General features: G+C 41.9%; 6 protein-coding genes across 7 annotated transcripts; 4 read left to right on the top strand and 2 right to left on the bottom strand.

Moving 5' to 3' along the window:
* Positions 1-876: 876 nt before the first annotated feature.
* LOC306950881 (carbohydrate sulfotransferase 4-like) lies at positions 877-2,010 on the top strand (the record flags this gene model as incomplete). Its single annotated transcript, XM_079541279.1, has 1 exon — positions 877-2,010. One exon carries the CDS (start codon positions 877-879, stop codon positions 2,008-2,010), a length of 1,134 nt encoding a protein of 377 aa, XP_079397405.1.
* A 7,253-nt stretch (positions 2,011-9,263) lies between these two features.
* TERF2IP (TERF2 interacting protein) lies at positions 9,264-10,909 on the bottom strand (the record flags this gene model as incomplete). The annotated part of the gene is made up of 3 exons (XM_079541475.1): positions 9,264-9,701; positions 10,273-10,349; positions 10,438-10,909. The coding sequence occupies 3 exons, from the start codon at positions 10,907-10,909 to the stop codon at positions 9,264-9,266; spliced, it is 987 nt and encodes a 328-aa protein (XP_079397601.1).
* Positions 10,910-10,966: 57 nt separating this feature from the next.
* Positions 10,967-22,594, top strand: KARS1 (lysyl-tRNA synthetase 1; the record flags this gene model as incomplete). Of its 2 annotated transcripts, none has more annotated exons than XM_079541675.1 (14): positions 10,967-11,028; positions 11,777-11,927; positions 12,132-12,297; positions 13,163-13,256; positions 13,459-13,645; positions 13,825-13,950; positions 15,903-16,022; positions 16,803-16,965; positions 17,065-17,238; positions 17,963-18,048; positions 18,921-19,006; positions 19,327-19,453; positions 22,073-22,216; positions 22,508-22,594. In XM_079541675.1, 14 exons carry the CDS (start codon positions 10,967-10,969, stop codon positions 22,592-22,594), a joined length of 1,773 nt encoding a protein of 590 aa, XP_079397801.1. The 2 variants fall into 2 exon arrangements, with proteins under 2 accessions (XP_079397801.1, XP_079397800.1); XM_079541674.1 differs by lacking the exon at positions 10,967-11,028 and adding an exon at positions 11,167-11,258.
* A 540-nt stretch (positions 22,595-23,134) lies between these two features.
* On the top strand, positions 23,135-37,872 carry ADAT1 (adenosine deaminase tRNA specific 1; the record flags this gene model as incomplete). Its single annotated transcript, XM_079541615.1, has 9 exons — positions 23,135-23,303; positions 23,979-24,047; positions 24,897-24,951; positions 26,541-26,671; positions 27,854-28,472; positions 30,425-30,570; positions 32,846-32,945; positions 33,792-33,878; positions 37,740-37,872. The coding sequence occupies 9 exons, from the start codon at positions 23,135-23,137 to the stop codon at positions 37,870-37,872; spliced, it is 1,509 nt and encodes a 502-aa protein (XP_079397741.1).
* Positions 37,873-44,324: 6,452 nt separating this feature from the next.
* Positions 44,325-51,704, bottom strand: GABARAPL2 (GABA type A receptor associated protein like 2; the record flags this gene model as incomplete). Its single annotated transcript, XM_079541623.1, has 4 exons — positions 44,325-44,415; positions 46,395-46,567; positions 51,296-51,351; positions 51,671-51,704. The coding sequence occupies 4 exons, from the start codon at positions 51,702-51,704 to the stop codon at positions 44,325-44,327; spliced, it is 354 nt and encodes a 117-aa protein (XP_079397749.1).
* A 481-nt stretch (positions 51,705-52,185) lies between these two features.
* Positions 52,186-56,531, top strand: TMEM231 (transmembrane protein 231; the record flags this gene model as incomplete). Its single annotated transcript, XM_079541218.1, has 7 exons — positions 52,186-52,327; positions 52,399-52,568; positions 53,400-53,528; positions 54,726-54,869; positions 55,144-55,225; positions 55,395-55,507; positions 56,349-56,531. The coding sequence occupies 7 exons, from the start codon at positions 52,186-52,188 to the stop codon at positions 56,529-56,531; spliced, it is 963 nt and encodes a 320-aa protein (XP_079397344.1).
* Between the last annotated feature and the right edge of the window lie 4,417 nt (positions 56,532-60,948).

The following is a 60,948-nucleotide window of genomic DNA, read 5'->3' as shown; positions in this document are numbered from 1 at the left end:
TGGGCTTCTTGTCCATGAGTTGATAAGAATGTGGTCCCTTTCTAGCTGTACAGCCTCATCCTTGCAAGATGTTAAAAAAAAAACTTGTGGTAGTGCATAGTGGCAGTGCACAGCATAACATGTAATCCTGATTTCTGTCCTGGCTCTGAGAAGTGGTAACTGCTGCCCTATGAAGCCTGACCTCAATAAATGTGCACAGAATGGACATGAGATGATAGACAAGAAAAAGTATGCATACATGCTGGACAGAGAGGTAAGTTTGGTTCCTAGTTGGTTAGCAGCAGTGACTACACTTGGAAATGTGCACAGTGCTACAGTAACTGAAGTCATGGGAGGATGCAGCTCCCTGCCTCCATGCAAATTATACTGAAGTCTTCCATACAGAGGGAAATTGAGGCAAGGCATAAGGAGGAGGTTGCAGGTTAGAGAAATTTTAACTGGGAATATTTAAGTAGTGTAATGAACCTAGAAGAGAGCACGATAAGCCGTGTCTGCACTCCAGACAGCTAGGTCATGCCTCAGACCTCTGCTGCTTTAGCAAGAGGAAGCTAATCTGCATGGGCATGACTGTCTGAGTTCAGCGCAACTGTGGCCTGCACAAAAGTGATGTACACTTTTGTGAGAAGCTGGACTCCAGCACTGCTTTGTTTGGGCTGGCCTCCAGCTTGCCCCACAGACCTGGAGGCCTGTCTCTCTCCATCTGGCTGTAGAAGGATGACATGTGCTGTAGTTTTTCACAGTATCGTAGTACTGTGGCAGCTTTCCAGAACGCTGAGCCTGCAGTGGGACTGAGAGGAGCCTAATTCACTGCAGTTGTCTTCATCATGACTATGATGCTGAATTTCCTTTCTCTGTCTCTGCAGGTTCCTTTCAACCATGATGAAACCTAGGATACAGATGCTTCTGATTCTGGCAGTTCTGTTTGTTCTTCTGATCCGCTTCCACTTCCTAACCTGCAGCAACAGTGCCTCCCTGGAATTAAAATCTTCTGCAGTCCACATTCTCATTCTCTCCTCCTGGCGGTCAGGATCATCCTTCACTGGCCAGCTTTTCAGCCAGCACCCCAGTGTCTTCTACCTGATGGAGCCTGCATGGCATGTATGGGTTACAATGTACCAGAACAATGCCAAAGTCTTGCACATGGCGGTGCGGGACCTGGTCAGGTCAGTCTTTCTCTGTGATATGTCTGTTTTTGATGCCTACATGTCTAGCGAGAAGAAAATGTCTGACTTATTTCAGTGGGAGAAAAGCCGAGCCTTGTGCTCCCCTCCTGCCTGTGACTTCTTCAGTCGCAGCAACATAATTTCTGCAGGAAACTGCAGAGCTCTCTGTGGTAGATACTCATTCAGCAAGGTGGAAGAAGCTTGTAAAACCTACAGCCATGTTGTCATCAAGGAGGTTCGCTTCTTTGACCTGAAGGTCCTCTACCCGCTTCTCACCGATCCATCCTTGAACCTCAAAATAATTCACTTGGTCCGTGATCCTCGGGCTGTGTTCAGGTCCCGAGAGAATACAGTGGCAGAGCTGCAACGTGACAGTGACATTGTTGTGGGGTCCCAGAAGGCAAAGGGAGAACTGGGACCTTACAACACAATGCAAGAAATCTGCAAAAGCCATGTTGAGATTTACAAGGCAGGCAGCCAGGCTGTTCCCAGCTTTCTGAAGGATCGTTACCTGCTAGTTCGTTACGAAGACATTGTCAGAGATCCACTAAGAAAGGCTGCTCAAATGTATAGGTTTGCAGGACTCCATTTCACACCAGAACTTCAGAAGTGGGTGCACAATATTACCCATGGGAAGGGAAAAGGAGAACAAGCATTTGATACTGGATCCAGAGATGCACTGAGCACATCTGAGGCCTGGAGAAACACGTTTCCCTTTGAAAAAATAGAAAAAGTTCAAAGTGTGTGCAAGGATGCAATGGACTTACTGGGGTACCGGCTAGTTCAGTCTGAAGAAGAACAGAAAGACATGTCACTGGATCTTTTGTTTGGACAGAACAAATACTGAAGGCAGAAAAGCTGCTCTCTGTACCTCCTCTCTGAATGCTGCATGGTGGTGAACTTATACTGAAGAGGGTAGAGGTATATCAGTGGGTGGGTGGGTGAGGTCAGGTACTACAGGAGTGCTGACAGCACTTACCACAGTTTTACCAGCAACAGCACAGGGTAACTCTCCAAAGCTACAATACAGGCTGGAGTAATGCAAATCTGTTATCCAAATTAAGTTTGGGGTGTATGGGAAAGAGGAATTATGTGTAGATGGAAGCAAACAGGCTGCCAGAGGAATGGAATTGGGTGTCAGAGCTCAAACCCCTCCACAAGCCACAGCTAAATACTGGAGAAACTATGTGGAACAACTGCACTGTAATGGGAGAGGAAATATAAATGGAAGCCAAAGGAAGAGAACATTCTTTGTCATCTGCCACTTGGGAACATATAAAGCTGGAAGAGAGACAACGATAAGCATATGGTGTTTTCTGGAAAGCTCTCCCTCCTCCCCCCCCTCCCCAGCTCCATTCCTGTGCCTGAGCCTTTAACATTCATGGCAATGTTGGCAGAATGTCTTCATTCATTTGCCATATAGTGGGAAAAATGGAATAAACCAGCTATAGTTGTAAATGAAAACTCCTAGGTCTGCACATAGGGATCTATTTCTGAAATGGGGTGAACCCACTGATTTTTTCAGCTGAAGGAATTATATCTTCTAGCTTTCCAAACCAGAAGGAGTTCTTGACCTGGGAGTTCTCACAGTTCATGTGAGAATGAGAAGAATTCATGCTAGTGCTAAGACTATAAAAGGGTAGGAACACAATTTCTATTGATACGCATAGTGAAACTGAAAGATAGGTTTGTGGCAGTATATTAAAAAAAGTTGAGAACAATAAATTATTATATTGTATTATTTATTTGGTGAAAGCATTTCCTGTCTTAGAGCACGTGCAAGGGACCTGAAGGCCCCCGAATAAAGAATGATCCTAGGATGGAACAAGTATCCTGACAGTTTTAAGGGAACCGATATTTGTGTCTGTGGCTGCAAATGCCTTGTTTTGTTGAGAGAGCTGACCTTGGTAGCTGGTCTTGTTTTTCAAAGACTTGTTTTGCAAGGTGTTCCTCTTGGGTTCTGTCACACACTGGCTTTGTGGGTACAGGGTGCAGTGGAACAAACCCTGCAGACGCTGAGGAGAATCGAAGCAGAATCAAAGGAAAGCAGCTGTGGTGGGAGAGAGGAAAAGTGCCCTTTGGAGGGGATGCCCTGCTGGCATGGTCCTTCTCTCTCCTTTTCAGTGGTTTGTCATCTTTCAAGGATTGGTGAGTAACAGTATGCCTGTTGAGGGAGACTCTGCTTCCCAGTTGTCGGGATTATCTAAAAATGGATGCCGGTATGTGTATGAGTGTGTGTATGTTGACCAAAACTCATAACCCTCTGTTCTGCTCTGAGCACATGGTTTGCTTGCCTCTGCTACTGTGCCATCTTGTCTCTCAGATCCAAGTGTACCCTAAAAAGATCACCGTAAAATTTCATAGAGTTTGCTATTGTCCACTATCTCCTATATCAATCAGAAATGTCATTCTTCCATCTTCAATGGGAATATCCAGATTAAACCTGAATAACAGAATTTTTATCTGTTTATAACAGCACTTTGTAAGAAAATGAGGAAATCTTGCTATCAGACACGTGGAACGAAATGTCCACAGAGCCCCTTCTGAGGATCCCATTTCAAACGCAAGTTGCAGTGTCCCTTTAACATTGATTCTCAGCTTAGTTAATTTTTTTTTTTTTAAGTCTGAAGAAGGGAAATCCATGTCTAAAAATTCATTGATATACTGTCTCAATGTGACTCCACTTCCTTAAACCAACTGGCAAGCAACAGCTCATTTAAATTTATTAATTAGGCAAATTTACTACTGTAATGTATACTGTTAACCAGGAATAAACAATCACAGACAGGTTACAAGCATCTCTATCTTGGGAGTACAGAGAACTGTGAACTCCCATGATCTTCAAAATGGCACACTGTTAACACATGCAAGATAAGTGGGGACAAATTTAATGCTTCTCTGCTCTTTTTACAACACTTTCCCAAGGCCTGTACTGATTTGCAGCACTGCTAGGAACACAGCTGTTTTTGCACTTCTCTAGTGACTGCATTCATGTTTGAAAGTGTGTATGCAAGAAGCAGTGTCCAGGTTCTATGTATTGTGTTTGATGGGTGACAGGAGTCACCCTTACTGATACTTATCTCGAATAACAAGAAAAAGACTCTTCTGTCAAATTTACAGCTGAATTTTGTTATTATTGATGTTGTCACAGATAATCAATTAAGGTTTTATTATGTGCTGATTCTGGTAAGGAAAGCAGAGAAAGTACTGCCACAGATGCTGAGCAGTTATGTTGACTATCAAAACAAAGTAGCTGGAATATAGACTAGACTTTGGAATGAACTGAGTCATCTGAAGTTAACGGTCTGCTCTAGGACCGCCAAGCGTAGAAGCTCAAAGAAGTGGATGGCTTCCCATCCCAGAAGCATCTCTGCAGGCACCTTCAGTGAGGCGAGCATCAGTGTCTCAGATCCTGCACGCCTTTGAGGTAAGAGACCATCCTGCAGCAGTTAGGAAGGAAATTGCAGGTACAACTGCGGAGCAGGAGGTGACAAATGGAAGTTAGTGGCCCAGAAAGGGATCTGGTAGGAGTACAATTTGTCAGCAGTGAGGAAAGATGATATGAGCTGGAGGGAGGATCGTGTTTTCCAATTTCTGATGTAACTCAGTATAAATATTTCTAATGATTTAGATTTAACAAGCTAGTGTTGCAGTATTCTTCTTGTCCATGAAATTCTGCTTCTTCATGTACTTCTGTGTATATTCATACCTCGTAAGCGAGCAGTGTGGGGCAGACCCCACTTATGAACTTATTAGCTTATTAACTGGCTAGCAAGGCTTTCCTGACTTCCAGGTGCGGGACAAGATAAATGTCACTGTTTTTGAAGCTCTTTGACATTGAATCCACATGTCTCTTACCACTAGACAGGGCCTAGCACACTGAAATATTCAGATGCATTACAAGGTCAGTATGCCATGCATGCTGGGTTTGTCCTATAGCTGGTGATTGTTGCTTCAGCGCAGTAGCTATCCAAATCTTACTTCCAATCATTCTTCCCTTCTAGATGAAGCAATCAGCCCCAGTCACCATGACTGAAAACAACTTAAAGCAGCTGGGACATGGTTTATTTCGGGAGATGACTAAAACAGGGTTTCTCTAAGTATAAATTTTGTTGATCAAATTTAAGATCTTATTCGTAATGGCTGGAAAAACTTAATGTGATATTTTTGTATCTTCCCAAAGTCTGAATTTCCATTTCATCAAGTTGGAATAATATTGACTCTATTGTGAAGATCTAGATCTCAATCTAGTATTCTTTTTAAGAAGCTTTTAAAGCTAGATTCATGGAGGAGACATCTGATGTTCTGCCCAACATTTAGGCTTCAGTCACAGAATGGCTACTGTTGGAAGGAATCTCTGGAGGCCGTCTGCTCCAAATATCCTGCTCAAGCAGAGACATCTAGAGCAGGTTGCCCAGGACCAGGTCCAGGCAGCTTTTAGGGTCTTCAGGGAGAGAAGCCTGTGCCAGTGCTCTGTCATCCACACCGTAAAAAATTGACTTTTACAGATTAACTATTACCACAGTACTGAAGACATCTGTGGTCCTAGAACTAAAGTTTTAATTCTTCAAAAGGATGGAATAGTGTATGTTATCAAAATTGGAGTGATACTGCCAGGGATTCTCTTAGTGAATGTGAAAACCTTCCTTTACATGACACTTATACAAAGTTGGTGCAGGCAGGCTGGCATAGAGAAGTATGATTCATACAGCACTAGAGAAGAGCACAGTTGCTGCACTTCTAAAGATCTCTTTAGCTTACGGGTTATATCACACATTCAGCTAAAAGCATAGTCTCAGAAGCCAGTTTTTACTGCAGTCATAGTGAGGAGCTTTTCAGCTGAAGTGCAAGAAACCTGTTTCTTCACAGACATAGACTCTTTTCAGTACATTACTACATTACTATTACATTTATACATTCATCAATGTTAGCTGGAGTAGCACAAGTTTTATTATGCATATTTGTTTTCAATGGACTCGACTCTTTGTATTAAATATTTAGTTGGATGAAAAAAAAAAACTTCAGTGTTTCCAGTCTCCGGTAACCAAATGACGTAAAATGACATTTAATGTATTTTCTTAAATTGTTGTTAAGAAAATTGTTTTTACTTCCATTTCCTCAGCAAACTCAGGAAAAACAAAAAAAACCCATGGATTTCAGTGCCTCATTGTTACGCGTCTGCTACGCTTCCCACTGCAACTATTGACAATAATTTTTTTTTTTTTTTTTTTTTTTTTTTTTGAAGCACCAAAACTATACAGGGTGGTCAGTTGGATTAGTGGTAGCAAAGGTGACTAAAAACAACTTTGGGGGAGGAAAAAATACATTTCAAGACAGTGAGCATGACAGATAAAACTGTGGCTATATCTGTTGGCAGATGCATAACTAAAGATCTGCACAGTTTGTTTAAAAACAAATGTGAAGTTCATATTGTGCAAGTTTTTAGATGAGTAAACTCTTTTTATAGCAATGAAGTGTTAAGATAGAAAAAATTCAATAATCAGAGGGGCACTTAAAAATAAACTCCTTCATGTTGCTCTTCAACCTAGCATATACAATCTGTTTTTCATTGGTAATTTTAGTTAACAATGGCCAGAATTCATTCACTGTAGTTATGAAAGACTGGAATTCATTGATAATGATGAAAGGAAGTAAGTGGGAAATATCCAAACTCCAGATAATGGTCTGCCTAGAATTCTTAACCTCAAGGTTCTGGCACTTGCTTTGCTACATTACTCACTCTCCTAGCTTTATAAATGTAGCTATTCCAGTTAAACAAGGAAGATAGGTGTGTATTTCTTTGGGCTAGGCAGAGTTCCTGATACAAACAGCTCAGGGCCTTAATACCACCTTAGAAAAATAAGCTGTCTCACAGCTGAGGAATCATAGCTGTATCCTTAGTAAAACCAAGTGGAGAAAGGGTTTCTGTCATGGAAGAAGGCGGAGACAAAATGCTGTGAACCTGACCTACAACAGAAACAGCTCGAAGTTCCATTAATGGAAAAGTGAAACAAAGAGACCAGAGCTACTGCCACATGCTCACACAAGCAAGAGCGCAGCTGTGGACAAGCAGTGCCTTTCAGGAGTTCAAAACAGATAGAAGGTATCCTTCTTCCATTAGCTCTGCTTTTTTCTCGTCTTATTCAGTTTTGTCGTCTTATTCAGTTCCTATACCTGAAGAATTCACTAAGCATCTATTAAAATGTTAGCAGTGTTAGACAATGTCTTGACATAGTTTTACAAAGATAAAAGCACCTTATGCAGTCTTGGAAGTTGGCAGTGCAGGCATGATTAATTGCCCTGAAAAAGACGAGCTTATTCTCACAGGAAATGTCAACCAAGATAGATAAAACTAGTAATAAGATACAGCAAGCCTTATGCCCCATCTTTTTTTTGTGCTGCAGCAACGTAAGGTGTTATACATCTTGAGTTCTAGAGCAGCTTTGATTCCACAAGATTATTTCATTGAACTGTGAGGTAATGGCACTGCTGAAATATACCATACAAGCTGGAACAGGTGCTTCTGGTTAAGAGTCCCGTGCTATTGAACCTGGCCAGAAGCAGTCCTTGGATTTTGAATCCAGCTGTGGAAGATCTAGCAAACAGTACTTATCATTTGCTACGGTACCTTCCAGTCTCTTCTTAAAATCCCATCTGGTCTTCCATATAAACCCCAAGGAACTAGTCAGAGCAACAGGAATGTGCCATATCACTCTCACTGTTCAGTAGAAATGACTTGTCCAATGAAACACTACAGTGTTAAAGTTCTGGCATTTATTTTGTTAACATTTGTCAATCCTACAAGGCAGTCAGTTGGTGTTTCAAGACATCCATTTTCTGAAGCAGAAGTCACAGTGCACCAAGTTACCACTGACTTTCAAGATAATGTGGAATTCAGCTTAGACTTGGCAATTTCCAAATTCAACTTAATCTTACAAAGTGTACTACAGTGCAATAAGCACAAACAGTGAATATAACTGCTACAAATATATAACAGTAATAGTACAAAAATATCAACCTCTGCTTTTATTTTACTTCACCAAAAGGATGACTGAATTCCAGACTTACAGGAGTTATACACAACTAGTGACAAGCTGTTGCTTTGAGTGATTGTTCAAATAACATTTCAACAGAGTCCAGAGCACAATTTCAGAATTTTTTAGATTGTCACCATATATTAGAAATTATTTTCTCACTCCTTCCAACACAACACAGCTGATACTTTGAGCACATTTTTTACTTCAAGTCTGAGATGGATGTTAGGTTACTTCACCTAGATCGAGGAGTTTGGGACTCTTCAACCTGTAGCCAGGGAAGAGCTAATCATTGTTTTTGAAATCATAACATGCCAGATGACGCATTTAATGTTATTAAGCAAATCCTGAAGTATTAGCACTAGAGAACACATATTGAAGTGGTAATAAAAATACCAGTGACTGCCTGCTGGCTTAAAAAAAAAATAATCACTGTAATATGATACTGATTACTACAGCCCAGAGAACATTTTTTGGCCATTCCCAATCTCAGCATAGATTCATTAGACCAAGTGCCTCAAATAAGTCTTCTTGCATGAATGCTTTTGACCCTCGTTTTGGACCGCTAAACTTTCAGTGGTATCTTTGCCACGCATCAGCTACTAATCAATGTCTATTAACAACAACAAAATAATGAAAACAGCCAGCAGAGCGGGTTTACATGGCTGCCTGCAGCACTCTTAAATGACACATGTAACAGACGGCGTACTAATAAAGCTTTCGTTAGAGAACTGAATAACATTTAGCCAACCCCATTCAAAATCCTTTGCATACAGCAAAGTACAGGTCAGACTGTCACAAAAAATATAGTAGATATACAGTTTTAAATCAAATTTGCAGTGAGAAAACTTGATAGTGGGTAGGACCTCTCTACCATTTTCACTTCAGAATATTCTGAACACAGTACAACAACCTTTTATAAGCTTTATTTTAAAGCATTTCTGAAACTTTTAGAAATGCAAGTGTGATGGAAAATTCTAAAGTACTATTCTGAAGTGACTTAAAAAAAACCAAGCAAATTATTGCCACAGATCCTAGATCAGTCATTTTACTCTGCTTTGTTATTTTAACTTTTCCTAAATGCTACTCGCCTTGCTACATTTTCAGCTCCAAATTTTGCTATCAATTTACTTCTGACATCTTCATCATCCTTCTGCAATTCTAAGTCGTCCTCTCTGCTCCACACAGGGTATCCATCCAGGCGCTGCCCTGCATGCAAATAGTATGAAGTAGCCTCCACTTCACCACTGTTTTTCAGAAAGGCCTGTGTAACAGAGAGCAGGTCCATGTGGAACTCCTCCATGAAGTGCTGAATAATTTGTGCTGCTTCTTCAGCCTTGCTGGAATCAGGACAAACGTTTGTTCGTTTATTTTCTTCTTGAGCAGCAGGGACAGCACAGTTCCCCAGTCCAGTTTTCTGGCCAGACGCTGTGTCACCTGGAAACATTCCTCCTCCATTTTGCATAGGAAGTTCATCTGGAGTGTCTGTGGTGTCACTTCCTGACTACAAGTAAGAAGAGACATCAGTTAGACAAGGTTGCTTTTGGCAAGCTTCTTTTATTCCTGCTTTACTGCAAACATTATCTTCTACCATGACTTTCAACAAGGTATGAGGTAATTATGAGACACAGCAAAATTCAGTGACTGAAGTGAAGCAACACCTTAACAAGATTCTGCAAGAGCACATAAAAACATCAAATATACAGCAGTATTTGAACAACTTGAGTATAAAAAAAAAATACATAAACGTTTTACGCCCCAAGTGAAAGCTGCCAATAGAGCTTTTAACATGCAACAACACATCAGGTTATTTTCCTCAAGTAACTCTGAGTAGGGAATTAAACTAAGCGCACGCATCCTCTTCCACACGCTGCGCTGAGGCACTGATCACCACACACACTCCATTTCACAGCTTACATGAACCTTCTGCTTCACCACAGTGGAAGGGCCATCATAGGACAAAATAATTCACAAGTGTCCTGCGCATCGGTTCACCGTCATTTCGCGGCACCCAGGAAGGACCTCTGCGACCATCCCGCTCGGCACCGCGGCAGAGCCGCTCCACGCCGGCTTACCTCGGAGCTCTCAAACTCCCGATTCGCTGCCTCGAAAATGCCCATCGGTGCCGCGGCCTCCTCCGTCTGCCGGGGCTCTGCGGGAAGAGGCGCGTACAGCGTCGAACCGCAGCGGCACGCGGCGCCTCGCCCGCCCCCCCGGCCCGGCCCCCGCCCGCAGCTCACCCCGGTGCAGCGGCCGCAGGTGCCGCAGGTAGCGGTCGCGCATGGCCTGCCAGCTGTGCCGCGTCAGCCCAGCGCACTCCAGTTCCTTCCAGAGCACCGTGCCGCTCACCCGCGCCCCGCTCCGCTCGCGCACGGCCCGCAGCAGCGCCACATCCTCTGCCTCGGTGAAGGGGAGGCGGCCGCGCGGAGAGGCGGCTGGCGGCGCGGGGCCGCTGTGCCAGTAGCGGTCCAGCGGCAGCCTCCGCTGGCTCTCCACGCACGCCATCACGTACTCGGTGGAGACAGCTCCATCAGGCGCTGGCTCCCCAGGCTGCACCAGGTGCACGGCGCCCGGCTCCTGTACGCGGCACAGCCCCGCGCCCCCCGCCAGCAGCAGCGGCGCCAGGCGCAGTTTGGCCATCCCGGGCCGTATGTAGAAGCGCATGGGGGTGCCGTCCTCCCACACGAACACTTTCCGCGGGGGTACCGCCATTTCCGCGCTCTCCACGCAGGCGCACCGATACCGGAAGCACGGCAAGGAGCCGGGAAGATGGCGGCCGCGGCGGAGCGGGAGCTCGATCTGGCGGACTCCGAGTCGCGCCTCAGTAAAAAGTGAGGGTGGGCGGGCCGGCGGGGCTGGGGAAGGAGTGAAAGGGCGAGGCAGGGCAGGTGAGGCGAAGTGAAGCGTACCGTACCGTGCGCCTGGCTGACTGGGGTGCGAATCTGCTCGACCATCCGTCGGAGCGTGCCATGCTGAGCCCCCCTGCTGTGCGGCTCTTCGGCTGGGCCTGGAGGGCCGCGCCCGCGCTCCGTTGGTGCCGGGTACCTCATAGCCGAAGCAGGTCGGTGCTCGGTGGTCCGGCCGCCCCCGCCTCCTTCTTCGTGAAGTCCTGAATGGTGGAGCTGGGACTGCGGATGCCTACGGGATGTGGGGCGGGACGGGCCGTAAAGGCGGCTTCGTGCGTCTCGGTGGCGCCTGGCTTCCTGCGGGGCAAGGGCGCGTTCCTTCAGTGAGTGCTGCGTGGGGCAGGCGTGCTCCGTAACCGCTCGTGGGAAGGGAGGGCCCTGCGGACATCTGTCAGCATGCAGAGGCACTTTCTCCAGATTTGTTCGTACAGTATCCAACTAGGTTTTAGCCTTTTCTGAATATTTGTATCTTTTAGAGGATAGACCAAGAGGTCAGAAAAGATAACTCTTATGCGTATATATGTATAACATGCTTAAGCGTTGCTTTGTTTTTTGTGCAGAGGAGGGATGATGATAGGGTTGCTTGTGCAGTCAGTTTTTGTCAGTCTTGCCACATGCTCTCCTACAGAAGTATCAGGGTATGCACTACATCCAATTTCTCTTTATTTTACAGTGAACTGAAGAGACGCCTGAAGGCTGAGAGAAAAATTGCTGAAAAGGAGGCAAAACAAAAAGAACAAAGTGAAAAGCATCCAAATAAACCTTTTTTGGCTGCTGATTCAGAGAACAGCATTGGTGCTGATGAGGAAAGCTTGGATCCAAATGTGAGTGTGGCCATATGCTTAATACTGTTCTGAAAATAAATGTTACTGATTTACATTTGATTTTTATTCACAGTGAAATAAGTAGTTGAAATAGAGAGTGACCTACATATTCCTAAATCAGAGCAGTTGTGTTTTAATGTATAATCTGTGAAATATTTTGAAATTCTAACAAAGTCACTTGATTTTGTTTGTTTCCTGTGACAGCAATATTATAAGATCCGTAGTCACGCAGTCCAGCAGCTGAAGGGCACCAATGAAGATCCCTACCCCCACAAGTTCCATGTAGACTTATCTCTCTCAGATTTCATAGGGAGGTACAGTCACTTGCAGCCGGGAGATCATCTGACAGATATCACAGTGAGAGTGGCAGGTAAGATATCTAAGATATAGGAAGATGGTCTGTTGCTTTATAGAATCAAGTTCTAGCTGATTTTAGAGGTGGGATGGTCTTTTTTCAAATTTTGCTGATCTTGCTGCTCCTCTTGGGCAGTTTTGGGCTATTCAACATAGGCCCTTTCAGACTGAGCAGACTGCAACGTTCCTTATAAGCAGAAGATCAGATAGTGATTTGGGCTTCAGGATCCCCAAAGCTTGTGTGAACTTTTATGCAGTCTTAGTAGTTTTGAGGCTTTAACTGTCTCTCTTTCATGCTTAATGATCAGTGCAGGGCTGATGATCTTTTCTACAAGTGGTAATGTTGTGGCTTTTGCTCCTGTGTCATAGAATCATACAATGAATTGTGGGATGGTTTGGGTTGGAAGGGACCTTGAAGATTACCTGGTTCCAGCTTCCTGCTATGAGCAGGGACGCCTCACTCTAGACCAGGTAGCTCACAGCCCCATCCTGCCTGGTCTTGAATTCGTCCAGGATGGAGCATACACAGCCTCACTGGGCAACCTGTTCCAGTGTCTCACCACCCTCACAGTCAAGAATTTCTTCTTACTATCTAGTCTACTCTCTTCCAGTTTAAAACCGTTTCTCCTTGTCTGATCGCTACCTGCCCTTATATAAAGTCCCTTCCCAACTTTCCTGTAGGCCCCCTTCAGTTACTGGAAGGCCATTCCTTGGAGCCTTTTGTTCTCTAGGCTGAAGAGTCCCAGCTCTCTTAGCTTGTCCTTGCAGAGGAGGTGCTCCAGCCCGCTGATCATCTTTGTGGCCCTTCTCTGGTCCTGCTCCAACAGCTGCATCCTTTTAGGGACATGTTTCCCAATGACCTGCATTGTTTTGCTGCTTAGGTCGTATCCATGCAAAGCGTGCCTCTGGAGGAAAACTGATTTTCTATGATCTTCGTGGAGAAGGAGTCAAGTTGCAGGTCATGGCGAATTCCAGGTAAGTAAAAGTATTTGTATTAGCATTCTAAACTGAACTGCGTTCTGGGATTGGCTTGGGCAGTAATGTTTTGTTTTGGATGTTGTCAGTCATTGGCTTCCCTCTTACCTTCTTTAAGAATTTAGCTTGGGAAGAGATGTGTAAGACAACTGGAATGTTAAATTTTAAGCAAAACTGCTTATACCGAGTTTTGTAATTACAGGCTTTACAAGTCTGAGGAAGAATATTTCCGTATTAACAACAAACTGCGTCGTGGGGACATTATTGGTGTGGTGGGGAGTCCTGGGAAAACAAAGAAAGGAGAACTGAGTATTATTCCTTATGAAGTAACTCTTTTATCCCCATGCCTGCACATGTTGCCTCATCTTCATTTTGGCCTCAAAGATAAGGTACCTGTCATACTTGCCACTTTTGGAGGTGACTTGACAGATAGTTTTGATTGAATGATCTTTTATGTTTGCAAATGATATTAGAGAGCAAAGAACCATTCATCTTGTATTGGTACCCTTCATTTTGTTTTTTTTGGCAGTCCGTTTTCTCTACCTTGTTCTAAAGATATTTCTTTCAGGAAACTAGATATCGACAGAGATATTTGGATTTAATTCTTAACGATTATGTGAGGCAGAAATTTATAACCCGTGCGAAGATTGTGACGTATATTAGAAGCTTTCTGGATGAATTGGGTTTCCTTGAGGTAAGACTTCCTTGTTATTTCTGTCTGCGTACCAAACATATCTGGAGCTTCTCAGTTTCAGGGATACTTTGTTTTCAAGTTCACATACCAAGTTATTCTGAAGTGAGAGTAATTGTCTCAGCACAGTGTATTTTATTAATTTACAGTAATGGAATCTGGAGAGGTTTTTTGTTGTTGTGTTTTTCTTTCTTTTTAAAGTTATAGACAAATAGACGCTCGATTTTTAGAAAAATACTGCCACGCTCTCATGAGTATTGTATTTTTCTTCAATTTATTGTCAGGGCTTGTTACTTTGCAGTCAGTTCAGTCCTCTGAAGTTGAACTGTATTTGTGGTTCTGGTACTGTCTGGGATGCTGCCTAGGCAGAAAAGAGAGCTCCTTTGGAACTTAGGCAGAAAAAAAAGTATGGACTTTGGAAGCATGGTCAGACTGCACAGGAAGACTGCAGTTCACTATTGCAGGGAGAAAATTTCTGTGACCACAGGTCATCTGATGCTGGCCAGTACTGTGCTGAATAACAAAGACAGCTTTTTCAAGTGTTAACAGCAAGAGAAGTGTTAAAGGAAATACTGGTCTGTTACTTGCTGAGGCTGGTTACCTCACAAATTGGGTTGATAAAGCAGAGATATTAAATGTCTTGTTTGTTTATCCCTGTCTCTAAAAACCTGGGATTGTCCCTGGAACCCCTGGAATGCAGGGTTGGAGGACCATGTCTGGTGAAGTGCTAAGCTCCCAGTTGATACTGATTTGGGGTGGACTTTGCTTTTGCAGTTGTAGTCTCCAAGGCTCAGCGGGTTTCACCCAGGGTACTGAAGAGTTGGCCAATGTTGTTGTGAGATCTCTCAGTTTTTTATCAAAGGTTCTGGGAATCTGAAAAGGTCCCAGTTGATTGGAAGTTAGTAAATGTTATTCTGAATTCCAAGAAGGGCAAGAAAACAGGCCCTGCTAATTACAGACCTTTCAGAATCTTGCCTTTGGTGCCTGATAAACTTACGGTGAAGGTTATTCTGCAAGTTACCGAAAAGTATTTGAAACACAGTGCAGTCATCAGTCAAAATGAGCATGGGTTTATGAATGGAAGGCTGTACTTTACTCATTTAATATCCTTTCATGACATTGCCTGATAGACAAAGTGAAAGCAATGGACGCAATAAAAATTCTGGTACTGTCTCTCTCTGTATCCTTCCAGACAAAATGTATCCTTCTAGACAAAGTCACTCACAAGGTGATGAGTGAATAGTTTTCTGAAGGGTTGGGCTCAAAGAGGTGTAGTAAATGGGTTAGCACCAGGTTGGCAGCCCGTCACTAGTGGTATGTCCAAGGGCTCAGCTTTAGGGCCAGTCATCTTCAATACTTTTATCAACGATCTGGACACAAGAGTTAAGTACTCCTTCATTTCCCTTGAGAGTAGAGGAAGCCTTGCAGGGTGAGCTTAAAGCTGTGTTGAGGGAGGTTCAGATTGACTGTTAGGAAAAAATTATTTGCTACACCGTAGGTCAGGCACTGGAACAGGCACCCCAGGAAAGCAGTCATGTCCCCAAGTTTGCCTGTGTTCGAGAAACATTTGAACTACGCTCTTAGATATATGGTTTAACTCTTAGATTGCCATGTGTGGCGTTAGCGATTGGACTCCGTAGTTCTCCTGGGTCCCTTCTATATGATGTATGATTATTATGTTCTATAATTCAAAATAGCTTAAGTGACTTGTCTTTATTTGCTGCGTGGGAGAAGTGGCCTTCAGAATTGTTTTCATATACTAATATGTTAAAGAATAAATGAAATGCAGAAAATTTTCGTTAAAATTAATTGTGGTTGGTTGGTTTGCTTGTATTATAGAGTTCTACTATAGAAATAAAAACGCCCTAAGGGTGAAAGCAGGGCATTTATTGCGGGAGAAGCCTGGAAACATTTATGCCAACGTTAATTTTCTTTATTTTGTTGTTATTTTACAGATTGAAACTCCTATGATGAATATAATTCCAGGTGGAGCTATGGCAAAACCTTTTATCACGTACCACAATGAGCTGGATATGAAGTTGTATATGAGAATCGCTCCAGAGCTTTACCATAAGGTAAAATACAAGCCTTTTGTGGTTAAGCCTATCTGTTCCAAATGCTGTATTCAAGGAGGGACCCTTACTGCAGGTTACCCAGAACTGTATCCAAATTGCTTCTGAATATTTCCACAGAGGGAGACTCCACAACCTCTGACAGTAACCTTTGTCACTCTTTAGTCAACCGTGCAGTACAGAATAGTTTCTGATGTTCAAATTAAGTCTGCTGTGTTTTTGTGCCCACTGCCTCTTCCTGTGACTATCATTGAAATGAGCTTGGCTCAATCTTCAAGCTATTGCTTCAGATATTTATGTACATTGATAAGATTTCCCCTGGAGCATTCTCTTCTCTAGTCTATACAGTCCCAGATCTCTCATCTTTTTCTCATTGGAAAAGCGTTCTATTCAGTCATTCATCTTTGTGGCACTGATCTGTCTCCAGTGTGACCATGTCTCTCTTTTCCTGAGGAGTCCAGAACTGATCATAGTACCCCCCTATGATGTTACCCCGCCAGCACTTATTGGAGGAGAAGAATGACCTCCTTTGACCTGCTAGCAATACTTTGCCTAATGCAGACAATAGTATGTTAGCCTTCTTAGCAGCAAGGGCACTTCTCATTCTGGGGAAAAAAAAAAGAAAAAGTGTAACTGAAGAGAGGATTATTTCTGCGCAACAGTGGACTCTTTGGAATGGCATTAACAGAATGAAACTTGAATCAGATTTGTCAGATGGTGCAGTGGTTATGAGCACTGTTCTTTTGACAATGTTAGTATTTATTTGCATTTCCTTCTGTTCAGATGTTGGTGGTTGGAGGCCTGGACAGAGTGTATGAAATTGGACGTCAGTTCCGGAATGAAGGAATTGATTTGACTCACAACCCTGAGTTCACAACCTGTGAATTCTACATGGCTTATGCAGACTACCATGATTTGATGGAAATCACAGAGAAGTTGCTTTCAGGTTACATATGCATTACTAATTAAAAAAGAGTAAGAATCTCCAAAGACAATTGCATATTATGTTCCATGCGCTCTTCTTAACTTTGGCTTCCTCTTCTAGGGATGGTGAAGCACATTACTGGAAGTTACAAGATCACTTACCATCCAGATGGTCAAGATGGACAGGCCTATGAGATAGATTTTACGCCTCCCTTCCGGCGCATTAGTATGGTGGATGAACTGGAAAAGACTTTAGGAGTGAAATTTCCATCAACTGAGTCTTTTGAAACTGAAGGTTAGATGTCGATTATGGATGTCTTAATTCTTTCTTAGGAAAAAGGGAGTAAAGATCTGAAGCCCTTAGCCTGCACTCCACCACCTACTTTCTCGTGGTGGCATCAGTATGTGGAATTGCCTTTCTCCAGCCTTGTCTTTTACAAAAAAGTACAGAAAGAAGTGAAGCCTTCTTGCCATGAAGGCAAGATCTGACTGTCTTGCCTCTTTCTTCGTGGAGTATATGTAACACCATATACTCAGGAGGCATGATCTGAAGAGGTTTTGATCTGTTGAAGAGGCACAGCTTTTTACTTCTTACTTATTCTGTCTTTTGTGCAGTTGAGTCTCCATGTCTGTGATGATAGGTTAGGAATAAGATTATTTTTGTATTTCTAGAAAATGTGTGTATCTATTACTTAATTCTTGGAATTCAGAATTAAGGGAATACATTAGTGCACTTTTCAGTAATTTTTCTAATATCTGGCAGTAATAATGTTGGATTGTATAACTTGTTCAGGTTTCTGAAATGCAAAATAACTTTTTTAATGTAAACTGATGAGAAGCAGATACCACTTTCATGGTTTTTGAAACTGACATTTAAGCTAATGTTTTCTGTTATGATTTCTGCTATTAATGTTTCCACTATTAAGATCCTGAGAATCACTCTAAGACATGTTGAAGCTTGCAGAAAGAAAAGATGTGGTTACTGGGGTGGCTCTTACAGTTTTTGTCTACAATTGCAGAAACTCGAAGGTTCTTTGATGACCTTTGTACAGTGAGAAGTGTGGAGTGTCCACCTCCTAGGACAACAGCTAGGCTTCTTGACAAAGTAAGTAAAGGTGGTTTGTTTGTGTTGGTTCGTTGGTTTTTGTTGTTGTTGCTTTTGTATTGCTGTCATCTTTGAGGATCTGTCTGTAGAAGTACCTGGACCAGGCTCTGAGCAACTTGATCTAACTTGCAGGAAAGTTGGACAAATGATTTCTATAAGTCCTTTCCAATTGAAATGATTCTGACTTAATAGAAGTCTCTTCAGAGCAAGTTTAGCTGCATGTGAGAAAACACTGACATGCACTCAAGCTATTTTTCCATGACAATGAGAAACCTCCCTGTGTTGAAATCCTGTCGTGTTCAATAAAATGTTGTTGACTGATGCATGCTTAGTATGAGCTCTAGAAAATGTTAGTGTGCAAAATGGATCTTTTAGGCCCAAGCCAGATCTGCTTTATGATAATTTCGTTGGTTTTGTTCAAGAGAACCATATATTTGTATGTACCTTACTGAATGGTAGATTTCAATATCGTTTTTTTTTGGTTGGTGTTTTTTGTTTTGTTTTGTTTTGTTGTTTTTTTTTTTTTTGATCAGTGGCATTAGTTGCTGCTTTTTCTGCTGCTTTTCTCATTGTCCTGTGCTATGATATCCAAATTAAATTATGGTACTATTTTTTTTTTTTTTTAGCAGGTTTTGCAATTTTGTTTTTCTTATCCAATTAGGACACGTTTTCTGTTAGAGAAGACATTACTGTGATTATTAAAGCTTTTTGTTTTTATGGTTTGCTAAATGGATTCAAACCATTTCATGGTTTTACATGAATTACTGAAGTTTTTCGCTTCTATACTGAAGAAAAGGAAATAGGATGTTTGGGGAAGGTAGTGCTGGGAAGTGATACTGTACTTTACATGTATTTTGCTTTTATTTTCCTAGTTAGTTGGTGAATTTCTCGAAGTCACTTGTATCAACCCAACTTTCATCTGTGATCATCCACAGATCATGAGTCCTCTAGCCAAATGGTAAGGGTATGATATGCAGTCATAATGTAATTCTTTTAAGTCCTTCACTCCTACTTTATTTAAAAACAAACAACAAAAACAAAAACTGGAGGTACTGATGTTACATGTTAGTTAAATATTATTCTGACACAAGCCTATATATAGATCTTGGTTCCTGAGCTGTGAAACCCAGCATCCAGAGGAGAGGTATGTTCATGCTGACTAGTCTAGACAGCTGTTTCTGCCAAATATGGGTAATGCACCCGAAGTAATGTACATGCCCTTTCAGTCTTGTAAATCCATTTTATGTAAGATGTGGTTGATTTGTCATTTTCACATAGGCATCGTGTTCAACGGGGACTAACAGAACGCTTTGAGCTCTTTGTGATGAAGAAGGAAGTGTGTAATGCATACACAGAACTGAACGATCCTTTCCAGCAGCGGCAGCTTTTTGAAGACCAGGCGAAGGTAGGATGTTTCCCTAATAGGGAACCAATGATTTAGGTATGTATAAAAGTATTTTGAAATTTGTCACTAGTTCCTACTGATGAAAAGGGTTATGATTACACAGAGTGAGCATTCCTCACTTAAGTGAAAGCCTGTGGTTAAAACTTGTTTACCATACAGCAGAGTTCCTTTACAAGAAAGCAGTCTAACCTCTGCTATCGAGTAGTACTTCTAGGCTTTGGAATATCTTTATCTTTAGTAAAGCATTTGGTGCTGCTAAACTGAGGAACCGTGGTCTGAACAATCAGATGCTGAGGTGGACTGTGAACTGGCTGAAGGAAGGAAGCCAAAGAGTTGTGGTCAGTGGGACAGAGTCTAGTTGGAGGCCTGTATCTAGTCCCTGAAGGGTCAGTACTGGATCAGTACTGGGATTAGTACTATTCATCAATGAATGAGTGAGGGAATAGAGTGCACTGTCAGCAAGTTTGCTGATGACACAAAACTGGGAGGAGTGGCTGAATGCCAGGAGACTGTGACGCCAGTCAGTGAGACTTAGGCTGGAGAGTTGGTCAGGGAGAAATTACTGAAATATAACATGGACATGTGTAGAGTCTTGCATCTGGACAAGAACAACCCTATGTACCAGTATAGGTTGGACTGATGTGTTGGAGAGCAGCATAGGGAAAATGGGTCTGGGGGTCCTGGTGGACTGCAGGGTGATCATGAGCCAGCACTGTGCCCTTGTGGCCAAGAAGGCCAATGGCATCCTGGGGTGTATTAGAAAGGCTGTGGTTAGCAGAGCAAGAGAGGTTTTCCTCCTGCTCTACTCTGCCCTGATGAGACTGCATCTAGAATGTTGTGCCTAGTTCTGGGCCCCTCAGTTCAAGGACAGGGAACTGCTTAAGAGAGTCTAGCGCTGAGCCACAAAGATGGTTAAGGCAGTGGAGTGTCTCCCTTACAAGGAGAAGCTGAGGGAGCTGGATCTTTGTAGCTTGAAGGAGACTGAGGGGTCAACTCATTAATGCTTATGAATATGTAAAGGGTGAGTGTCAGGAGGTTGGAGCCAGGCTCTTCTCAGTGAAATTCAGTGATAGAACACGGGGCAGAGGATGCAAGCTAGAACATAGGAGGTTCCACATAAATATGAGAAAAAACTTCAGTAAGGGCAACAGAACACTAGAATGGGCTGCCAGAGAGGTTGTGAGGTCTCCTTCTCCTCAAAACCCACCTGGACACATTCCTGTGTAACCTGGTCTAGGTGTTCCTGCTCCAGCAGAGGGATTGGACGAGATGATCTTTTGATGTCCCTTCCAATCCCTGACATTCTGTGATTCTGTGATTTTATTTCCCCTTTTTTTTTTTTTTTTTTTTGTACCTACAATGCTGGTTGAAAAAAGCAGATAGACAGTTTAATCTGTCTTCCTGAAATTTGAAATTCAGTTATTTTTCCGCAACAAAGCCTTTGTGTAATCATACAACACGATACTTGTAGCTTCTTAAATAATTTTCCATGTCCAGTAAGAGTTTGAGTGGAATGACATATCTCATTTTCAGAACCGAGTTCTTTGAAATTGGCTCACATAATAGAGCTGCATATTGGAAACTATTAAGACAACGAACGTGTAGAACTACATGTCTGTACTGGTTTTGTTAATAGGTACATATGCATACACGTGGATGCATGTGTGCGCATGTGATTGAGGTCAGATGGTACAGTCTGCAGAAGGAGTTCTGTTCTTCCTTTTCTTTCTGATGGCTTTGCAATACCTGAGAGGATTAAAAAATTGTCAAGCCCAGGAAAATATAATTTATGTTAAATAAGTTAATAGTAAATTTCAGAATGCTGTGTGCATGTTTGCTGTGCTTGTCTCTTTATAAACACGACCAGACTTTGTAGCCCTTTGATTGTGTGTATGGAATGAGAATTTCCCTGAAAATATAGTATTAAGGCAGAAATCGAGTTGAAGAGTGTCCATTGATATTTTAGGATTTCAGACTCAGAGTAGTTTGCTTTAAAACTGTTGCAGAATCTTGAAACTATGTGAGCCAAAATGTTTGTTGTTTCAATAGTTACACATAAAATTTGTTTATTATTATCACCTTTAGCGCTTGGAGGCTGTTAAGAGTAAGTTTACATAAGAAGCAGCAGTTAACATCCCAGTGTTGTGGGTTTTAATATTTCTCTTGAAGGAAAATAAACAATCACTTAATTTTGTTTCATGAAACAAAGCAGTGATTCCAATGACTCTGGTCCTTAACTGTTTCTGCAAGCATTAAAGGGGGACTCGGAAGCAATGAAGAGCTTGAGAAACATTTGAAAGCAATTCATTGCACTGTGGTCTCCTGTCGTGTATCTCCAGATACAGCTTTCGCTACAGTCAGGAGGCTGACTCTGGAAAAGAAACTTCTGGGTCATAAGGGAACTGAACTTTAGGTCGATTTGGAAACGTATACAGTGCACCTGCACAGCTTCACTGGTGTGAGATTCCTTTGTCACTGACTTGTGTGGCTGTAGAGGGACTTAGTTCCATCAGTGACATGGCTGCTACAAACATCTTCCTCCTTTCTGGTAGGAGTTAATAGCACTGGTACTATCCTAGCTCTGTGCAAACACCCTTTACTGTTTATTTTCTCATATAGGCAAAAGCTGCGGGTGATGATGAAGCCATGTTTATCGATGAAAACTTCTGCACTGCACTGGAGTATGGACTTCCCCCTACAGCTGGTTGGGGCATGGGAATTGATCGCTTCACCATGTTCCTTACCGATTCCAGTAATATCAAGGTAAGTATTAGAAGCGGCAGTGCCTGCTGCTGGCTGCATCAGAAAATAGGAATGAGGTTCTGTAACGATGCAAAATAGCAGGGCCTACAGCCTTTACGGCTTAGAACTCCGCCTCAGCGCAGCCGGCCCTCGTACCCCTCCTGCGCGCTCAGCGGTAGCCGTAGGCGCAGCGCCCTGCCCCGCTCCGCCCGTGTCTGGCGCAGGGCGGGGCAGAGCAGCGGCGGTCTCGCGAGACTTGTGCACGGCCGCGCTCTGCCGTCGGCGATCAGACCTCGGTGTCCGTTTTCGCAGGAGGTGCTGCTGTTTCCAGCGATGAAACCGGAGGACAAGAAGAAGGAGGGGCATCCCGAGCAGCCCGCCGAAGGCACCTCTGTGTGAAGCCCGGGGCGGGCCACGAATAAACGCAGCGGTGTCCGCCGTGTGCCTGTTTCTTTGTGCGCCTGCGCGAGAGTTGCTTCTCCCGGCGGACCGCGCGGGCGGGGTGGGGCTACGGAGCGCGGCGCGGCCTCGGGTGCTTTCGGCGGGAGGTGGCGGCGCGGTGCCGTGCGTTGTCCGCGCCGTTGACGGGGGGTGGGGGCTTCGGAGCTGTCATCGTGGGCGACCCCGTCGCTGAAGAGGGGCGGAAGCTCGGAGCCGTGCCGGGAGCGGCACTGTGAGATAGGAACGTCGGGGGCTTACAGCCGCAGCTGCTGCTCGTGGGCTGCTCGGGGTCCAGCGTGGCTTTGGTTTATTATTATTCCGAACAATTTGGGAGAAACTAGAAAACTTCTGTTTGGCGTGACAGTTTGGAAAGGGGAGGTGTAAGCACCTTGGAATCTGTCCCAGAAAGGTGTTGCACAGCAACGTAGCAAGATTTGAGGGGACGGGCTTGTCACCGTGGTTGCATCCAGCGCAGAAGCCGCACTTGCAGCGGGCGCCATGTGGTCAGCAGATGAAATTGCGGAGTTATGTTATGAGCATTATAGGACCAGACTCCCTAAGCAGGGAAAGCCAGATCCAAGCAGAGAATGGACTTTGCTGGCAGCTGTGGTCAAAGTGGAATCTGCAGCTAATGGAGAGGGTTCTGCTGATGTGGGGAGCCTGCAGGGTGAGAACTGAGTTGTGCTTTGAAGCTGAGGGGCAGTGGTGAAACTTTGCGATAATTTTTTTTTTTTTTTTTTTATCCTTCAGGATACCCATTTATTTATTTATTTTAAAATAACAAACGCACCCTTTCCTGTCTCATTTCTTTCTATTGTGAAATTCTTCTGGTAAGAGCTTTTACAATTTCTGTCTGAAAAAAGAGAGTTGCAGTGAAATACTGTTCTTTCCAGACTGCAACTAAGAAGGTGAAAGCCTGCATTCAGCTATTTAGTAAGCGATGAAAGGCTGGGCAGGTCCTAGATACCTGCAGTAAAAGCGTTGGTGCACTGTGCTTTTTCTGCTGTTGTTCCCCATCATCTTCTTTTCTTTAATTGGCACTTTGAAGTTGCTGTAATGCAGATTGTAACTCATACTTCTTTCTTAGATATATGAGGAGTCTTTTGCTGCTGCTCACTGCTTGTTGCCTAGTGTGTCATACCGATACTAGTACCTGTACTTTGTGATCATGACACTGGTGGTTGTATCTACTGCGTTCAGTTCTATAGTTGGAACATCTCGCTGCCTGCCTCCCTGTACGTTACCCTACTGTACCCATTCAGTCTTCTGTACCATTTTAACAAAATAACTGTATGAGAACAGTGCTTCTGGTGATAGTTGTCCAGTTTGTTTTCTTTTTCAGTAACCAAGGAGGTTGTTGCTCTCGGAACTGGAACAAAATGTATTGGACTAAACAAAATGAGAAAAACTGGTAAGCATTATGTAAAATCCAAGACTACTTGTCTTAACTTCCTTCTTGGTGATGTCATAGAATTGATGAAGAATATTCAAGGCATTGAATTCGGTCTTCTGGATTGAAGCCAGAAGTGTGAATCCGTAGCAAGCAGACAGGAGTTTGACAAAATAGTGGCCTTAAACATTTGCTGCCTTGAAGGTAAATAAGCTTTGTGTGGAAAAGAGCAGTTTAGATCCCAGATCTACTTATCCAAACATTTAATAGCTAAAAGCAGAACAAAACATAACTGAAGTTATTGTGCTTCTGTCACCTGGTTGCAGTCTAGTTTTGTTTTTGTCCAGTACGAAAGATACTTGTGGTGTTAAGGAAGGCATGACACGAGAGGTACTAGCCAGCTCTTTCTTCTTTTCTATATATTCTATGACTCTGCAGTATCCGTATAAGAGAGGTGACATCCAGTAGCTACAATTTCCAATTGTCTGTGTAGCGCCATAGCAGCTCTATAACACTTGCCCAAAAGGAAAGTTATCTTAAATCTGGACTCCTCCGATTTTTATTTTTTAATCTGAAACTGTGTTGATACAAAACTAATATATATCCATAGTATGGATTTTGCCTGGTTCACTCAGAACACTAAGAAGGTCAAGTTATTGCCTTCCTTACTTCAATCTTTACTGCTAAGACTTCCCCTTGGGACTTGCTAGAGACTGAAAGGGAGTTTTGATTTCCTTTTGTAGTGATCGGATGTTTAAAATAGGTTGGAATAACCTAATACCAATGTTAAACCCTTCAAATGCTAGCAAATCTGCTGAACTTTTCTCCTGTTCATTAATACTGTGTATTCTCATTTGGTTCTTGCATTAGGAGACATTCTGAATGACAGTCATGCAGAAATTGTGGCCAAAAGGAGCTTCCAGAGGTGAGACATGAACACGTGCTCTTATTCAGTGCTGCTTGAGGCTGTTTGTGATGTGAAAAAAACTTCTAACTTACGTCTGAAATAGCCAGAAATGACAGCTTCAGGAATGAGAATGCTTGTTTCTTCCTTGTTATTATAGAGACCCTTTACAAAGAAGTAGGATGTTATTTCATGTGATTTCAGTGTTGGCATTATGAGTAGGTGTCGAAGGTAGCATTTCACTATTTCCACATACATTCCTATGTTTGCTTAGAATCACAGAATAGTTTCAGTTGGAAGGGATTTTTAAAGGTCATCTAGTCCAACTCCACTGCAATGAAAAGCTAGGTCAGGTTGCTCAGAGCCTGGTCCAGAGCTTTCTTCTTCAGTCTACCTCAAACAGAAGGTTTTCCATCCCTTGGATCATTTTTGTGGCCCTCCTCTGCATGCGCTAACAGGTCCATGTTTCTCCTGTGCCAAGGACTTCACATCTGGATACACAACTCCAGGTGAGGTTTCATCAGTACAGGGTAGAAGGACAGGACCACCTCCCTTGACCTGCTGGTCACAATTGTTTTGATGCAGCCCAGGATACAGTTGACTTTCTGGGCTGCAAGGGCACATTGCTGGCTCATGTTCAGCTTCCACTTTGATTTTTTGAACTTAGTAAGGTTCGCTTGGACCCATTCCTTGTGCCTGTCTAGGTTCCCCTGAATGGCGTCCCTTCCCTTGGAGATGTCAGCCACACAGCTTGGTGTTATTTGCAAACTTGCTGAGGGTACACTCAATTCTGTTGTGTCATTGATGAAGATGTTAAAGAGCCCTCATCCCAGTACTGAGGGACACCACTTGTCACCAGTCTCCATGTGGACATTGAACCATTGAACACCACTCCCTGGGTGTGATCTCACAACCAGTTCCTTGTCAACTGAACAGTCCACCAATAAACACATATCTTTCCAATTTGGAGAGAAGAGTGTTATGGGCGGATTATGTCAAATGCCTACTGAAGTCTAGATAGATGACATCAGCGGCTCTTCCCTTATCTATTAATGCAATTAATGCCATCATAAAAAACAACAAGGTTGGTGAGGCAGGACCTGCTCTTGATGAAGTAATTCTGGTATCCTGTGTCATCTCTTTTTCTTCCACACGCCTTTGCATACCTTCCAGGGGGTTCTGCTCAATGATATTTCCTGAGGAAAGCGTGAGGAAGCTGGTTCATGGAACTAAGGTGGCAGAAGCAAATATCTGACTTTCTGTAGTTTTTTGCTTCTAAACTGGTTCTTATAGAGTGTCAGAGCTGGTAATAAGCTCTGAGATAAGCTAGAGTGGTAGGAGTAGGCCCTGTCTGTGCAATGTGAGGAGGTAGTTAACTGTTCTGAATTTAACCCTTTGAGCTCTCATTAGGTTGAGCTCGCATTAAGGTTGCAGTGGTTTGCTTGTTTATGGAGTATGTCAGGATGCTCTCTGACTACAGAAGCATAACTGATTGGCTCCTCAAATACATGATGAGGAGTGAGCAAACAGTACTGGACATACAAGTTTTGTCATTTTTACCATGCATCAAAAGTGAAATAAATGGTTCTTGGAAACTTTCTGTCTAACAGGTATCTTCTCCATCAAATGCACCTGGCAGCTTCCTACCAACAGTGCAGCATCTTTATTCCAGGAACTGAAACTGGGAAATGGAAACTCAAGCCAAATATCGTATTTATTTTCTTCTGTAGTCATACCCCGTGTGAGTATTTAGGAGTGAACCAATTTCATGATTCCCAAGTGTAAGAAACAGAAAAGATTTTACTTTTTTCAGGCTTTCAGGAGTAAGAGTAAGGTGGTAGGTAGTTCATGTCAACGCTATCAGTACGTGCCCTGGGAGGTACTTGACTGGGCTTCCACAGATATGTTTGGCATTTTATTTCACTGGATATGATCCATGAGAACTCATCAAACCCAATAAACTGCTCACTGTATGGTGGGATGTTTGGCTTCCAGTAATGAAAATGTTAGACATCCTGTCATTTCTTGATCACTTTACTTTAAATGTTGTTTTCCTGGACTCAGATTTCTATGGACCAAAAAAAAAAAGGGCATTTACTACAGTTCCTGTAAATAAATAAATACTCCTGTCCTGCCATGTCTCTCTACCCATCTTATGGAATGGAATGCATCCTTTTCTTTTGTTACGAAAGACACTCCTGCAGTGTTTGGGGAAAAAAAAAAAAAAAAAAAAAAAAAAAAAAAAAAAAAAAACAACAACAAAACTAATGAATGAAAAGAAACAAAAAACCATGGCACTGCAATGGAGATAAAGGCCTGTTGGCAAAACATAGGAATGCCACTTCTCAGCTGTTCAGATTCCTCGTGTGCTCTTTCAACCGTTAGTCTGTTACCAAAGCAGAGTACTCTCTAAATGTCCCATCAGTATTTAACAGTGAGTTAGTACAGACATGTTACGTTTTTGTAAATTTCATGTCATTGCTGGTATAGGCTGTAATTATTTTCTTCATTAATGCAAGATAAGAACAGAATCTACCATCTTCAAGTTTAATAGTAACTTCCTGACTTACTTTCCTCACGTGCTTCCCAGGTTTTTGGCTTTTTTTTTTTTTTTTCTTTTTTTTTTTTCTTTAAACTCATCCTGGAATTTTGGTTTTGAGCTTGTTTTAGTGACGTGAATTATGATTTCCATTCTAATTTGGTACTGCTTTCTTTATTATTTTGGGGGTTGTATCATTTGGTTTTCCTGCAGATTTTTCACACTGATCATTGTGCATAGCCATGCTTGGAAAATGTATTACAGTAATTATAATTTTTTTGAGTACAAATTTGTGAAAGCTAGTAGTAGCCATAATATTGCTTTGATCTGTTAAGCTCATATGAGACACCTATTTGGCTAACTTTGATGTTCATTCTTCTCTAGGTGGTGATGCTTCTATTATTCCAATTAGAGGAACAGAGAACCATCTTTCTAAATCAGTGAATGGACGTGATGTAACTGGACAATCAGTGTTGTGCAGTAGTAAACATGATCATAGGGGCCCAGAAGATAAAAGGAAATCAGAGAAGATGGCAGGTAGTCATATAATCAAGAGAATGAAGAATGCTGATGGTGGATTTTTTTCCACGATCACTGAGGACGTGGCTATTCAGCAAGTATTTGTGAAACCAGAAGGCAGCGTGAGTCCAGAGTGCTGTGAATGTTCTGAAGAGATGCAAGCAGCTAACAAGAAGACCAGCATTGACAAACTGAAGGCAGTAGACGTTCATAGAACTGGAGCAAAATGTGTACCTGGAGAGCTGAGTGACACCCTAATACCTGGCATAGAGTATCACTGTGTGGGGTTATTACGGGTGAAGCCGGGTCGTGGGGATAGAACATGCTCCATGTCCTGCAGTGATAAACTGGCTCGCTGGAATGTGTTGGGTTGTCAAGGAGCCCTTCTGATGCATTTCCTGCAGTATCCAGTGTATTTGTCAGCAGTTATAGTGGGGAAGTGTCCATACAGCCAAGAAGCTATGCAGAGAGCAATTATTGAAAGGTAAGCGCTCTACACTGGAAGTTGAGTAGCTTGTATAGAAATTGAGTTATGGAAGACAGCTTGTGCAGATATCCAGACTGAGCACCAGAGTCACTTGCAGAACGTGTGGACTTTGAAAATTCACTTTTTAAGAAAGTAGCCCTGTGTAGATGACTTCTGCTGATCAAAGTACTGATTAGACTTGAAGGTGTACAAAACAATTCATTAGATTCAGGATCTGCTTGATTATTCCTTTGTGGAACATTGAGAGGTTGTTACCTGCCCGAGCTTTTCTAGAAGCAGAAAGTAAAGCCTGAAAGAACGCAGGTTTGGAATATTTTCAGCATAGTAAAGTTCAATTTTTCTCACTGTCTTCCAGAATTTATTTTCTCAAAGAAGGTCAAGCAGAGCTTGTAATTTATTCAGTTGCCTATACTCAGGATATTCTCAATAATCCTCCAAGTCCTCTTTTATAGGGATGAGTTGGTGAGCAAAAGCAGCTTTTGTCTCTTCTAGGTAACTGAGTAGTAGAGTCCTCAATACATTCCTAAAGTTGCAAATGGCTGAATAATGAATTCCTTGAATTAAATTAAGCTCCCAAGTACTTCTGTCCTGGAGACAAGTCTGTATAGTAACTGTTGTGTCACATTCTGAACCACTGAGCACCTGGAGAAAGGACCTGGTCAGCCCTGGGAGCACAGGTGAAGCAGTTCAGCTGTGGGGCCAGAAGGGGCGGAGCCTGGCTGCAGCTCTTAGACCTCATTGAAGGGCTGACTGCCACTGGGGAAGGGGCTCTGGCTGGAGATGCCTCCTTGGTGAAGCTCTCCCCTGTGAACCTGGAATCTTCTGATACAGCGAGCAGTTTCTTCCCTTCCTTTATACCACCTCTATTGTGCCAGTCCTTTCATCATCAAACCTCTGTTGTGACGCCTTTCCCATTGTATTGATCTGTTCAGTTGCTACATGGTCTCACTAACAAGGCAATGAATGAGCACTTTGGTAGACTTTCTGCACACTTTCATATGTGGGTGTTTTAGGAAGGTACTGGTTTTATGTTGCTTTTCAGAGTTTTCTTTGCTGAATTTAAAATAACATACTGAGGAATATTTTTTTGTTGGTTTCTGTTTTCACCATTTTGTTATTTAGTCCCAGGAGTAGAAAATAAATACTATGACTTTGCCACGTGACTACTCACCATGTAATTAATTTCATTTTTGTGAGTTTGCTGCTAATTTTTAAGAGCTCAGATGTTTAAAGGTTGCAGAAATAGTGCCTGACCAGCTACTTAATAAATACAGTCTGAAAACTGACTTTGCAAAGTACATCTGATAAGATGACCCTTAGCTTTAATTCATTTCTGCTTTATGTGAATACTACAATAGTTAAACATACACAATTTTTTTCCTCCTCAAGTGATTCACAGAATCACAGAATTGTAGGGGTTAGATGGGACCTCTAGAGATCATCAAGTCCAACCCCAAATTCTAATAACATTTATTGAGTTCTTGTAAAGGTAACAGTGCTGAGGTTGGAACTCATGGAACTTTCTAGTCTTTGATTAAGAACCTTCAGGTTTGTAAAAATGTTGTTAATGTAGTGTGGTTGACTGTGTAAACAATTTCTGATTATTTTTTTCATTTTGATTGCAGGATTATATTGCAGTTTTTATTTTTGCCTGTCTTCTATGGATTTGTCCTAGCTTTCAACTGTATCTGCATTAAAATTGGTTCATTGTAGTTTATGTAGGGTGGACAAGGTCTTACTAAACTATGTGGCTGTTTTTTTCATAGCCTAAACAGATACTGTTTAGAAGGGGGAAATGTCCCCAGATCTTCTTACCTCTGTTTTGCAGCTTGCATTCAGTTCTGTTTTAAAATGTAACGCATTTTAGATTGTGAAACTAAATTGTGCAGAATCTGCTTGTCCTGGAGTACAATTCTTGAAATTGCTTGCATTTCTCCATGTTTATTTAGGTGTCGGCACATCTCATTGTTACCAGATGGTTTTCGCACTCAGGAGGTTCAGTTGCTGCAGTCAGACCTTCAGTTTGAACATAGCCGTCAGGCCATCCAACAAGGTCAGATTAGCAGCAAAAGAAAACTGGTTCCCTGTAGCGCAGGTGAGTGAACGTGGACTGGTTGTGTAATGGAATGCAAAGGTGCGAATGTAAATTAGGTGGATTTGGTGATGTTCTGTAAAATGTGGCATCATTCACTGGCACTGCTGGAGGCAAAGCGTGGTTTACAGCAGTAGAGTAATTTGAAGACAGCGCTGGAAAGTGCTAGAGGAAAGTAGAGGCAGAGCATGAGCTAAGAATTTGTAGGAATATATAATCTAAAGAAAGGCAAAAAATAACTAGCCAATTCAAAAATTTTGAGGGTGAAAAGAAAAATATTGAGACTTCTTGTTTTAATTAGTTTTACCTTCTTTTCGATCAATAGAAAATTTGCCATATTGAAGTGTGCTTTTAAACTCTCCAGAAATTTTTGAATGTAGAAGGAATGCAGGAGAGCATAGCATAAAGGTTTTATAAGTTTGTAAGTTTATTTATTTATAAGTTCTTTGAGATGTTGCTTTTTTTTTTTTTTTTTCATCATAATGAATTAATGTGCAAATCACGTTGTAATTTAGCAGTGTGGTCTCGTTTTTGGTGGAGGAAGGAGGGGGGAGGGAACTGATTGTGTGTGTGAGGTTAAGCAGTTTTTCAAAACTTCAACTGCTATTGTACTTGGAGATACCCTGTGATTAGAACAGACCTGATGATAAAACAGCATAGAAATAAAGAGCTCCTGTGTGGAATTCACAGATGCCTCAATTTGTAATTACCTGTAGGTGCCAATAAGGGAAAGATTTTTATACTGGGACTTGGGAAATAAAATCCAGCGTTGAAAAGTGGTGTGAATTAACTAAGCAAAAATAGTCTGTGGCAACCTGTGTCTAAATGTACTAAATTTAAAAAAAAGTTGTATTTTTGTATGGTCACTTAGGTCACTATGTAAGGAGTTGGTGAATATTAAACTGTTTTGCATATATGAAATATACTAGATTGAGTTCTTCATGTAGCAATGAAAATCAAAATTAAATCTAAATTCATAGTTCTTAAGCTGGATATTGAGATGTTCTGGATTGGTACATTGCAGCTAGTATTTCTAAGAACATGTTCAACTTAATATTTTGAAATCTGCAATATCTAGAAAGAAATGGGAAAAAATAGAGAAAGTTCGGAATTTCGAGTCAGTTTTAATCTACTTTCTGGAGTTTGGTATCCTCTAAACAACTTATTTTTTAGGTATTCTATACAGGGATTGTTTAATGTTTATGTATTTTATGTTATTTGACATTATGTAGGGATTTCACTTTTGTGGAGTACTGCAGCACTAAATCACCTAAGTCACAGCGTAAGTACAATTTACATCAAGCAGAGCATAGCAACTGTAGCTGCTAGCTGAATCACAATACATTACTGGTCTGCGTAATGTATAATGCTTTATATTATGTAGTTCTTGAGTATCTCGAATGGCAGGATGGCATCATAAGAGAAGCTGTGAAAATTCTCTTTAGACTTCATGTACATGCAGCTCTTTCACCCATTAGGAAGAGAGAGGAATGAGAGAATTTAGGGAGCAGAAATTATCTCAAGGCAGTAGATGTTGAAGATACTACTGTTCAGTTAGAGTGGGGCAGGCTGGGCATGTCAGTTTTGTTTCTGCAAACCTGCTTCTTCTGATGTTTGGTAGTTATTTATAAGGCTGTGAGGTAGGACATGCCAAGCTTCAGCCTGCAGAGCACTACAGGTTAAGATGGTAATCGGGTGTCAGGATAGGGAAAGAGCATAATGTTGTTGGCACTTGTTATCTCTTCCACCAAAGTATTTTTGTTTGACTATAAGCTAGTAACTTTTTTCACAGATGATGACTATGTACATTTGGTATGTGTCAATTATGACACATGAAGAGCAATTTAGAGGATACACAAAATAATAAGGAAAACAAAGGATGACTGGTAAAGGTATAAAGGTAGGCTGGTAGTTTGCAGACTGATGTGCAGCTGCCATCTAACTTGGAAGTTTCTTCATACTTTGTCTAGACTGGATGTACCAAAGAGAATAGAATCCCTCTAAAAAGGGGAGAATGGTGAAGCTGTTCGCTGAATGTTTAAAGAAGCATGGATTCTTAAAGGAGCTGATGAAGATGAAGAGTGTGTGTGTATTTGTTTTTATTACTGTTTTTCTAATCAGAGTTTACCTGTGTACCCAAGAGAAACACAGTCCTCTTTCTATTTGTCTTAATTACTTTGGGAAAGTAGCATGGTGTCATGTGAACTCAGAAAATTGAGGGAATGGTTAAGTCTTGTTTCTAAAAGTGTCTCCCTTGTTCTCAATCTTCTGTTCCCAGCTATCAGTTGGAGTGCAGTTCCAGAGCGACCTCTGGATGTCACCGCAGATGGCTTTCGGCAAGGAACTACAAAGAAGGGGATTGGAAGCTCTCAGAGCAGGTTTGAGAATACTGTGATATCTGGATGCACATATTTTACCTTTTAGCCTCTCCTTTAGGTCACTGTGGTGTGTGATGCATTGTTGGAGCAGAAACTTAAGGAGTGGGAATAAGTATATATTGTGTAAGGGAGGGAAAGTGAGAGGAACTCACTTTCTTTAAGGGCTTTAGGGGCTGAGAAGTTACTGTGTCTTGCTTGTCGCTGTTAATAAAGAAAAACATTAACAGTGTTGCTGTGGAACTGTGATAATTTTTTATTAAAAGACAGCTTATTTATTGGCAAAGCTAGCAGAGCTTTTACTTTGTAACTTTTGGAGACTGAAGGAAGTGAGCCTGTTGCAGGACTTCTTTAGTTGTTGCAGATTTCTCTTTCTGTAAGAGCTTTTGTAGTAAAAGGTACTACAAATAAGGAATTTGTAGACTTACTAGAGGGGGGTTGCTTAATAATAAACATTTTGTATTTCTATCCTCATTTTTTCTTCAAGGAATCTCAGAGTGATTGGTGGAAAATGTTGTTTGTTGGTCTGTTTTCCTCCATGTGAAATACTAGATAATTACTAGATAATGCTAAATGTTCTCTGCAAACTGTCAGAGTGCTACATGGGGCAGTTGGGATAATTCAGCTTTTTTTTGTGTAACATCTAAATCAAGAGTTTAAAAAAAAAAAAAAATTAGTGGGCAGCTCAGATGGGGTGGGAAGAGTTAAGGGGGGGGAGATTGAGCTGTGATATCTGCAGCTCATTTTAGGATGGGGCAGAGGCATTTTGCCCTGACAGGGCTGACACTGAAGGAACTAATAAGTGAAAGTGCATTTCTTATCTTGTTGCTTTTTCTTTTTCCCCATCAGATCAAAGATCTGTAAAGTGGAACTCTTCCATGAATTCCAAAAGCTGGTGACAAGCATTTCAAAGGAGAACTTACCAGACACTCTCCGGTAAATACATTCTCATAATATCTTTAAGAGTGATAAGTTATTTTCATGAGGTTCAGGAACACTGCTGATCCCAGGCTCTGCCAATCAGTGTAACCTGAGATAAATCTACTGTTAAAATTTGAGACTTGAGTAATAGTAATATGTCATATCCCTGATGGGTTAGGAAGTCTTTTTGTTTTAAATTACCTTGTTGGATAAACAGCTCATGTATTAATGAGAGAAAAGAAGTTGCAGGTTGTTTTGGTGTGAAGGCTTACTGTTTTTGAACTGATGTGTTCTTTTTCTGATCACAGAGCCTTGTCATTCTCTAGATGTGCTGTTTTCTGGACCCCTCTGTAAGCCTTTCCAATCTGTTATCTTGGCAGAATTTTTTTTTCCCCTTGAGTCGAAGCAATCTTGTCCAATGTCAGTGAGCAACGGGGAGAGGGGGAGCAAAGAGGGAGGTGAGAGGAAGGAAGTAGGATTTTCTGGAAAGGTGACCTGCTACCACTTACCTTCAGCATGGGATTCAAAGCCTCTGTCCTCAAATGGTTCTGTGATTATTGATATCTCACTGGTGTTCAAGCAATTATATTAGATGCCATCTCTTTCTCCTTCATAATAAGAGTTTGAATAAAATTTTTTTAGTCAAATGTATGCTAAAATCTTTGTTCATCAAAGCATGTGATGGAGCAGGAGCTAGTGAGATGAGATAAAGCTGGAGCAAATAAAAGAACCCATGCAAAATAAATAAAAATAGAAGGTATGTGTGATTGGGAGCAGGGGAAATAGGCCATCTCTTCCTTTCATTGGCACTAAGACACTAGGGAAGATAAACTCAGCCATAGTAAGTGCACCCTCAATCTTTAATTATTAGGTTTTACTTGGTTTTAAGTTTTGTGAATTACAGATTGCAGTTATCTTCTGTGTCTTTATTTAAAAGCTTCGATGTCAACATGACGTATGTTGTTGAAATGGTTTTAGTTGATGCTATATGGAGAGGCACATTTTCTTCTTAATTCAGTTTAAAATTATCACTCTCTTTTGCAAAGGAGTTGCTTGTGGCTTACATCAGTGTTTTCTGCCGAACATAGCATGACCTGATTCATTGTTGAGTAGCTGACTCCTTGTGCTGATCACGTGCTCCTTACATAAAGTCACTTCACCTCAGGCCTCTTCTTGAGTTCAGTGGCTTTGTAATTTCCTTTGACATTTTTGTCCTTTATTATTTTTCTGTCTTGTCTTCTGATAAAGTGCAGATGACTTGCACATGTGGCATTATTTTTAGACTGCACAAGCTCGGTTTGTACAGTAGAGGTGCTAGCTCACCACCCAACTTGTCCAGTTGCTTTTTTTTTTTTTTTCAGGACTTCATTTAACTCTTCTCTGATTTACTTTTGTTCACTGCTAAGATACTGAGGCACTTAAAGCTTTGCAGTGAACTAATGTAGGTGATTATGATGATCTTTTGTTTTTTTTTTTTTTCCTATATCTAAATCTGCTTCTGCTTTTTTGTCCCTCTCTCTGATTCTTCACATCTCTTCTGAGGATCAGCATGGGCAGTGTTAAATTGGAACAAGCCGAGAGCCTGCTCGAGGCATAATGCTTGAAATTACTGGTGTATAAATCCATCTCTCTGGTTTGGTTTTTGGTTGTTTTTTTTTTATTATTATTTTTTATTTTTTTAGCTACTGCAGCCAGACTGCTGCCTCATTCAGTTCTCTTATTGGTTCCATCTCACCTGCTGCATCACTTTCATGTTATCATTCCTTTGATAATGAGTATGGAAAAATGTGGTCAGAATGTGTCATGAGGAGCAACTCGGTTTTCTTCTTACTTTCTACTGTAATATTTTCATGAAGGAGGTCAATTGGAATAATTAAGTTAGACAAATCCCTTATGTGTTTTATTTAAATTGGGTCAGACTGCTGGATGTGTACTGAAGAACCATTTAGTTGCCAGCAGATTTAGGAAAGAAAAAAAAAATAGAACAAAACAGCATTCAGGGAAATGAGGTAGGAATCAATCTTTATCTTGGTTTAGCAACTGACTGAAAAATGTCTGTGTAATGCATATGTACGTATGTGTATATATCTGTATGCATCAGCATCTACAGTAAACGCAAGGAAAATAGGTGTTTCACCTTTAACAAGATTAAGTTAGCTCAAAAATCTGTGTACTGTAATTCTTTTTTGATCTTTGACCATGCTAGAATGTACAGGTAACTGTTCTGAAGATGTAAACAACATCTGACACCAGCTATTCTAGAGTAAAGGACAAATACAAGTCATGGCCTGAATTTACAGTGAAGGACAGCATCAAAATCTTAAACATCTTAGAAGCACTTTAAGTATAGGAAGTGTGGTAGTATAATGATTTCTTCCCAAAGAATGCGTCGGTCATCACCCTTGAGTATAAGCACACAACTCCTGATCGGAACTGGTTAAGGTCCACAGTCCTTGGAGCTGTGTTGTTTCCTGAGCTCTGCTTATGCAGATAATTGCTGGTCTTTTAGCTCTTCAGTGATGCCCTTGAAGCACAGTTTGTGCAGGCAGGTTTGTCAGAGTGCATACAAGAGAAGTTGTGGATGCCCCATCCCTGGAAGTGTTCAAGGCCAGGCTGGATGGAGCCGTGGCAGCCTGCTCTAGTGGAAGAGGGCTGTAACTTAGATAATCCCTTCCAACCCAAATCATTCTATGATCTGTACGTCTCCTATGTTCAGCAGTGGCACATAGGCAAGTTCACAGCCTTCCATTTTCCAGCCCTAGGGTCTTTAGGATAGGTAATATATCATGGTTTGCTGTGTGTATCACACTGTTATAACAGAAGGCTGAAAGACTGAATTATAGTTTCTGGTCAATCTGCTGGTATTTTGGGTGGTGGTGGTGACTGGTGGTGCTTTAAAGCATGAAAACTTTTTCTGGAGCCTAGTGCCCTGCTCCACAGACCTCTTGCATTAGGCTTCCTTATAGCAGTTTGGCTCCTCTTTCTTGAGGAAGATCGTGTTGCCCATGATATCCCCTTCATATTGGGTTGAATTTATGAACATTTTGTCTCATGCAGCTGATGCCATTCAGCAAAGGGAGAAGAGGCTGGGAGAAGTGCAAGGAAATGAAAGAAGTCCTGATGAAACTGTTTTAGAGGTGTTTGTGTTCTCTTTTCTCACTAGTGATCAGACGCCATGAACTTGTAATTTTGTCTTCTGAAAATTGATGCATTCAGCAGAGTAACTAGTGGTTCTTAGATTGCAGGGAGTGGATGCTACATGAGGAAGGGGAGCAGAGCACCAAGACTGAGCCTCTTACACTTTAAGGAGATGATTTGGTGTGTGTGTGTGTGTGTGTATTTAACTTTAATCTCGCTCTTTCCCATTATTTTATGTTGGAAGACTCTTCTTCCCTATCCCCTTCCCTGCCAACCAGCAATCACAGCTGTTCTAGCAAAATATTAAAGCACCCATCTTTATCCACCTTTTCTACTTTGCATCAGCATTTCTTATTACCATGAAAGTTCTCTGTAATATATTGTCACAAAGGCGCTGATAACTTCTGTTGCTGAAGAGTGTGTATGAAGCATGACAGACAAGTTTTTTTTCTTGTATAAGAATCCTGACAGTGTCTGAAAACACTGGTTTCCTAAAGGCCTTGGTCTCTCTAGGTTTCCCTAGTGACATGCAGAATCAAACTCTGTAACCCAAGTAAGATTACAAAGCAGGTACAGTTTATTCAGAAGACTAGAAGAACAGGAGAATTTCATTTAGTGGCATGGAAAAGCTCATAGGACATTATCGTGTTCTTACACGTTTGGTTGCTTTTTTCATTTTGTGACAATATATCTAAAAGAGTAGTATAAGAATTGTCATTGCTGTGTGTTTTCTGTCAGGATGAAGACTCTGGAAACCTACTTGGACTACAAGGAAGCTGCATTAAATTATCAAGAAGCCTGGAAGGCACTGCGTAGCCAGGCACTGCTGGGCTGGATCAAGAATGCCCAGGAGTATCTGCTCTTCACATGAGAATAAAAGCAGCTATGTAAATCCAGCAGTAAGCCGTGGAACACAGCAGATACCTCTGCTGGTTGAGGGATGCAAAAAATATCCTCTAGTTCCTATGCCAAAGGAAGACAGAACTGAAAAGGGAAGCGATTTAGAGAACTCATTGTTTTGGTTGATCTGAAGCCTCCTTTTTATTAAATGTAGGAAAGGATCATTGCATACTTAATTCTGAGCTGCATGAAACAATTCAAAACAAAGGAAGCAGTGATGTGCTATCCTCTGTTTCTTGGTATTATAATCTATCAGAGTCCACTATAATGGAAGTAACATTAACTAAAATTGGAGCAGTGCTATGGAAGAGGCTGCTGCTGTGAAACTTCAGTGCTTGTTTTTCTTCTACTCTTCATAACACTGAGGTTGTTCTTGTGATGCTGGGACAACCTAATGTATAGTAAGTTGTATATTTTATAACTCTTGTCTTTCCTTGTGTGGAAGAATTTTCTGTCCCTCCAGGCCCATTGCTCCTAACTGGAAGTAGTTGTTTTCAGGGGTCTTCCTCTGGAAGTCCTTTGTATCAGCTACTGTTGTGACAAGGACCCAGAGCAGAAGCAAAAGAGCGCTGGGGATAAAGCTGTCAAATAACACTGTTCATGGTATTCTGTGCATGTCTCATGATTTCAGTACTACACCACGTGCCCTTCATTTGTTGTGCTTCTGTGTACAGGAAAGACACTTCCTAATTCTGTGCAGTTCCAGGCAAACATTTACATACACTTCGGTGTTTCAAGCATGGGTCGTTCTTGCTTTTTGTTTTTCCTCCTCCAGTGATACTTCATTAAAAGCAGAAACGCCTTAGTGATTTATGTCAGTGTTTCCTGGTAAATGTTTGTTAAAAAGCCCCACCAAGGTGGGGACAGCAAGTAGTCTCTGGCAATCTTTTCCTTTATGCTTGATTAACAACTAACATCTGAATGGTAGAACAATCCACATTGCTTGCCTGGGGGAGGATGAATGGGTAATTCTCAAACTTTGTCCAAATTATTGCCGTCTGTGAGCAAGTTCAGGACTGCATAACCGATACTGAGCATACTTTCTGTGCCTTTTCTCTTGTAACTTATTATTCCTAATATTTGGACAATGCAGTGGCGGGGTGAAAGAAGTAATTAATTTACAACTTAAAAATTGTTTAGTTATTGGAGTGTTTTGTTCTTTAGTGTTTTAACTGTTTTGTATTTGAAAAATGGGCACAGCAGTTCTCAAATCAGCTTTTACTGTCAACCTGCAGAGCTGCATATGGAATTGGAAGGTGAGTAGCAGAGATCACGTTGCAGCATGAGAACTAATTACAGCAGATCATTTTGCTTCATACTTCAGTTGACTTTTCACATAAGAATAGTTACCTTTTTGTTGAAGGACTAACAACTTGAATTATGTGTGTGCAAGCCTATCCTCTGAAGTCCAGCACTGACATCCAGAAAGACCGGTTGAGTTGGTGAAAGGAGAGCTGTTCTGTGTTTGTAGGGGGCAGGAGATTATGCAGAATGGTTGATTTGTATTAGTCATTAAGGTTGGAAGATGGCCAGGTGCCACTGCAGATGGGCCCGGATGAACTGCTGAGAAGTGGTAGCAGTTACTGTGAGTGAGCAAATAGCAACCCCACGGCAGAGTCCTGTGCTGTAACTAAAGAGGTAATCAATAAATTCCTAGGCTCCTGAAATCTACCTCTGTCCTTCCCTGAAGTCTTGCAGAAACTATTCCTTAACATCCCTCTTTTCCCTTAGTTAATCATCAGCAAGGCCCCTAGTGAACCTGCCGACTGGACTGGAGTATTTCCAGTTCTTATCCAGATGCAATATTGAAATGCGTTACGTAAATGCATTATAATAAAGTTAGTTGTTCTGCATTCCTGGCATCAGGCTAGTTTTCAGATGAGCAATTATGTGATGCAAATGCTTTTAACTCTCCTAAAATTTGTGCCTGGCAATTAGAATTGTTCCAAGTAAGGTTTTCATGTGTATTTGTAAAGCACTTATCAACTGTAGACTGCTTATTTCTAATACTTGTGAAATTTAAAAGCAGTTTTAGAGGTGCTGAACGCTAATATAAACTTTGTTTTCTGAGTGAAGTTAAGGACGTATTTAGTCTTATAGTGAGTCAATGAATACTCAGGAAGGGAAAGAACTAAGACAAGGCAGCATTTAGAAGACTTGGGCTAAGTCTTGCAGGATCACAGAATGGCCAGGGTTGGAAGGAACCTCAAGGATCATGAATCTCCAACTCCCCTGCCACACGCAGGGCCACCAACCTCCCCATTTCATACTAGACCAGGCTGCCCAGGGCCCCATCCAATCTGCCCTTGAACACCTCCAGAGACGAGGCATCACAGCCTCTCTGGGCAGCTGTTCCAGCTCCTCACCACTCTCTCTGTAAAGAACTTCCCCCTGCCATCCAACCTCAATCTTCCCTCCCTCAACTTAAAACCATTTCCCCTTGTCCTGCTGTTATCTACCCTTTCAAAGAGTTGACTCCCCTCCTGTCTGTAGGCTCCCTTTAGGTACTGAAAGGCTGCACTGAGGTCACCCCGCAGCCTTCTTTTCTCCAGGCTGAACAAGCCCAGCTCCCTCAGCCTGTCTTTGTAGGGGAGGTGCTCCAGTCCCCTGATCATCTTTGTGGCCTCCTCTGGACCCTCTCCAATAGCTGTCTTTTTTGTACAGGGGATCTTACAGTCTGCTTGATAGGATTTCTGGGATTGAAAATAGGTGTTGAAATGCTGCAGCTGCAGCTGATTAATTAGAAAATGTCAGGAAATGCTGTAAGTAGAACTGAGAAACAGCTCTAAAAATTGGAAGACAAAACTGCATAAAGATCAGAAGCTCTGCTTTTGGAAGAGGTAGCATACTAAACTATCGGCATTACTTGCAGATCTCTGAAAGAATTGCTCTTGGAATATAGCAGTTGACATGTTCCAAGATTTTATTGCTTCTTCATGCTGCAATAGCTGATGCACTGAAAAACAGAGGTAGTTAAGGTGTACAGAGGACAGTATAATGCAGAGACGGCTGAAGAGGAGCAGGTTGGAGGGAGGAGAATGCTCACAGCTTACGGTTAATGAGGAAAAACAAACAATAATTGGGAATGGCAGGACTTGTGAGGGCAGAGACCCATGGCATATGTAAAGTGTTCTACATAATGTATCACCTAGTTAGATGCATGGCTTTTCCAAATCAGTGTAAGGACTGATCATCCCTATTTGCCAAAAGCCAGTAATTCTTAATTTGTGTGGGATGCCTACAACAGATTCACTGATGGAGAAATTGTACGAAGGCTGGGTGGGCAGCTCACTCGTTTTTAAGGAAGTTGGGATCAGAACGTAAACAAGTGTTTGGCCAGGTCTGAAGTAGACTTATCATCCATTTGAGTTTGAGATTATATAAGATTATATGGTAGCATCTCTGCCTTAAAAAAGCGAAGTTCCTATCTTCAGCGTGTACTTCTGTTGCTCACCTCACACTGGCTTGAATGCTTACTGTTTTGAATACATTCAGAGTAAATGGAAAAATGATTGAAATTACTGTCTTAGTGGAAAAACAAACCAAGCAAAATGGGTTTTTGCTAGGAATTGCCAGTTTTGCAATTAATCCAGTAAACACAAGAGCCATACTTCCTTTTGTTGATTACGTACTGTTAGCTGGTTATGAAACCGCACCTGGAGGAAATGCTTGAGGCATAAATATGAAAACGAGTTACTGCTGGAAAGTTACTACTGATAAAGAGGGAGGAAAAGTGTTAGAGTAAAACTGGCCACCAAATGCAGTTGAGCAGTTGAACTGCTCTTTCTCAGAGCATAGCAGTCCTGGAAATCAATAATATCCTCACAAGGGCATTGCAACATTCATGGTGTACAGATGGGAAGCAAGCTAGGGTTTGACGAAATACACATACTAGATGAATTTAGATGGTTTGTTTATACCAAAGATGATGTTTTATGTAAGCTTAAAAATAGGGAAAGAAAAAAATAGAAGTGCTGCTGTAGAAATAGTAAAATGTTTATTCAACTTCATTTGTTCAGTGTATAAATTGCAATGTCTTCTCAGTCCTTAAGGCTTAACAGAAAGGCAAGAGCAGATGGATTCAGATGTACCAGACAAGTTGCTTTTAATTGGTTTGTAAGAGACTGCTCTCAACAGGGGAGGTTCAGAATTAAAATCAGTTTTATTGCAGTTTCAAGTACATCTGGCAGCTGCAAAGCAAAGCTGTTGCTGTAGAAGCTTTTATTGCTGCATTTGCTGGCATTATTTGTGTAGCTGGGGTCCTAAGTCTGAACAGAAAAGTTAAGAGTAGTTATTTGATTTTTAGAGGACTATGAAAGGTATTTCAGAAGTTAAGTTGTAACACTGGGAATAAGACTTCATCTTTTCTTGTTTTGATTAGATATATTTGCATGCTCACAAGTAATCAGCTTTCTCCTGCAGTTTTAAGGGCAAAGGTACAATTTTACTCATGTTAGCAGCTAGTTAACTTTTACTTATTACCACAGATAAATGGAGAAATTTCAGCTTAAAGGAAACAAATTCTCCTGTTTCAGTAGAAAAGAGTATTACAGATCATAGCTGCAGCCACTTAATTCTGAATCAAAAATTCTGTTTAAAGAAAACAGTACCCAAAATCCACTGAAGGGGGGATGGAATGAACCCATGGAAGAAACAGTGAAAGAATTTTCACTAAGGTACTGCTATACACTGTGTGCTATTTCAAATAATGAAAGGCTTACAGAAATCAACTGTGCTCTTAGGCGCAGTAAGCGCATGCAGCACTGTTATTCTAACAAGCACCAGAAAGTGTGGTTTCAATATTTCACAAGCTCCAGTCTCTTCATGGAGGAGTCTTTATGCAGTACCTCTTGGACCTGCAGAGCCAAACATAATTCTAGGCATAACATGGCTTTATGGGAACTTGAGTCCAGCATGAGTGTGATTTACACTTGGAAAGCAATGCATTTCCTGTCCAGAAACATTTCATAAAGTATAGTTCTACACCATTTAGCATAAAAATTTAAACATTTTATGAAGAACCTAAACTGGAGTTAGTGACTCCTTTTTGACTCGTGAAGTTAAAAGCAATGCTGCTTTTCCAAGGTAATTCTGTCCTTTCTTATCAGAGCATGAACTCCAGTACTGTGCTGGCAAATTTTTGATTTTGTTGTTTTTGATTTTGCAGTTTCATAGAACCAAACCTGTGACTGAACTGCCTCTTAAGTAGACATAGTTATGGTTTGATGGCAAAACCTCTATTTTTGCTGTGCTATGCTTTAGCAGCAGTGCTCATAGACTACAGCAAGTGATATTTTAAGTCTTTATCTTGCATGCAGCATCTCTAATTCTAGTTCTCTATTTCAAAAGAGCAAAGCTGCTTTTTTCACATACTTGTTTCTGTAATATCCTTAAAATACCTACTTAATTTTTTTGCTTGGAAAAGATGTATGTTACATGTTCATGCCCCTAGCATGACTACTGCTGTGTGTTGTGGGGTTTTTTTTGTTTGTTTCTTTTTTAAGAGCTGCTAATGCAACTGTTTTAATATGTACGCCTTACCAATTATTTCTGTCTGTCTGTCTGTCTGTCTGTCTCTCTCTCTCTCTAACAAAGTGTTCCTTCCAGTTCTCTACTCTCTGGTTCCCTATTAGTATAATTCCTTCTTCAAGGTGCCCTTTCTTTATATGCTATGACTTTGTCACATAGGTCCAGCTTCTCAAAGCCCACAATATTTACTTCTCTCTTGATAGCTTGTGTAAAGGTCTGGCTTTTCTTCTGATTAGATCTAATAGCTCTGAATCTATTAGATTTAAAATCCTACAGATAGATCCTCTTCCCTCCTTCTATCACTATCCGCATCCTAAATGCTGAGAAACGGCACAGAGTATAGTAAATAATGTAAGCAGTTGTATACTGTCTAGTAAATAAGATATCCAATTTCCTGACCAAGGTAAAGAAACGACAAAACTCTCCGTGGTAGGAATTTTTATTGTTTGTTAAGTGAGAAAAAGGTACATACTATTGCAGTTTTAACATGATCAACATCTTGCTACTGCTTAGGATAATCTAGCAACTCCAGTGTTCTCAATACTAATGCAACGCTTTTATTTTTCATAAACTTAACATCTGAAAACAGAATAAATGTGCATTCTTCTTTCCATATTTTAGAAGCCCAACTACTTAGCTTTATTATTTAATCAATGTGTAGATGTAACTTCCAAAGGAATGAGGCTCTAAGAATTCATAGCCATGAGAAAAAAACACAAAAAAACCTTTTTTTTCATAATTTAACAGTCTAATAAAAGACCTATCTATTGTTAGGAAATAAATCCAGTTACAAATGCATGTATAGAGAAGGAACTTCTGTGGATGTCAGAACAGAAAATGATCAGCTATTTACAAGGTGCACAGCAGGATGATATAGTAGCCAAGATCCACCATTCAGAAACCAAAGGTGTTCTCTCCACTGTAGGCAACATATAAGAATCCGTCTTCGTCTTTCTCCTTCTCATAAAGTTGTCCCATAGTTAAGCTTGAAGGAAAAGAGAAACAGCTTTCTTACAAGATGACCATTGCAAATGGTAATTCAACCTCACATAAACAAGGCTTCATAAAAGCTAATGTTAAGTTTGTATGTAAAATAGAATACAAAAATAAGAACATATCAAAAGCATTCGACATCTGTGCTCACAAAGTGTCCAGTGCTCTCTCTGGAACATTTCTGTTAGATTTCTGTTACTTCTGTACATCACAAATCTGTTTATCACAGTGCTTCCTTACATTGAAAATTAGTCACTTGATGTATTTCTGTTTCTGAATCATACATTATTGTGGCCGTCACTTAACAGCAAGATTAAGAGCCTGACAGCACCTTCTTTGCAGCCACATTGAAACCTTGCTTCTTGAGTAAACAACCTGATTTCTTCCTCCATGTGCTAGTCTTTACTGTTCTGACGATCTCAAATTCATCACAAGTATTTTCTGGACAGTTTCTTTCAGATCCAGGTTGTTTGGGGAAGTAAAAAGCTCTTTTGTCTATATTGTAAGAAGTGATGACTATAAAATAGTGCTGCTACCAAAATTCCAAACCAGTTAGAAACTAGTACTTCTTGAACATTTGGGCAACTTAATTACTCATTTATTTTATTAGGATAGGCTTGTGGCCCTTCACAATCTAAGTAGCCTTTTGTGGGATGACTGTATTATGAAAACAGAATCAAACCCAAGCGATGACTTGGCCAGCACAATAACACAGCTGTCTGTGAATGACAGATGAAACAGTGACTGATGTGAGTCAGCTGCATAAAGATGCTCCTTCAGATCATCTTTTCTAACTTCCCAAGAGTGTCTGAGAAAAGGACAGTGAACTGAAAGATACAGACTGAATGTGGGTGATGGGGAAACAATCACGGCTTTTTCCCTGTGAGAAAGGGGTAGTGCACAAGGAGAGGAGCTGGGGAGAGTTGCAGACAGTACTTGAAATTGATGGAAATTGATAAATAGTAGATAACCACCTGGATGAAAAGGATGTTAAGAGTTAGTGGTTTATGCAGCACCATTAGCCTAGAAAACAGGCAGAACTGTGGACCGGTTACGTTTTTACCTATTAACAAAAGTTCCTATTTTTACATCAGCTCGAAGGTTCAACGCCTTGTATTTTCAGCAGGGCTGTGATATCATCATTGCATGAGATGATACGACGTGCCCTTTTTTCTTTTCCTTTCCTGTTTGTTCCTATCAGTTCTATAGTACTGAGAAGATGGGACTAAGGCATTCCTAATACTCCTAGAAGAAGGAAAGAAGAGGTCCTCACAGGTCCTGTGATTCTCATAGGTGTCATGAATTAAGTAAAAATATTTCTCGCTGAGTCTGGTCAGGTGATCTGGAGGTGCTGTTACACAGGTAAGTGTTAACAAGAATAACACTGCCTCCAAACTAACACCACATTCTGTTTCCTCAAATATTAAAATAGCTTGTACAGCAAGCTGCTGTAGTAGCTGCTAACATCATGTTTTGTTCTGTATGTAGCAGACAACCGTTGATGCTTACTTCGCTCTACAGAGCAGTGTTTTTCACATTACTTTTAGTCATTTTGCATTTAGTATTTACAGGAAAAAATTATTTAAAAAAAAAAAGTTTCTGTGTGAGCTGACAGAAATAGGTTAATGATTTTTTAAAATAGTTTACAGTGTTGGCTTTTGAACATTTAACATACAACTTCTTTTGCCACACGGAGAAGTTATCTGATATTTACGATGTCATAACCCCAGTCTACCTTCTTGCAATGTACTGCAATCAGAATGTCTTTTACATTCACCTTTCAGCTGAGCTTGAGGAACTAGATATTTATCAATATGTGTGACCAAAAAAAGTCATAGCCACAAGAAGATGAAAATGTGACCAAATGCCTTCAAAAATTGCTGACTAATCCTCAGGAGGGTTTTTTTTTGTTCCTCTGATATGTACAGCCATGCGAAAATGGTTCTGAATAGCAAGTGAACAGCTACTTACCTGGACTGTGGGACAGTCTTGTCTACAAAGAGGAATATTGCTTTCTCAGAGGGCAGCTGAATCCTCTTCCTGATGATCCACATAAACTGGGCCACAGTGATGTCAGACGGAACTAAGTATTTCCTCTTGTCAATATCAACAATCTGAGATCCTGATACCTTCTCCACTATGACCTGTAAAACATGCATGAAAGTGAGGTTTTTCAGGACTGGTACGAACAGGCAGCTTTGATAGTGAGAGACGGGACTCACTCACTACTGTACAACCTGATTTTACAGCTGTGCTGAAACCTACATTCATTTATACAATGGCTCAAAATTTCCTGTGCCTGAGCAGGGGGAAAAAGATGCAAGGTGCCCAAAAGAATCCTGGAAAACATCTACTTTTTAAAGAAAATTATTTCTCATATCCTGGAGATCTAAAATTACTTTTATTCAAGTTGGGAGAGTAACATCCTATTGTGTTTAAACATGGCCTGCTAATTTTCAAAATAAGTTCCCCACGTGCAGGATGATATGAAGCTTTGGAGAAAAAAAAAAATAAAATACAGCCCTGGTAGGGGTCAATTTAATGACAGAATCACTGAGATCCTGAGTAAGAGTTGAAAGGACCTTAAAGACCATTCAGTTCCATACCCCTGCTATGGGCAGGGGTACCTCCCACCAGACCAGGTTAGCCAAAGCCCTATCCAGCCTGACCTCGAGGTGGGGCATCCATGGCTTCTCTGGGCTGCCTATTCCATTGCCTCAGCAACCTCGTTGATGGAAATCTTCTGTTGCACAGAATTCTAGTCTGCAACGGGCAATACCAAGAAATAGAAGCGTGATATGTACACCACCTCCACTCTTCAAACAACTGTGGTCTTTGAATAATGTCTCAAATCATTCCTAATACATGACAGAGCCAACTGCCCTCATGTGGAGTACAACAAAAAATTTAGAACAAAATAAAAATCAATGTGAATGAGAGGCCATTTCACCTGCTGTGTGCAAGTCCTAAATGCCAAAATATCTCTTGGGCTTCCATGTAAAAAAATCCAGAATTGTCTAAGTTCTTTTTAAAGCTCTTTGTATTAATCTGTGCAATGTACTGTATCATAACACAACATGTACTGGTATGTACGTATGTACATCACATGTGTACCGCTGTGACAGAAACTGTCAAGTTCAGCAGAAGCAGAGGTATACTGCAGGGAGCAGTGAAGAGCTGGAGAAGCCATGCTCTATCTGAGTACAGTCAAAATTCTTAGAATTGCAGTGTAAATTGCATAACCCAATGCTCTAGCTTGCCACAGACACACGCTCATATTTCTACCATTGCAGCATTGCTTTTGAATTGACATTCCTTCTGTCTGGGTTTGTATAATCAATCTGGCAACGATTACTGACTTCCCAATTAGGCAGTCGGTGTTTCTGCCAAGCTCCAAACCAAGGCATCAAAATGAAGCATGCCTTCAGTGTGCCCTGGAGTACCAGCTGGTCTGCCAATGGTGTCAGCTGAGCACTCTACCGAAGTACCCGAAACGTGCCATGATGCGATATCATCTGTGTGCCTGTGCCATACCAAATTACACTGATAGAGAATCCAGCTATGTATGTATCTGATACATAGATACATGTACAGATGATATGATCACTGCGTCAGTTGGTCAGATGAAGAAACAGGAGGACAGGGAAAGCATGCTAAAAAAATGTAGGTTTTAGCTACATATGAATAAGAGCCAGGTGGGATACGTAGACTGTAAGAGTCTAATAAAAATCACATATTCTTATACTGCCTGGCCATAAGAACTTGGCACTTTCTTGCTTATACCGGGAGAGTTTGGTAAAAGGCGGCACACCGGACCCAAACAAAGATGCCCAAATAGGATGGTGTTTACACCATCAACAGGCTTTTTTTTGCTACTCTGAAAAGCAACTACCCACGCTAATGACCACTTCAGAATGCCTACTGACTCAGGTTTGCAATAATTTCCTTATTTTTTCACAAGACAGCAAAAAAAAATTCAACATGCTATTCTGAGTATGCATAACTACATTCTAAAGCATATGGTTTGTTCTTGTTCTTACTGTCTTACCAGATACTAGTCTCTTCTTTGTGCATCAGAGTATTTTACTCATACGTAGGGAAATTGAGAAACCGACCACGGGAAGGACAGATTGCAAGGTGTACACAAAAAGCAACAGGTATCAGAACGAGAATTGAGTATAATGTCTAGAAAGGACCTGATGGTCATTGCTCCACATAAAGTAGTCCTTCAAGGACAAACACAGCATGAGGGGAAATAGAGCTGACAAGAAATTGCCACATCTCCACTGCTTATCTGCGTTCGCCATTGCTACAGCATATAGGTAATGCTCAGATAAAAGTACAAAATATAGTATGGTCTGGAGAATCTTCTTATTTTCTACAACTGAGTCAACTGAAACAGGAGGGTAAACTAGCTGGCCCTTACAATATATGGGAACCGTAAAGAACACAAAGAACAGCCTGAACAAAATGTTCAAGCCTTAACAACTGAAACTTAAAAAACCACACTGCAATAATCCACCACACATTGTAGCTTCACCATGAAGTAACCTTCACAACTGGAAGTCAAGGCTACTGGTGAACTGCTTTAGTAAAACTTACAGACACTTTTTACCCTTCAAGCACTTGATCTCTCAGCAAATTTAAAATAGCAGTGCTTAGGAAGCATGAATGTCTTTCTACTCCCATTTCGTTCCTAAAGGGACAAGGGCAGGTAGTTGTATGTTATCTTAATACATTTTATAATGCTTGAGCCCCTAAAATATGTGTATACAGCAGCTGAGAACTGAATTCCCTTTGACCTACATCACTCTGGATGTAGACTATAACCTGAAAAGAAGGAAACATGCATTAAGTCTGAAAAAAAATCTTTGACTGGTAAATGAAAAAAACGTATTTGATATTGTATGGTAACTGTTGAGTCATGGCCTGAAGCACTGACTGAGCAGCTGGGGAAAGGACCTGATCAGCCCTGGGAGCACAGGTGAAGGCAGCTCAGCTGTGGGACCAGAAGGGATGGAGCCTGGCTGCAGCTCTTAGACCTCATTGAAGGCTGACTAGTACTGCGGAAGTATCTTCGGTTGGAGGTCCCTTCTTTGTGAAGTTTTTCTCTGTGAGCTTAGATCTTCAGAGACAGGTGAGCGGTCCTTTCTTCCTTCCCTTATAACATCTATTACACTAGTGCCTTTGTTGTTACACCTCCTGTATCACCATTCCATCCTACTGATCTTTCTGATTGTTACAGGCACCAACTACTTTGTAAAAGTTAGGTGGCTCAGTATGAAACATCAAGCAGAAAAATACTTATCTGCTCAAACAAAGCGTCACAATGCACTTGGAGATTTAATTCCTGTTACCTTGTTCTCTGTTGCTGTTCATTGTAATTCTAACATGCACCATGAGTTGCAACGTCTCTCTTTTTCATCTTGAAAGACATCTTGGAAATGGACAAATGTATGCTTGTGAAGGTATATGGTTATTAGTATGCTGCAGACTATGTTTTATAGTTAGCAAAGTGGAGAATGGTAAGGACTGGATCAGCTTGCCACGCCACATTTGGAGATGTTGTAACTAGGTTTGATTCAGTAGCAGAGAAAGGTAATGCATTTAGAGGCTTTCCTCTGGGTTGTGCTGTACCAAGTTACCAAGAGGTCAGATAGGAATGGTACTAGTAGAAACTAATGTCATCAGATGAGATATGGAAAATCTTACTCATAAGTAGGCAGGCTGAAAGTGTGGACATGTTGCTAACTGTTACTAAGAGTGTTAGTAGGGTAAGTATGGTCACCTCCATGACTGAAACATGGTAAAAGGGATTATTACAGAGTGAAGAAGCCATCCATTATTTAGCAGGCAGGTAGGTATTATTGCAGAAAGGAGTCACCATTTGCAATGGTTCTTCAAACAACTAGGTCTGCATGACATGGATTCACCAAGGTAAGGCTGGTTACAGGCATAGAATACATATGGGAAAATCACCTCCCTCATCCAGCCAGGAAGGAGGACTGTCAAGGTGTAAAGAACTTATTCCCTTTCTTGAAATCATGCACAGAATTATCTTCAAGACACTGAAAGTACTGTACTGGGGCTCCCAGTACAGGAAGGATGTGGAGCTCTCAGAGTGGGTCTGTAGCAGGGCCACTAAGATGATGAGAGGGCTGGAGCACCTCTCCTATGAAGAAAGGTTGAGAGAACTGGGCTTGTTTAGAGAAGAGAAGGCTCCAGGGAGACCTCATTGTGACCTTCCAGTACTTGAAGGAAGTGCATAAATAAGAGGGGGAACGGCTGCTTACGAAGGTGGATAGTGATAAGACAAGGGGGAACGGTTTTAAATTGAGACAGGAAGGTTTAGGTTAGCTATTAGGAGAAAGTCTTTCCCCCAGAGGGTGGTGAGGCACTGGAACAGGTTGCCCAAGGAGGCTGTGGATGCCCCATCCCTGCAGGCATTCGAGGCCAGGCTGGGTGTGGCTCTGGGCAGCCTGGTCTGCTGGTTGGCGACCCTGCACACAGCAGGGGGTTGGAGCTCGATGAGCATTGTGGTCCTTTTCAACCCAGCTCATTCTATGTTTCTACAAGGTCTTTGCTGGGGATATAATAGCTCTTAGCAATCAGCAGGACACTGATAAAGCATAGACATGCGTGGTAAGTGTTCAGAAAGTCAGGCCCTCTTGCTTATTTGACAATGCACATTAGGGCAGAGGAAGGAATGCTGGGTAGTTGCACATCTTTGGGCCTTCTTTAAAACATCGAAGGTGGCAAAAAGGAAAATGAATTTACTTGGTGGGATCCAGTCAAAGAATAGAGGGCAGGATGCAGGCAGTTTATCCACCTCTGCCTCTAAGTTCTGGATCAAAGCTAGCCTGGTTACTCACCGGGACACGGTCAGGGTATTTGGCGCGGATCTTTGCCGACTCCACGCATCTGTGCTCTGTGAACAAAACTCGCAGTTAGTCACTGCACAGTAACAGGGCAGTCAGAGTCCTACACAGAGCGAGCAGCACCGCAGGCACAGCAGCCAGCGGGCACCGTCGTGCCTTCCGTGACGCGGCCCCGGCCACCGAGCTCGTTCTCCACCGCCGCGCCGCCCTTCGTCGAGAACCGCGGGACCGTCCGCCCAGCACCACCGCGCCGGCGCGGGGAGCCCGCCGCGGGGAGCCCGCCGCGGCACGCACGACTGCGAGGCCCGGTGCGGACGGCGACGCAGAAGACAGGAGGCCGCCGCCGGGGAGCGCCAGGCCCGCCCTTACCCAGCGCATGGTCCTCTTTGAACATCCACTTCATGGCGCGAGCTGGGCGGGAAGCGGAGCCAGCGGCGAGGCCCTGGTGCGGGCAAGAAGGGAGCCGAGCCAGGCGGCGGGGCCTGCGGCTGTCACGGACCCTGTCACAACAAAATCAGCCCCGGCTCGGCAGGCGGGACTTCCGGCTCGGCGGTTCCATAGCAACCACTGGAACGCGGCGCTTCCGGCTGGCGGGCGGAGGGGCGGGGCTGCGGCGAACGGCAGGGAATCACGCGGAGGAAACGAGGCTGCGCAGCGGTCTGTTCGGCGGTGCCGCTGCGATGCTGGCGGTCACGCTGCGGGTCCCGACGCCGTAGCAACTGCCCTCACTACCTTCCTGCTGCCGTCTCTGGGCGCTCCCCGCTTCGCCTCAACCGTCCTTCCCGGAACGTGCGAACCAATGTTCACCGGCTGACGCGCCCGTTCCGGCGCGTGGGGAAGCCTGGCTTCGGCCACTCAGTACTTGCTGCTGCCGTGGGCGCGGGATGGCAGGCGTGGAGCTGTTCTCGCACCCCGCGCTTCACACGCGCTACCGAGCTGGGCTCTGCTCCACCGCCGTGCTGGCGCTGCTGCTCATCGCCGTGCTCACCTACGTGCCGCCGTTGCTGGTGGCCTACAGGAGCCACGGTGAGCAACTCCCAGCCCCGCGGAGCCCTGCCCGGGGCCACGCTGAGACTTCGCGCCGTTTCTGCCCGCAGGTTTCTGGCTGAAGCAGAACGCGTACCGAGAGCAGCCGACGGTTCGGTTCCGGTACGAGGTGCTTTTTGTGGCCACTACCGGGCCTGGCCCGGGTAGCTTCCTGGCGTGGAGCACGTTCCCAGCTTTCAACCGGCTCCAGGAGGACCGACTGCGCGTCCCGCTCCTGTCGGTAGGCGGCCCGGTGATGGGCAGGGAGTCGGGGAGCTCCGTCCTCAGTCTCGCGCTATGCGGCTTCTTTGGCCTCGGACAGGCAGCTTTCATGTTTGGCTTGCAGACGGACATTGCATATTTTCCCAAAGCTAGTTGCTGGCTTTTCTTTCCTGTTTTTCTTAATTTTTCTTCCTTCCCCCTCCCACCCCCCCTTCTGTAAGGATTATACTCTGAGGCTTGTGGGGGTTTGCAGGTAGCCCTCTGCTTTTGAGTGCAGAAACATGCTTTTAAAGCATATAGTCTCTCCCCTGCAGCCATTGTTCCTTCTGGGATTCAGGAGTGGTAGCTATTTATCTGTGAAAGCTCTGTTATGTTTCCTCATGGTTGTGAATTGCTGAGGTACTGGGCAAGAGTGGCACAGAAGCACCGCGAGCCTTGGCTTACTACCAGGAACTATACGTGGTGTAAAGAAGCTACTAAGAGTGAGCTGCCATGGCTGGAGGCCATTAAGCATTCACATGGATGTAGCAGAAGATCCAACGTTAAGATATGGATTGTAGCATACAGGGAAGATGTTTGGAATGGCATAGGACAGAAGAGCTCTTGGAGAGTCATTTCTCTTCCTGTGGAGTGCATGGAGCATTGTGTAACAGAATTAAGGCTGCTTCTCTCTAATCTCATGTCTTTAAAATCAAGCAGCTTTTTATTATATTTCTAACTATGCTGTTTATTTGCTTTCTTTGTATGTACATGTTGCAGTTATGGAAATCTGTAGTTTAACTTTTCTTTGTATTTCTTAACAGGAAAACTCCTCTATTAAAATAAATAAAAGTCTGGTTGCTCCTTTTAGACTAGAGAAGAAGACAAAAATCAAGATGGCAAAATGGATCAGTTGCATTTTAAATTGGAGCTTCCGCTACGACCTACAGAGCATGTAGTTGGTGTTCAGCTGATTTTGATCTTTTCCTACCACCTTTATGTGAGCATTTTTTTTATTTGTTGTGACACATAAACCCAATGTAGTATTTCAGTACTAGTTATGCAAAGAATCTTTGCACATTTGAAATTTCTGAGAGATTTTAGTAACATATCTGATTTTTTATTTTTTTTTTCTCCCGCTATCAGGTCATTCCTGGTTTCTCTGCATGGGGATTGGTTGGCTTTTTTTTTTTTTTTTTTTTTTTTTCCAGGGAGTAGGGCTGATTTGCTTCTGTGTATTCTCTTGATCTCTAGTGTAGCATATAGAACAAAGATGTACAACAATAGACGTTGGAGTTGATGGCATCAGAAAATATTTGAGAGTCTTGCAGTACGCAGAAGTTTGTGTGCTCTTAAATACTGCTGTGTCTTGACAAGCAGTTTTCTGAAGTGGAGGGTCAGGTGGCAGTTTAATACATAAAGGGAATGGATGAGACACTAGTGCAGAGAGAATTCTTGGGAAGTATGTGGAAGTAGCAATAGTACAAAGCAGTAAAATGTATTATAGAGTTCAATGAAGAGATAGGCAAGGACATTTTACTAGTAAGATTAGGTTTAGTTTATCGAACAAACTTGCTGAATACAGATGGAAAAACTTAGGAAGCGCTGCTGTGCTGTGTTTACTCTGAATCACAGAGTAGAAGCCTTGCAGTTCTGAGTTTATGTGCTGAAGTATTAAGCCAGCAATCAATAGCATGTGAAAAGCTCCAATACTAACAGTGCTTCATTTTACGGTAAATGTGCAAGTTTTCCTTCAGATTGAGTGGTTGACCAGTGCAGAGAAACAACTTTGTTTGGCATGTAACAAAGTCTGGGAGTCCTTATCTTGCCTTGGTAACTGAGTATTTCAAAGCTTTTCTACAGTAAAAGTGTTTAATAATCTTGCTACCTTAAGCATGTTATGGCAAGCCACTGTTTTTTTTTCTGTCATTAGTGTCAAACTGTTGGACTTCACTGAATCATCTGTGGAACTTCAGTTAACAAGATTAGTTAATTAATTAGCAGCAAAGCTAGTTCATTTATAAAAGATTATGCATGTTTATTGTTTGACACTCCCTTCTTTAGAATAATGTGATAATTTGAAACATTCATGTCAGTGAAATCCTATCTATGAAGAAATTCTATAGATACAAATTGGTAGAAAACTTGGGTGATTTCATTTTTCCTAAATTTTCTGCTTGTGTGTTCACTGTTTCAGAGGATGTCGACATTCGTGATGCAGAGCATGGCTTTTCTTCAGTTTTTTTCTCCTGTACCGGGATCTCAGCTCTATGCGAATGGAGACCTGAAACTGAACCAGAGGCAATTACTTAACCATTGTGGGCTAGATACCAGATACAATGTGAGAACTTTTTTTTTTTCCTCTGTAAATTTCTCCCTTGTTATTCTCCTGTTACCCCTTAATTACTTGCACACATACATAGAGTGGACCCTGCAACTTTTTTGAGCTGTTGTTTATTTGTTACGTTGGAGGGTAGAAGATGTTCTTCTGCTGAGATATTCAGTCTAATGTTTGTGATTTCCTTACAAGGCACAGTTACTTTGGCTAAGAAACTCAGTAGAATTACTTTCCTGAAGAGTGGACAAATAATGCAAATATCTCCTTGTGGTGACAGGTGTCTGTGGTCAATGGCACAAGCCCTTTTGCAAGTGACTATGATCTAAAAAACATCATTGCAGCGTATCGAGATAGAAATGGTAAGCCTGAATGTATAGCTGCTAACCGCAGGACAGCAGCAGTTACTACATTAGTAGCTGTTATTTAAGGATTTGAGTTCACTACATTAGTAGCTGTTATTTAAGGATTTGAGTTCTCTATTAAAACTGAAAAGACCATTCACTTGGATATTTTCCTTCCCTGTTTTAGTGACGACAGTATTTTCAGATCCTAACCCCATTTGGATGACTGGAAGAGCAGCAAATACGCCATTTATCGTTAATGCCACTATCCATTACCCAGTGGAAGTTATCTTATATCCTTAGAAAACTACATTAGTGGTGAAATAACTGTATAGTATTATTTGAGCCTTCACATACAGGCCAGATGAACACTACTTTCTTTTAGACTTGTCCCTAAATTTTTCCTTTTTCAATGAAGTGTATGCTGTATACTTGTTTGCCTGTCTCTGCATGCGCATACCCTTACCGTTTTTGCTTGCAAAACCCTTTCTGTCTTTTCCTACAGGGAATGTCTGTTGCTGTTCTGCCTTACTAAAATGATATTTTAAGGCAGTTTCTTAGCAGTTCGCTCTGAACGTCCTTACTAAGTTTTGGTCTGGTTCTTCAATCCTGTAATTGTTGTAACTGCTACAGGCAAATTGTGCTACTGCATTTTATGACCTAAAGCAAATCAGAAACCTGTATGTAGTGTAGGCTCAACAAATGATAGCCCTGCAGTGGATGAGGCAAATTTGTTGCATGTGCCAACAAAACAAAAAAGCCTTTTTTGCTCCAAAGTAATTAATTATCCTTATGTTCTTTGCTTAGTTTCTCAGACAATAATAGGCCTGTAATTAGAAAAAAAACTTAGAGCACATCCCTCACAACTTTTCTTTACCTGAATTAAAAATTACCAATACCTACTTGCTGATGAAGTAGAGGCAACATAGGCACTTTCCACAGAGTTGTTCTGGATGTCTTCTATGATAGGCATTCTAGCTTTTCCGTGGTCAGAGGCTTTTTGAGGTTTCAGTGACTAAAGGCTTTGTACTTGTTGCCAAATTGATGTGCCTTTCCACCTCTGAAATCTTTTGTTTAGTTATTGCAGTGAGTGTATCAGAAGTGTCTTCTTTAACGCTCCTTGACTTCATGTAAATATCAGCCAGGATTTTGGGAAATGATTAAATTTGCCTGGATCCAGTATGTCAGCATTCTCCTCATCTTTCTTTGGGTGTTTGGTAGGATTAAAATGTTTGTGTTCCAGAATCAGGTGTTTGCTACGACTCCAGTTTCGCCAATTCTGCCATTGTCTCCGGTATTGTCCTACAAACAGCATCAGTCCTGAGGAAATGCCTGAAAACTTAAGAAATGTGGTTTAAAAATAAGTACCTGCTTTTTTTCTCTGTGCATTTTTCTTTTTCTTTAGAAGATCAAAACCTTGTAAGTATGTTCTAAGTATGTTCTGTTCTTGCTACATCTTGTGAATGCTACGTCTTGTCATGAAAGGATGTCATTTTCTTTTTTTGAAGATGTGCGTGTCTCTATTTCTGTAGGAACATTGCTTTGGGACTGAAGTGTTTAATTTTGAACAGTTAAAGAAGAACTTGGTTTGTGGGTTTTGGTTGTTGTTTTTTCTCCAACAGGATCGCACTTCAAAAAAAAAACAAAAACAAAACAAAAACAAAAAAACAAAAACAAACAAAAAAAAAGCAAAACAAAAAAAAACCAACCCAACAAACAACAACAAAAAAAACCCAAACCAGAATTCAGTGAGCTGCTTTTGAATGACCTAAATTTTGTTAAACCACAACGACTGAAAATAATATGACAACCATCATAATATGAGCTACTTATACTGTGTTTTTAATCAATTTGTTATTGCGTTAGGATTCAGCTAACGGCTACTTATATATCCTCTTGTGTGCTATAAAAGGGAAAAATACATATATCATATATAGGGGATGAGACTGTCACTCTTTTTTTTTTTTTTTTTTTTTTTTTGTTCCCCTCCACGTTTCTGTAACCGTGGTTATAAGTGTCCACTGACTTTGTTATTAAATTTGTTGATGGAAAAATTAAGGTAGATTTGAGAAGCTGGGTTCTAGGTGATGGTATCTGCAAAGTTTGTACAGTCATTTACTATTGGCAATATTACTGTAAGCTATTGGGAACATCAAGACACAGAAGCATAGCATCTCACAAAGAAAACGTTAACAGTCTACCAAAGAAACTTCAGAGTTCCAAAGCAAATGAATAATTATTTTCAGAATGTATATGATAATTCAGAATAGAGTAATTCCTGCTGAAAACTGGAAGACTGTTCCTCATTCTTGGAGGCAGGTGGGAAAGATGACTTAAGCCCAGAAAGAGAAAACAGGCAAATTAATTTTTTTGTTTGTTTTCCTTTGGGGCTTATGTTTCTGAATTTGTTACTATTCAATTCTAGCAAAGCAGTATTATGGCAGGGGGATTCTAAAACATTTCTGGGTATTATTTAATAAAATTCTCTTGAACCATGGTGTAGCTAATAAAGGTGAAAGAATAATTTGCAGAGAGTTGTACAGTTTGTCTTTTGGCTGTTGCCCTCCAGAATCTTGGTAGTTAAAAAAAAATCTGCCCATTCCTTTTCACCTTCTCAGAATAGCCATCTTCCCTTGAGGTTTTGTTTAACTTTCTTTGAAACTTTGCAGTCTGGTTACTTCCATTTCTCTCAGTCTTTATGTGCTAGATGGACTCCATCCCAGCTTTTTCTTCAACACAAGTGCTAATGCTAACATAGGGAGGGCTGTCTTGGTTATCCAGCGCATTTTGTGTTCTTGAAACTTACACAGTTGTGAACTGTAAATTGTTCTATCTGTACTTGCAGGTAAGTATATTTCATTTGAAGTCTCTCATTTGCTCTTTGAATCTCTGAGCTCTGATAGATTATATCATATTCATAACTTGATAGCTTATGAATACAGAAAATTGACTTTGTATCAGAGTGCCCAGTATCAAAGCAGCTGTTAATTGCTTTTTAGCCTTTCCAGGCACTGAAAAGGATAAACGCTGATTCCTGGGAGCATATTTGCTCAGTATCTGAAATTGATATTTATGGCTGGTCTGCCATAGTCCCTGCTCTTCTCCTACTGCTACTGCTTATGTGGCTGCAGGAGTTAGCTCTGGGAGCTTGTTATGGCAAAGGTTATACCAAACGTACTCACTTTATAAGACTGATCAGTTACTGAATGAGTGTGGTATGTAGGATGCACGTGAGCAAGGACTAGAAGTATCTGAAGGGACCCTAGAACCCCATTTTAAGGGGTTGAGTTTTGGTTCTCTCGCAGCAATGGAATTCTTAACACTCAAAAAAGGTGATCAGGAGTTTGCTTAAGCTAGCATCTGGAAGATGAAAGAGGACAGGGGCTGGGAGAGCTGGGGCTCTTCTGGGGAAAAGAGACGGCTGCAAGGTGACCTGATAATGGCTTTCCAGTATCTAAAGGGAAACTACAGGAAAGAAAGAGACAGACCAGCAGCATCTGTGGTGACAGACCAAGGGGAAGTGGCTTTAGGCTCAGAGAGTAGATTTAGGTTAGATAAGCCTTCTACAGTAAAGGGTGGTGAGGCACTGGAACAGACTGCCCTGTAATGTGGTTGATGCCCTGTCTCTGGAGACTTCAAAGGTGCGGCTGAATCAGGTCTGGGCAACCTGGTCTTGCTGTAGTGTTTCTGTTTGTTGCAGGGGTGTTAGACTAGCATGCCATTAGAGGTCCCTTCCAGCTCTGAGGATTGTATGATGATGACAGGACAACAGCGCTAATGGGAGATACTTTACTATTCTATCCTGTTATAGTCTTCCTTATTAAGTTGTGATAAGTAAGACTTATGAGAGTAACAGTATATGAGATTAGAAATGATGAATAGGTTGGTTCAGGAAATAGAGAAAACATTCTTCATGTTTTTCTTCAGGACAGACCTGGGGGGAAAAAAAGTGCAAAACAGAACTTAGGAGAACCATGTAAATAAAAGAAACAGATGGCCTAGCTGTAAGGGAGCTTTAAGAAAAAGTGTTTTGTAGAAGGCTACCTCTAAAGATTCTTCCTTTATCTTGCTGAACAACAGTAAATAAAAACACCACTGCAGATCAACACCAGTAGTTCTGTGTAGCAGAACTGTGTATACAGTTGCCAGAGAGAAATCTAAGCCCTGCACAGTGATGAGGCCCCAGAGGCGTGCAAAAATGAGTTGGATGTTTGGAAGTGTCTTAGGAAGTGTCATTAGAAAAGTGAAGTTGTGGGTTAAAATTTTTGCACATGAACAAAAGTGGAAATGTAGACATTTGGGGTCCCAAGTATGTAAGAGAATATATTAGGAGGTTTTTTTTTTTTTTTTTGTGTTTTTTTTTTTTTTTTTAGGAGGTGATATGTTGGGGGGAGTGAAAGCAAACAAACAAAATGCCTCTAGGTCTGTTTAACCAGCCAAGCAGCCTTTTCGTGGCAGCGACCTTGTGGTTCTCTCCTGGCTGCCTTGTCGAGGGGCACGGCGCCCGAGGCAGAGAGGCCCCGGGTTGGCGGCGTCGCAGCAGAAAGCTGCAGGAGGATCGCAAGGGCCTTCCTCGCCATTGCGCCTGAGCCGCAGGCTGCGGGGAGGCCTCGGCCCCTCCAGTCGGTACCGCGCGGGGCGGAGCGGGCTGCCGGCCTGCCCCCGCCGGGCTGCTCCTCTGCCGGGGATGCTCTGGAGTCGGGGTGGATCGGCCCCTTCCCGGGCTCCTCCCGCTGCCGCGGCACCTCGGCCACGTCTGAAAGCGGCTCATTGTCTCCGCAGGGAGCTCAAATCCGCGGCGGTGCCGGGAGGCGGCGGGCAGGTACGTCCAAGCGGACGGGGGTCCGCGCCGCAGTCGGCGAGCTGCGCGTGCTTCCGGCTCTGTAGGACGGGGCTCTTTTGTCGCTATCCGGCGGCACCTCCTTCCTGAGCGACCCGGGCGGTGGGTTTTTAAGGCGGCTCGTGCTGTGAATTAGCAGTGCTGGGCCCGGCCCTGTTCCCGCCTCGGGCGCGGTGCTGCTGCCGAGTGGTACCGGCGGTGCTATGACTGTGGTGGTTTTTCGGTTTCTTTATTTTTTTTAATCTGGAGAACGTGGCTGATTGAGCTGAGGGGATGAAACGGTGAAGTCAGGTGCTGTGGAGCGCGTTTTCTGTCGTTCTAGCAGATCCCTTCCCATTTTTCTAACGTGTCAAGCCTCTCTTTCTAGGTGAAAATAACATAGAGCCAAATAGTTTGTCCTTCCTTCTTAGATTTAGTGGTACTTTCACGGGGCACTGCGCAGCGCAGCTTAGCCTGCACGTCCTCAGGCTGACTTTTAGGATGCTATTGTTAACAACGTCTGCAAAGTCTGAACGAGGTGAAATGCACTTGGTCACCACAAGTGTCTCCGTGATCCCAGTTCTGTCATCCTTGAAAACAGTTAATATTCTCAACAAGGATTTCAAGAAATGACGTCTGCTCAGCTGCAGCTTTGGTTGGGAACGACTATTTCTGAGTAAAATACTAGTGGCAGAAGACACATATTATCTTCTGCAACACTGCATGGGGAAATAGATTTTGTAGGTCTTGACGTAGTCTTTTGTTCATCAAACTATCTAATTTCAAACTGTTTTGGCTAAAAAACAAACAAAAATAAAAAAAGATTAAACCTCAATACCTTTTTAAAAATCGTTATTATTAATATAATGTTATGGTCATACCATGAAAACCATGGTATGTTTCATTATACTATGGAGTATTT

Source organism: Tetrao urogallus, assembly GCF_951394365.1.
Source record: "Tetrao urogallus genome assembly, chromosome: 12".
In the NCBI taxonomy this organism is placed as follows: Eukaryota; Metazoa; Chordata; class Aves; order Galliformes; family Phasianidae; genus Tetrao; species Tetrao urogallus.
Note: the sequence above shows the minus strand (reverse complement) of the source record. Positions and strands in the feature narration are given on the sequence as shown.